Raw genomic sequence first — 72,089 nt, forward strand, 5'->3', positions numbered from 1 at the left:
CCACCCACAGTGAATGGGATCCCATTCACCGAGGGGCGGAGAGAGGGCAAGAATGGGTATCGAGAGGGCATGGAACATACGAAAAACCCTAGGATGGAGGGTGAACTATCCTCTATGGGTGGAGGAAACTTTGTCCAAAAAGAAAAGGCCAAAGATTTCATACATGGCTGTGCAAGCATGCACGGTCGTGTCCCCTCTCACAAAGAGTTGGAAAAGTCATAAACCCCCCCCCCACCCATATTTAATGCTTCGAAACTTCCACCCTCTCATATGCACGACTTACACAACCATGTATGAAAACTGTCCTCAAAGAAAATTTACAAAAGTTATGGTCCAAGTTAAATATGCAGGTTCAGCTTGTTTTTTTTTTTTTTTTCTGTGGTTGATGTTAATGATTTTCATTTTCTCAAGTATAGTGCATTGTCCAATGCTTCTTTAAAGTGCATCCAATGACAGCTACTTAACTATTTACCAAAAAAATTGATAGCTAGTATAATTGGGAGGATACAAATCCAAGTCTTAAGTGTGGTGCACTGTGTAATGCACTTTCCACACTTGAAGATAAAAATTCCAACGTAATCGTTAACTCTAGCTGAACCCTTATATTCTACCAAAATAAAAAACAAAATAAAAAACTGAACCCTACAAACTCCAAAGTACAAAACCCAAAGCATGTCGAACCAGATAAACTATGCTGAGTCAGCTCTTTCGTAATTTAGATTTCATTTTGCAAGATTTTAGCTGCGTAATTCCTGTGCTGATTGATCTGCCAATGTAGCACTGCCACACACACAGCAGAAACAAATAGTGTTTGGTTTTTTTGTGGGCAAAGAGCAACGAAAGCGAAGAGAGACGAAGACAAAGAGACGTTCGTTTTCATTTTTTCTTCTTCATTTTGGAATCTTCTCTTTCATCTTCTCATTCTTCGCTCCTCTTCCCTTTGGATCATCGATGTGACGGACGTCTGTCTTCCGTCTCTTCTTCGTCAAAACTATCCCCTCGAGTCAGAATTCTCTCTCTGATTCAATTTCTTTCCATCCCGGAGTAATGGCGTCGTCGCTTCCAGCTGCCTCTGCAACAGCAGCAGCTTCTGCATCCAAAACGATGACTTCAACCTCCTGTTTGCCCTTTGACCAACGCCATTGCTGCTACTCGAGGGTCTCATTTAACCTCTCTTCGAATCCCAAGCTCGGATTTTCCACCAAGGTAAACACTTCTTCTTTTAATTCATCTGCGTTTTCGTTCAATTGGGTTTAATATGCGGGTCATTTGGTTTCGATGGATCTGATTTTCTTCAACGTTGTTGGTTTCGAGTTTAAGTTGGATGAATTTAGTGAGATCCGGACTGGAATTTTGGAATTTGCTTCCAACTTAGCTACTTTGTGGTGATTGTTTTGATTACTATTGGATTTGACAAAGAGAGGGGGTTCTATTTAAGTGTTTGGGTTGTCAGCTTGTGGGTTTGATCTTATTTTTGGGTTACTGATTCAGTGAACAGTTACTGTGGCCATTGAAATTTTTATTGAATTGATATAGAACCTTGTTATTACCAAAAAAAGACACAGAACCTTAATTGATCCAATGAGATAACAAATTAATGAACTCATTAAGTATACATTTTTGGGCCTGAAGACTCAGCACATCGAATGGTTGATTTGGTAGTTTTGTAATTTGTGCACTACAGATTGTCATTTCTGGTGGAAAGAAGATCTGTAACTGTTATTTTTCTTCGTGGGTTCCATAAAAATGCTCCTTCTCTCTCAGTTAGTTGAAAGGGCTTGATGTATCCTATAAATTCAAACAAGTTTCCAAGGGATTGTGTTCTGGGCACTCATGGTGCTCTTTTTATGTGGAAATTTGCATCAAATATATTGAGCTTCCGGCTGAAGTTTTGGTAGTCAAAGGCAGTGATGATGAAATAGGTTCTTCAATTGTAGGTTCAACGATATACTAGGACTCATTCCAGGGTGGTGGTCAAGGCCCAGTCAAATGAGGTAAGCTTCCGCCAGTGGTTTTCATTCAAGGATCTGGATTCTGTTTTCCGTTCTTTCTGGGACTTGCTTTTGCCACCATCTGTTGCTATCAAGGTTTCTGTCGATGGATCATCAAATGCTGCAGAGAGTCCTACAACCAAATCAGATGTACCGGCATCAGAGGAAAAGAATGCTAAGCCAGTGAAGGAGCCTTCTCATGCAGCTTTGGCCACAGAGGAGTCACTCTCTGAGTTTATAAATCAAGTTTCAAACCTTGTGAAGTAAAAAACCTCAATTTTTATAGCTAGTGCTTTCTATCAGGAAATATATCCTTAACATGATCGGTTTTTGGTCACTTGTGCCTGTCTTTCAGGTTAGTTGACTCTAGGAATATTGTGGAGCTGCAGATGAAGCAACTTGACTGTGAATTAATTATCCGTAAGAAGGAGGCCTTGCCTCAGCCACCATCTCCTGCTCCTATAGTCATGATGCATCCTTCCTCTCCATCACCAGCCATGCCATCAGCTTTCTCTCCTTCACCACCTGCACCTGCCCCTACTCCTTCAACCTTGACCCCTCCACCTTCTCCACCTCCAGCTAAGGCAGCCAAGTCATCACTTCCTCCCCTTAAATGCCCCATGGCTGGGACTTTCTACAGGAGCCCGGCACCTAGTGAACCTCCATTTGTGAAGGTATTCAACTCTAGTTACTTAATATGACATTGGATTACTATACCTTCATGCTAAAAGACTATTTGGCACTGTATTTTATTTCCTTAGGTTGGAGACAAAGTTCAAAAAGGGCAGGTCTTGTGCATCATTGAAGCCATGAAATTGATGAATGAAATTGAAGTAAGACTGATCTCATTCTGTCTTTTAGCTTGAATTTTTAAATGAAGAACTATTTGAGCAGAACTTGCTTTACCTTTTCTCTTATTCTACTGTGATTATTTTGCCCAATAAGATGAGCTTTTTTGGACACATTAATTCCTCACACTAGGTGATAAAAACTGTTCTCCATCCTGTCAATAAATCAATCGCATATTAGGGGATATTAAACTTTATATGTGGGAATGTACTTCCTTGTGAGATTTATGGCATATGAACTGTGTGCATTAAGTTACCTCTAACTCTTTAAGCTTCCAAACTCTTGATGTCAATATGATGCCTCGAGCAATGTTTTGAAAATTGATTAGATCATTCAGGCCCAGCAACCAGGAATCTAGATGGTCTGATTGCCAATGCCCAACCTGAAGGTTTGTTGTGGAACCACCGAATGTTGGGCATTTTTGGTCAATGGTTGGATTCCAAGCCTGTCACTTGATCCAGGAGGTGCTATAGTAGACTTGCCTCTCATTGAAACAAATTAGTTGGATTGAATACAATTCTTAATGGTAAAAAATCCGGGAGGGGGGGTTAAAAGATCAAAAGATAGTAATAATGCAAACTGGTCCATGTAGGAAGGTATGGATACTGGAATCTGGGTATGAATCAATATGTCAGAATTACTTGAACATCAAATCTTGGGGTACTATTTCTTGGTTACATAGTTGATAGTTGATACTATACTTTCCATTCTATTATTTCAGGTCACTTGAACAATTATTGTGGGTAGTTCCTCGATTTACGTTATTGTAGCACTGACCCAGTATTCAGCACCCATATCCATATCATGTGCCAATATGAGTGAGGGTTGGGTGACTCATTATCAAACAAATCCACATACAGAAAAGAACAAAAAGGTTAATATTTTTATGGCTTGAAAGGGATGCAGAGTAAGTAAAATTAGTGTCAATGATGGCAGTAAAGACTGGAAAAAGTTATGCTGGAGCATTTAGGTTTTAGTAATTCCCAATGTAATGAAAGAGCATGATCACCACTATTGGATATGGTTTGATCTTTTATTTCGGACCTGTTTTGATAGTATTTGGCTATGAGCTTTTGTTTTAAGAGTTTTTCAATTGTAATGGGCTCAATTATAGGTCTAAATTTTAGGTCCACAGGGGTACGTGAAATTAGTATTTTAATTAGGTAGTTAGTATTAGTAGTGGGGCAAGTTAGGAAGTTATTAAATATCTGTCAATCAGGGGCCCAATTCTGGTTTTTGGGAGTTTTATCCATTTAATTTCTTAGAGTTTATTCTATCTAGGTCTCTTCTTATTGCCTTACGGTTAGTAAGAGTATCCTACTTTGGTTTGTCTTTAAGTTCCTTAACTATTTGGGTGTCTTTCTTAATAATTAACTTAGGATTCTACCAAAGGTAGCCAATGACTTATGAGGTTTCCTTTTGTATTAGTTTATTATTGATTGAGTTACTTTAGGAGAGCCACCTCAGTCAATTGATGGGGAGGTTTAGGAGTCCTTTTCTGTTACTTCTTATCTCTGTTTTCAGCACTATAAAGCAATGTAAAGGCTTGGAAGCCTCTAATGTAGTTTATGAAAGAATGCAGACCTGTAAGTGTAATCAGTAAAGAAGAAGAGGGGAGAAGATGGAGAGGGAGAAGGGAAGAAGAAGAAGAAGTGGAGAGATCGATTGGGAGAGCAAAAGAACCTCCCTCACGATTCTAATTAATTGAATTGTGAGGAGAGGCAATATTATTTATAATAACTTAACCAAGTTACAAGGGTAAATACCCAAACTGACCTTAGTACAGGAAATAAACTAGAAATATAACTAAGCTATAAGTAAGACCAGAACACCCCCGGACTACTAACACTAATTGACATTCTTAACACTCCCCCTCAAGCTGGAGCGTAGACATCACCAAGAACCAGCTTGGAACAACCATCCAAGAACTGAGGTCGAAACAAGGCCTTCGTAAACATATGTCCAAGCTGAAACTGTGAACAAACAAAAGGAGTGACAATGAGCTTCTTCTGAATAGCATCTCGAACAAAATGACAATCAACTTCAATGTGTTTGGTCCGTTCATGAAAAACAGGGTTGTTGGCAATGTAAGTAGCAGCTTGGTTATCACAGTACATCTCCATGGGCCATCACTGGAACAACCAAGCTCAATAAGGAACGAACGAATCCACATCAACTCTGCAGCTGTATGAGCCATGGCTATGTATTCAGCCTCAGCATTGGAACGAGCTACAGTTGTCTGTTTCTTGCTCTTCCAAGTGACCAAATTTCCTCCAAAGAAGGTACAATAACTTGTAGTCGATCTTCTATCGCCATTAGAACCAGCCCAATCCGTATTAGAGAACCCAACCACGTTGGTATGACCATGGCAACAATACATTAATCCCTTACCAGGAGCACTTTTGAGGTATCTTAGAATGCGACAAGCAGCATCCCAATGCACTTGCTTAGGATTCTGTATGAACTGACTAATAACCCCCACAACAAAGGAGATATCAGGATGAGTAACTGTGAGATAAATAAGTTTACTGACTAGGCGTCGATACTGATGTATGTCACCAAACTCTTTGTCATCAGAAGCACCATACTTGACGTGGGGATCCATATGAGTATCAATAGGTTTACAACCCAACATTTTTGTCTCATCAAGTAAATCAAGGACATACTTTCTCTGGGACAGGCTAAAACCTCGAGAGCAGCAAACAACCTCAATGCCAAAAAAGTACCTGAGGCTACCTAAGTCCTTGATCTGGAAATTATCATGTCAATAAGTCTTCACCTGTGCAATTCCAGAAGCATCATTACCAGTAACAATAATGTCATCGACATAGACTGCAAGAATGACCACGTTAGACCCCTGACGTCTAACAAAGATAGAGTGATCAGAATAGCACTGAGAAAACCCATAACCAGCCACAACACTGCTGAATTTGTCAAACCATGCACGGGGAAACTGTTTCAGTCCATAAATTGCCTTATGAAGGCGACAAACCCGGACACTATCCTCCCCCTGAGCAACATACCCAGGAGGTTGCTCCATATATACCTCCTCCTGGAGATCACCATACAAGAAGGCGTTCTTCACATCCATCTGAAATAGAGGCCAATGAAGGTTGACTGTCAATGAAAGTATGATACGAACAAAATTCAAACGCGCAACAGGAGAGAAGGTCTCAAAATAGTCGACCCCATAGGTCTGTGTAAACCCTTTTGCAACCAAATGGGCCTTGAGCCGTTCCACAGTCCCATCTGGATTGTACTTAACTGTATACACCCAATGACACTTATCAAGATCTTTACCAGGTGGTAGATCCACTAATGACCAAGTCTTGTGAGAGATCAAGGCATCCATCTCCACATCCATAGCATGTTTCCACCCCGGGTGAGACAAGGCAAGCGTATAAGAGGTGGGAACAAAGGTAGAGTGTAATGCAGTAGCAAAAGCACGATAAGGAGTTGGGAGATGAGCAACAGAAACATAATTTGCCAATGGGTAAAGGGGACCATTTTGAGTGCAAGTACGAGTACCTTTGCGCAAAGCAATAGGACGGTCATCAGCATCTAAAGGAGGATCCTCAGGCAAGGACTTAGCTGGTGGCTGGTGGCAATATTTTGAGGTGGCACAGGCGGTGGCTGCTATTGGGTACGGCGGTGATAGACCTGCAGAGGTTGGGAACCAATAGAACCAGGATTGGCAACGAACGGGAGAGGAGGAACATCAATATCAACCTGACCAACAACACCAGTATCAACAGGAAGATCAACATCATTGGTAGAACCACAAAAAAAAGGAGTACTTTCGAAGAAAGTCACATCAGCGGAAACAAATTGTTGGCGAGAAACAAGATCAAAACATTGATACCCCTTCTGGGTACGAGAATAACCAAGAAACAGACACTTGATAGCCTTAGGAGACAATTTATCAAGGCCAGGGCAAAGAATATGAACAAAACATTGGCAACCAAAAACATGAGGAGGAAGAGAGAAAACAGGCTGCTCCGGAAAAACAACATTGAAGGGAATTTGTTCATTAAGAACCGAGGAAGGCATACGATTAATCAAAAAGCAAGAAGTCAACACTGCATCGGCCCAATAGAATTTAGGAACATTCATATGAAACATCAATGATCTAGTAATGTCTAACAAATGGCGGTTTTTGCGCTCCGCACACCATTTTGTTGTGGTGTATACGAGCAACTAGTTTGATGAAGAATGCCATTGTCAGAACAAAAGGAAAAAAAGCTAACGTTGAACTATTTCCAGAGCATTATCAGTGCGTAAAATTTTCAAATGAACACCAAATTGAATACGAATTTCATTATAAAATTGTTTGAAAACAGAAACAAACTCAGATCTATCCTTTAAGAGGTACAACCATGTCATCTGAGAATGATCATCAATAAAACTGACAAAATAATGAAAACCTAATCGACTTTTGATCCTACATGGACCCCGAATATCAAAATGGACTAACTGAAATAAAGAAGTACTCCTAGACTCTGGACTCAAAGGAAAAATAGTTTGATGATGCTTGCCAAGCTCATAAGCTTCACATTCAATACGGGAGACAGATTTGTAGCTAGGAACCAGATGCCGCAGCTTGGATAAGGAAGGATATCCTAGCCGATAGTGCCAATGTAATGGAGAAACACCAGAAGAAGTAGCAACAGCCGCTGTTGGAGAAGTTGCCAAATCAAAATAATAGAGACCACCCTTCTCATGCCCGCCACCAATCGTCGTCCTTGTTGCAAGATCCTAGAAAACACAATGAGAAGGATGAAAGGTTATAGAGCAATTTAAAGATTTAGTTAACCGACTAACAGACAAAAGATTAAGAGGCAGCCTAGGTACATGAAGAACATTAGTCAAGGAAAGATTAGAGGATAAGAGGATATCCCCATGACCAGTAACAGGAATAAAAGTTCCATCGGCAATGGAAATCCGAGATGTAGTAGACTGAGTAAAAGAGGAAAATAAATTAGGCTTACCAGTCATATGAGAAGATGCTCCAGAGTTTATGACCCACGGAGAGGATGAAGAGGCGAAACATGCAGTAGTACCTGAGTGGGCAAGAGTAGCTATAGGAGTAGAAGATGATGCCTCCAGTTGTTGAACTCGTTGTAACAGTTGAGAAACCAGATCACTAGAAGTACTACCACCATCAGTAGAAGACCCATGATTAGTGTTAGAAGGATGCATAGAATTAGCACTCCATCAGAAACTGCGACATTGGCAAACTGCTCTCGAGCCCATTGTGGTTTGCCATGTTTCAGCCAGCATTTTTCAACAGTGTGGTTAGGACGACCACAATGAGAGCACCATCGAGAACCATCATCACTAGAAGATGAACCAGTAGGGTTCAAACCAGCCCCTCGACCACCAGAACCAGTCCCACGGCCACAACCAGCTCCAGAAACACGGCCACCTCGAGAAGAGGTACCACCACCACGACTACGTCCTCCAGTAGAAGTAAAAAAGGCAGAATTATCCTTAGAGGCAGGAGTTGCATCAGATTTAACCGTGGAGGGAGAAACAACCCTTTGTATGCGACAATAAGCTTCATTCATAGACGGGATCTTCTCACCAGTCAATAATTGGCTTTTGATTGATTGAAGATCAGAATCTAACTCAGAGAGGAACATAGCAACAAGAAATTCAGAACGTTGAGCCTTAGTCATAGCAGCATCAGTAGATATAGGCTGGTACACATGAAGTTCCTCCTACATGCCCTTCAAAGAACTGTAGTATTCACCAAGAGATTTTCCTTCTTGCTTGAAGGAGAAAAACTTTTCATATAAGTCATAAATCCGTGAGAGGTTAGTATCTTGAGAATAGCTCTCCTTGAGTTCTTCCCAAACACCCTTGGCAGTTTTATGAAACATCACGTTTGAGGCTATGGAGGGCTCCATGCTATTCCAAAGCCAGCAGAGGAGAGTTGCATTCTCAGCCTTCCAATCTTCATATTTATCATCAGTAGGGGCTGGAGGAGTCATAGTAAGGTAAGACATCTTCCGGCGAGCAGTAACATATAAAATTATCTGTAGGAGGCTTAGAATCAGCCTTGATAACCAAATAGATACTATATTGAAGCTTGGACAGATGCAGCCAACAAATAGAGCAAGCCAAGCCAAGCCAAATCGATTTCAGCCAAAAAACCCAAATTCGGGCAAAAAAAACAGAGAATCCGATAACCCTGAGAGCAGCAGTAAAAAAAGAGACCAATTTATGGCCAAACAGTCACCAAACAGCAGGGAATTAAACCCTAGACCAGCAGCCAATGAAGAGAAAATAAACTCCCAGGAAAGACAAAATCGATTTCCACAAGGTTTCTGGAAAATCGATCTTAGATGGGGGTAGAAAGCACTTCAACCATCAAACTTTGTAGGCAGCCAAACTTTAGCATAGCAGGGAACCCTAGTCCTTCATCATAATACGACTAGGGTTCAGGCAATATAAGGCAGCATATGGTTGCTGTGGACCACGATAAGAGAGAACAAAGGGAATCCTTCAGAACCGCAGAAGGGGGGAAGATTGTGGATCAGAATTGCTGCTCTGATACCATGAAAGAATGCAGGCCTATAAGTGTAATCAGTAGAGAAGAAGAGGTGAGAAGATGGAGAGGGAGAAGGGAAGAAGAAGAAAAAGAGGACAGATCGATTGGGAGAGCAAAAGAACCTCCTTCACGACTCTAATTAATTGAATAGTGAGGAGAGGCAATATTATTTATAATAACTTAACCAAGTTACAAGGGTAAATACCCAAACTGACCTTAGTACAGGAAATAAACTAGAAATATAACTAAGATATAAGTAAGACCAAAACACCCCCAGACTACTAACTCTAATCGACATTCTTAACATTGGTAAGAAACCAATTAGAAGCCAATAACCAGGATCTGCTATGAACTAGGTAATTCGGCTTGGTCAAAATAGGTGAAAATTGTGAAATTAGGGTTAGGGTTTGATGGGACCTAGGGTTTGATGGTAGGGTTAGGTTAAGTTGATGCAAAGGAGTCTATCAGTGAAGGTTACGTTAAGTTTTAATGGATTTAGAACTGTAAACTTGAACTGGCAGCAGGTATGTAGTTTAGGGTTTGGGTTTTTAGAATGGGATATGAGTGGGATTTCTAGGGTTTGAGTGGTCAGAATAGGACCAATTCTTGATCGAGTTCTCCTAAGGGGGATGGAGCACTTGGTCAGATTTTGGTGGGTTTCTAATGGCTAGAATGGTCTGGGCAGAAAATATGGTTTTGGGGAATTGAAAAAAAAAGGGGGAAACTTAGGGTTGGACTGAGAGGATTAGAAGAAGAGTTGTAGGGGAGAGGAATGCTTCAAACTCACTGTTGTTGCAGAAAATCCTTGGCAACAGCTTATTTGAAGGTGACTAACTTAAGTTGGTCACATGACACTTTAATAAAGTAAAAAAAAAACAATTAATTAAAAGACTACTTAGATTGAACCACTGGTTCAAACAGTTTTGGCAAAATGAAACTAAGTATGGGAAACTACTAGGAGGCAGCTAACTAATACTACTAATACTACTTGGACAGCTTATTGTTATTCTTCTTCTTGCGGATGTAGTACTTCAGTTCTGCATCAGCCTCCCTACGATGTGATGAATGAAATTACTTGATTTAGTTTAGAGGTTGTTGCCGCTTTTGTCTCTCTCCTCTTCCCCCCATAATTTATATTTCTCTCCTCTCTCTCACCCATTGATCTCCTCTCTTCCTTTACTTCCATCAATTTGACCCACCACAGCAGATCCATCCACCAATCTGCGTCAAATTGGTATCAAAGCTAAATCTGGTTGTGTTAGGGATCCCTAAGAGAGGTTTATTTTCTTTCAAGAACTTCAACCATATAATCACTCCTAATCCTACTAGGAATTACAAGAAATAGAAAATACCAGCAATTAAAATAGAACTAGGACTAGGACTAACCAACTAGGACTAGGACTAACTATTAAACAATTATAACCATATTGTGGGACACCTAGGAGCTAGGTATCTCGATTAGAACTAGGAGTACTCTAATCGAGATACACTAGGACTAGGAGCTCGATAGACACATCTTCAACACTCCCCCTCAAGCTGGAGCGTACAAATCACCAAGGCCCAGCTTGGAACATTTTCTTCTGAAGGAAGGTCCAAACAGCGGCTTGGTAAACATATCACCTAGTTGATTGGCAGTAGAGACAAAGGGAGTAGAAATCAACTTCTTCTGAACAATTTCTCGAACAAAATGGTAGTCAACCTCAATGTGCTTGGTCCTCTCATGAAATACTGGATTGCTAGCAATGTAAGTAGCAGCCTGATTATCACAAGACATCTTCATTGGTTGAGAAATAGAAAACCCCAACTTTTGGAGCAATGATTTGACCCACATCAACTCAGCTGTACTATGGGCCATTGCTTGATATTCTGATTCAGCACTGGATCGAGCAACGGTAGTTTGTTTCTTGCTTTTCCAAGTGACCAAATTTTCACCCACAAAAGTACAATAACCAGTAGTGGAATGCCATCATTAGCACCAGCCCAATCAGCATCAGAAAACCCGACAAGATTAGCACTCCGATTAGGTTGATAGATAAGAACCTTGCCAGGAGCACTTTTTAGATATCGCAACACACGACAAGCAGCATCCCACTGAGCTTTCTTTGGACGTTGCATAAATTGACAAATAACTCCAATAGCAAAAGATACATCTGGGTAAGTGACAGTAAGATAAATGAGTTTCCCAACCAATCATCTGTACCGATGAACATCAGAAAAATCCTCACTCTCAATGGACCCAATTTTTTTATGGGGGTCCATGGGAGTATCGGCGGGCTTGGAGGCAAGCATTCCAGTATCAGTTAGAAGGTCAAGTACATACTTCCTTTGAGATAAGCTAACACCTTTCTTGCTTCTCAAGATTGCAATACCAAGTAAATACTTGAGAACACCTAAGTCCTTCATCTGAAAATGTTGATGAAGATATGATTTAATTTGAGCAATACCAGAAGCATCATTACTAGATATAATAATATCATCCACATAGATTACCATCACCACCAATTTGTTGTTCTGACGACGAACACAAACAGAATGGTCATAAATCATAATAACATTGTGAGAACCCAACCTGAGTAACAATGGAGTTGAACTTATCAAACCATGCTCTTGGAGATTGTTTCAACTTTCAACCCATAAATTGCCTTACAAAGTTTGCAGACTTTGGTCGAATTCTCCCCTCGAGCAACATACCTTGGAGGTTGCTCCATATAAACCTCCTCTTGAAGATCACCATAGAGAAAGGCATTTTTAATAGCCATCTGATATAAGGGCCAATTGAAATTAACAGCCAGAGAAATAGGAATTCGGACTGAATTCAGGCGGGCAACAGGAGAGAAATTCTCAAAGTAATTAACACCATATGTTTTGAGTATAGCCTTTAGCAACCAATTGAGCCTTGACCCGTTTGACAGAACCATCGGGATTATATTTGATAGTGTAAACCCTCCGACACTTAACCAAATCCTTCCCAGTAGGTAATGAAACTAGAGTCCAAGTATTTCGAGATAGTAAGGCATCCATCTCGGTATCCATAGCAGCCTTCCAACCAGGCTGAGAGAACGCCTTATGATGGGTTTTAGGGATAGAGTTAGTAGATAAGGCAACAACAAGGGGGTGATAGTTAGGTGGAAGATGAGAAATGGAAACATATCGCTCAATACGATAAACAGTTGGGGATTTGTGGGATTTTTGAGTACACGAGCGAGTACCTTTACGGATAGCAACTGGTAAGTCAATGAAGCTTTCAGCATTAGAGTCAGATTGAGTGTCAGGAGGCAGCAACTGTAGTAGATGGCACATCCGGAACACTGGGAGTAGACGTAGTAGGCTGGACAGTGGGAGCTAACATTATAGGAGGGGTGGAAGGTACTGGTAAGGGATGTTGGCGACGGTGATAGACATGAATTGGGTGAGGTGAGGCCCGTGGAATGGTTATTGGTAAGGGAGGACCTAGAAGATCTTCATTTTGCATTGTGGGCGGTGGACCAGAAAAATATGGAGTATTTTAAAAAAAGGTGATGTTAGCACTAACAAATTGTTTACTAGAAATTGTATCAAAACATATATATCCTTTCTGAGTACGAGAGTAACCAAGAAAAACACATTTAATGGACCAAGGAGATAGTTTATCTACGACAGGTTGAAGAATGTGAATAAAACACACACATCCAAAAACACGTGGTTGAGAAATAAATAATGAACTATCTGGTTAAAGGATAGAAAAAGGGACATTATTTAAAACAGAGGATGATATACGATTAATAAGATGACAGACTGTAAGGACAACATCATACCAAAACCGTTTGGAGACATTCATGTGGAGCATAATGGACCAGGTAACTTCTAGGAAGTGCCGATTTTTGCGTTTGTGACGCCATTTTGTTGTGGAGTGTACGAGCAACTAGTTAGGTGAATAATGCCATGAGTGACAAAAATCAGAAATCTCGGTTTAAGTGTATTCAAGAGAATTATCAGAACGGAATTTTTTTATAGAGGTGTCAAATTGAGTTTTTATTTCTTGATTTAAAATTTAAATGCAGTAAGAAATTGAGTCCAATCCTTTAACAAATAAACCCAAGTCGAACGGGAATAATCGTCCACAAAATTAACAAAATAAGAAAATCCTAACCTATTACGAACTCGACATGGACCCCAAATGTCTGAATGGACTAAAGAGAACAATGAAGAACTTCTAGGTGCAGTACGGACAGGAAAAGAGGCATGGTAATGTTTGCCCAGTTCCACGAGGCTTTACATTCAAGATGTGAGGTAGACTTGCTAGATCATGGCGGAGTTTAGATAGAGATGGGTGACCAAGGCGTAGATGCCTTTGCATGGTAGTAGATGTGGCGTAGTAGAAGGAACTGTGGTAATACAGCCCATCACGTTCAAGCCCTCCACCAATCATCTTCCTTGTCTGAAGTTTCTAAAAAACACAATAAGAAGGATAGAAGGTTACAGAACAGCTAAGTGACTTAGTAAGTTGACTAACATATAAGAGACTATGACGTAATTTAGGAAAATGAAGAACAAGAGAGAAGGTCGGGGAAGCTGTTGGAGAAACGGTTCCATGACCAGCTACCTGAGTAGAGGACCCATAAGCAAGGATAACATTGGAAGAATTGGAAGAGGTGTGATCATTAGTGATGGAAGAAAATAAATTGGTCTTACCGAGTCATCACGCCCCCAAAAAAAAAAAAAAAAAAAAAAAAAAAAAAAAAAAAAAAAAAAAAAAAAAAAAAAAAAAAAAAAAAAAAAAAAAAAACTAAAAAAAAAAAAAAAAAAAAAAAAAAAAAAAAAAAAAAAAAAAAAAAAAAAAAAAAAAAAAAAAAAAAAAAAAAAAAAAAAAAAAAAAAAAAAAAAAAAAAAAAAAAAAAAAAAAAAAAAAAAAAAAAAAAAAAAAAAAAAAAAAAAAAAAAAAAAAAAAAAAAAAGTGAAGGGAAGCGTGACATGAAGCACCTGGATCGATAAGCCATGGAGTAGAGGAAGGATAAAAGAGAGTTACCTTTATATGCGGGGCCAGGCGCTTATAAGTTGGCAATAGAAGAGGAGGCAGAGGCAGCTTATGATTAGATTTGCCATAGTATGAACACTGGCAGGAAGACATGTCAATAGGCTGAAACCCTGTTCCTCGTCCACTAGTGACATGGCCACATCTTCGCCCATGATTAGCAACAAAGGCTGAGTTGTCCTTGGAAGAAGTATCAGTTTTGGATGGAGTAGCTAGGCGATTAATATGCGAGAAAACTTCATTGAGAGCAGGAACCTCTCTCCTGTGAGCAACTGACTCTTCACACATTGGTAGTCAGGATGTAGTCCAGCTAGAAATTTTGCAACATGAAACTCAACTCATTGCTATTTTAATTGATCCAGATTGGTAGTTAGGGGCTGATGTATCTGAAGTTCTTCAACTATGCCCTTGTAACTGGAGAAATATTCATTCAAGGTTTTATCTCCCTGTTGGAAATTAAAAAGTTTCTCATAGAGATCATACATGCGGGAGATATTCCTTTCTTGAGAAAAACTTTCACGTAGGTCACTCCAGACATCTTTAGCAAGTGAGTGAAACATCACATTCGATGCAATAGCAAGTTCAACACTATTCCATAACCAGATTTTGATAATAGAATTTTCACACGTCCACTCATCATAGGCTGTAATTGTAGTAGGATCCTTTGGATCATGGTTAGGAGGATCATTATTAAGGTATTTGAGCTTACCTTTAGCATGAATGTAAGCTTGCACTGCCTGGGCCCATAAGAGATAATTTGAAACGTCAGAGAGCTTAATAGTAGTAACTGAACTTGGACATTGTCCATAGGTGGTTTAGGATCATCCATAATGAAGGCTGTGATTAATCACAAGTAGCAGCAACAGTAGTAATGTATCTAGGGGGGTTAAACCCAATGTCAAGAATTATCGAATCAACAAAACAAAAGTAATAACTGGATCTGGAACAGAACCAGATTAGGGTTTTAAATAACCCAAACTCAGCAGGTATCGATGGAATGGTTGCAGCAGGTATTGATTGAATGCTTGAGATTCCAACTCTCAACAAGATTCAGCAGCAGTAGTAATTGGTTCTTAAACAGAACCTGTTTAGGGTTTAGAAAGCAACCAAAACCAGTGGCATTAGGAGCCTTATTTAATAACCCAATTCCAATAGAATGAAGAATTTGGGTTTACCAACCTCAAGTATCAGCAGAGAAGATGGACCGAGGATTGTAGAAGAAGCAGAAATACCAACCGCAAGGTTCTGTAGTAGATAAGAGATCGACTGGAGAAGAAAAACTTGATGTAGAAAGTCTTTAACAGATACCGCAGGTATAAAACAGCCAGAAAAGCTGAGAAAAACCACTGAATATGCCATCTTCAATGAGGATTCACTGATATGAATCGAATGCAGGCAGGAATAATCTCCAATCGACCTTGGTAAGAATTAAAATTGAAAACTATATCTAGGGTTTAATCTGCAACAGTATGCAGCATAGGGTGCTGCACCCTTTAAGAGAAGCTTGAGAAGACCTTCAAAGCAGGATCTAATTCAACAACCAATCTATCAGTTGAGCTCTGATACCATGTAACCGTATAAAGAAGGAGACAATCAAGATCGAGAGAGAGGAGAGAAGAGAAGAGATGGAGAAGAGAGAAGGAGAATGGAGATAGAAGAGATCGAACTGTCCTGTCCCTCTCACAACCCTTTATAATGTAGCTCTAGATAGGAGAAGGATCCTACTAGAGGCCAAGCAACAGGATCTAAAAGGGGGCTGCTGGTTCGAATGGGCAGAATTAGGGTTTTAGGTCAATTTCTAGGGTTTAGGGTAGGGTAATGAGAATATAGTTTATATGATAAACTAGGCAGGCTTTAGGGAATTTAATGAGCTAGGTTTGGTTAGGTTTGAATAAGAATTTAAATTTCAGAAATTTATGGTTAGGGTTTCGGGTTTTAGAATTTAGGTTAAAATTAGGGTTTTTAATGGGAATTTAGGGCTAGGGTTGGGATCGAGTTTCCCAAACAGGGAGGGGGATGTTCGATCCAAATATGGTGGGGTTCTGATGACAGATTAGGTCTGAACAGGTTTTAGGCTGTTTTAGGTTTAATGGGGGTTAATGGGGAATTAGGGTTTAGATGGTTGGATAGGGCAGAGATGAATATCGAGTGGAGGGGATGATGTAAAGGGGCTGTGACTGAATTATGAATGAGTTTTGATGGTTGGTTGAGGCTGTAACTGAACTAGGGTTTAGGGAATTCAAATAAAAATAAAAGGGGGGCTGTAGGGTGGGCTATAGAGGATTAGGAGAAGAAGGGAATTGCAGAAAATTAAAATACTTACTGGATTGAGCAATGGAGAAGGATAGAACCACCTTCAATGGAGATCCTCCCAGCTGTCACGGTGTAAGGAGTCATAGGAGATCCACCTACCCATTCCACCTTGATAGAACCACAAGGATATACACTCTCAAAGAGCAGCAGCAGCAACAAGGCAGCAATACGATTTTTTTAAACTCATAAACTTGTGGGGGAGCTTCCCATTATTTGAACTTTTATAATAAAAGGCCATAGGCCGAATCCTAATACAAATTAAACTCTTCCCTCACTTAAATCGTGGAGGGAGGGGACCTAATTAAAATAACTTAAAAGTTTTAAAAGGTTAAAAGACCTATTTACCCCTAATAACTTAAAACAAAAGACACTTAATTAAATCACTTAAATTGAAATGGTTGAACCAGTTCAATTTAAGTTTACAAATAAGTTGACATAAAACTAAGTATAGAACCTCCTAAATGTAAACCTAAGCTATGGCTCCAAATTAAGCCCTAATTTGAGGGCTGCTTCTTCTTCTTCTTCTTCCTTCGGGTGTGGGCACATGGTGCTGCATCACTTTATTTATATGTAAAATTAGATTACAACTTAAGACTCCTAATCTAACTAGGAATTACAAGAAATAGAAAATACCAGCAATCAAAATAGAACTAGGACTAGGACTAACTATTACACAATTATAACTATATTGTGAGACACCTAGGAGCTATGTATCTCGATTAGAACTAGGAGTACTCTAATCGAGATACACTAGGACTAGGAGCTCGTTAGACACATCTGCTCGATAGACACATCTTCAACAGGGAACACTTGCAAATAGTTTGTGAGAATCTTGACGAGTGTCAACAAAAGGAGGAACTATGGATTTGGATGCCGCTGCCCTCGCTCGAAGGACTGGATGCTTCCTTCGACAAATTGATCTCAGTTGTTGAACACTGGGTGGAAGAGCAAGAAGACGAGCCACCGACAATTGAAGACCAACTGACTCTAGTTATCATTGAAGAACCATGCATGACGGAAATTACAATGGTTGATCTTTTGATTGAACCAGTCGAATTTGTGCTTCCACGTTGCAACTTCAACAGTGTGTTCCGTGTTGTTGGATGCTTGGATTGTGGTCTAATCATTGATTTCACTAGATCAATAAGGTTGGATTCTGATTGTGAAGGTGGTGGTGGAAGCGATTCAACACATTATCTATCTCAAAAATTTTATGGAACAAGGATTTCAATGAACACATTGAATAAATCTAACAATGGGGATTCATGGTTACCTAGAACACAGAAGTGGCGTGCTCCTCCAAAGGAATGCAGCACTTGATCATGATCTTCGTCGAATGCACCTTCTCTAATGGCCAAATCCCAAGCTTGGAGAAGAAGACGACTCTCTTTTTCTCTTCATAATTTTTTTTTACTCAAAATTATGAGTTGCACGATGTGCAATTAGGGTTTCAGCCAATCTTCTCTTAAATAGAAAAATCTATGTTTGGAGATTACATTCTAATGGACTAGATTGCTGCAAGTGGTGTGATCTTAAGGGGTAGCCTTTAAGTTGTCTTTAATTTCACTAAAGGATGAAACTGCAAAAGGCGTAACCTGAAAACCCCTAGCGGTAGAAAGTTTCATTGCACTTTTTCCCTCACAACACCAACATCCATTTTGGACCTTGCAAACATGGAATAAAATCACCGCCATGTAATAAAAACTATTGTACATAAATCTAAGGATGTCAAGACCAGTGGCTGGACACAAAAACATTCGAAAACACTTGACTATGTTGCATCCCTTATAAACTTATGTTGAAGACTCAAAAATAGACTCCTATGCTAAAAATGAAAGACCTAACCTAATCCTTAACTAATAAGGTAACATAAACTGACTAGGAAATTGAAATATTAAAGGTAACTGACTCAAAATAGGACTAGGCTTATAGAATCCTAATCCATCCTATGTAAAACACTTAAATAACAATTAAAATAAGGAAATAAAGACTCTTAACTAAGTAATCCCATATGTGTAGCCTCTACCCATATTTTAGGCCTAGTACAATGAAGACACATGGGATCAAAGGCCCAACACACTTAACCCAACCCAAAGCTTATTTGCATTAAAATAAGCCCATTTAGGTGATTTAACTGCATCAGGTTTTAACTCGGTTCCATATCGGATTAGTAATTGAAGATTCAAAAGTTGGCACTTGATGGTACCAAGTTCCAACTGGTAAATGAACAATACTAAATCAGACAAGACTTAAGCTAAAAAGGTTCTTATACTCTTAAGGATTAAAGTATTGGTATCACGTATTGTATTGGCGGGGTGATTTTTAAATGTATCGTATCATATTATAACAGAGATACACAAGATACACATGGAAATGATCGATATATGCATGGAAATAAACTTTTGGAGCAAAAAATAGTATAGATAAATAATATATAACATGTATCAAGAATAAGCACTAAAATGGAGAACAACGTATAACGGGACAAGTGCATTCAATTGAAATTTTTATAAAAGATGAGATTTCTTACATGTAGTAATAGTCTATTGCTATGAAGAGTGTCAGGGTGGTTCAAACTCATATCTGGAAGGTCTTTAGCAATAAGGCAACTAGGATGATGTTGTGCACCAACCGAAGAGTGTCAGGATGGTTCAAACGCATTCAACCACTTGAATGATCGAAAGAAAGGTTTGTTGGTTGAATCTGATTCGTATTTGATGCTTGAATATAAACCCTAAGTAAAAAAATTGGAAAAAAGAGGTTCAGAGCAAGAATTTGGAGCTTGGGTGTTTATTTCCGCCTTGAGAACTTGTTTAAGACTCTTTTTTGAGTTCTGGAATGTGAACACGAGGGTTTTAATAGCTTGACGAGACATATCACTCTTTACCAAAAAAAAAAAGGAGACATCATACTGTATCGCATAGTACTGAGCCGTATCGGCCGATACAATGCGATGATATGTAATATTTTTTTTAAAAAGAGACATCTTGTATTGATACTTTGTGATAATGATACGTATTGGCCGATATGATACAATACGATATGGTGCAATACTTTAAACCATGCCTATACTGATCTCAAGCAATTGTAGCATTGAGATAAATCCTAGTTGGCCTGTTTCAGTATATGAGATGTGCAATTGGGACGGGTAGGCTTGTGAGATTCACCCTGGGCAAGGAATCTATACATACAAGCTGTTTTCAGAGGACTTATCAGTGCGTTCTAATCGACCCTCTGCCTTCTATGCTCCCTCCCCCTTAGCTCCCAGCCACAAGCTGCCACTCCCCCTCCCAAATCCTGCAACCACTAAGATCAGCGGCCTGCAAGGCCTATCAGTCCGCAGCAGTAGTTGCAGTCGGGCTGGTACACCTCAACAATAAGACTATACAGGCAACTTGGTCGGCTTGACTTTGCCTCTCCGGTAAAACCACCCTTGACTCTGTTTGGTTAAAACTCTGGTAACAGCTTGTTCTGTTTTTGTTGTGAAAGGTTTCTGTAAGCTGTTTCCTCCCTCCCTTTCCTCCTTGCTTGTGCTACTGGTTCTCCTTGTTAGTCGCTACTAGTGTATACTGTACCCTTCAATGCACTGCCATTTTTGTGTTTAGCTGCCTATTTTTTTAATACACTGTTGTACCTTTTGTATTGCATTATCTGTACTTGCTTTATTAGTTCTTATTGATTCACTGTTAGTTGCTTTGTTAGTGCATTACCTCTACTGATTGTGTTAGTTTGGGCAAGTTGTATCATTGGTCTCAAGTGCCTACGTTAGACCATGCAAGGAGGTTTTACTTTTCTATATATGCTAGCATGAATTGTAAAATATCCCGTTCGAATGCCTGACGACTTTGCACCTGGTTATATGCACGTCTATATTTTAAGTTTATCTATTCTCTCTTCCATCCTATACTATCCTTTGTATTTTTTTATATCTATTTTCCTGGTGCATCAGGTAGGCAGCCGGCACCAACATATTATTTTCAGCCAATCACCTATTGTATGGATCCTTTTTCTTGAGTTCTTAGTACTATTGTTTCATGGTCTATCAGCCTCCTTCTAGGGCATTCCTATGATCTTTCCATTGTGCACACTTTCTTCAAAAAGAGAGGAAATGAGGAATATCTAGTTACCTATAAAAGTGGGCAACATACCAGCCAAATAGATTTCTTTCTAACAAGGTCCGACAGACTGTTCTATAAGGACTGTAAGGTTATTCTTGGGGAGAGCCTAACCACTCAACATAGAATGGTGGTCCTAGACATGTGCCTCACTACTTAGAAGCGTAGGATAGGTGAGCCTATTTGCCCTAAAATAAAGTGGTGGAGATTAAAAGGAGAATCCTTGATTCCATTTACAAATAAAGTGGTCAAACAAGGAAAGTGGGTCCTTGAGGGAGACCCCTATACGATGTGGAAGTTGGGACGAGATGACAGCCTGTATAAAGAAGGTTGCTAAAGAGGTTCTAGGGGAAACGAGGTATATGACATGCCCCTAGAGAGACTTGGTGGTGGGATGATGAGGTCCATGCAGCCATTAGGACCAAGAAACTTGTTGTAAAACATGGCAATGGTCTAAAGAGGTCAGGGTTTAAAGTATCGATATGTATCATTTTGGTCTATACGTATCGGTATCGGTTGGTACCAATACACCTCTCTTTTTTTTTTTTTTTTTTTTTAAATGGACTGTCTTGGATGGTGTCGAAATGTATCGGCCGATTTGGCAACTGAGATTATCTGAGCGTAGCAGTGAATCCAAGGTACATGGTTTTTCCCATATAATATACCCTTAGGGGAATAGCTGGATCAATAGATCTCAGGGTGTTAATCATAGCATCTCTTCAGGAAAACCTAAATGTGTGTGATCTCCCTATAGCACACCCGGGAACACCTTGACCGATTGATTTGTATTCACAACCTAATGGAGTACGAGATAAAAGTTTGCGGTTTAACTACATTGCTGGACAAATAGGTGTACAGTGTGGTGGTGGAAGTGGCCATCAATCGATCTCAGAGGGCTTAGGATAATTTGCCCCACCTCCCCGGGCATTAGGGCACAACAGGGTGCTCCGTTGTTGAGTGTTTTCACTTCGAACACATGACGTGATGCAACTAATTTAAAAAAAAAAAAAATTAATTAATAACTACTATACAAGCAAGTGTACGGAGAATGGTCTAAAATAAGAGTCTTGATATCCCCAGTGGAGGCTCCCTGTGGGTATACGGGAATGTACACCTTGGGGAGCACTTGCCTTCTTTCTTTGTTGGGTAGGAAGGGACGGGCAAAGGAGTTTTCTTCTTCTTTTTAGAGTTACCACCTAGATAAGTATCTAGGACCCATAAATGTCTTCCCCTTTCGGAGGAGAGAATTGACTCTAATGGATGAGGCTAAGGTCATTCCAGATCTCTGGGTAGGTTCAAGGTTATGGATTGGGAAGGTGTTAGGCACCAGCCACGCCTGATCAATGGCTGGTCTCCTTCTATTTAGACCATTCCTAGGATTACTAGTCCTTCTAACTAGTCCTTCTAACTAGTCCTAGATACTAACCATAGTTTAAAATCTCGCGATATCTCGGTATCTCGGGCTGGTCGAGATGGTCAAAATATCCAAAATATACCAAAATATGGTATTTTTTCTGCCATATTTTGGCCCTCCATCTCGGTGGGTTTTTGGCCATATTAAGGCCTAATACTTCATGTACACCCTTATTTAAGCTAAATAAACACATTTAAACCTTCATATTGCAAAAAAAAATGAACTCAAAATGGTGTTTTGGGTTTGCACCCTTGATTGACAGTATACGGTCGCTGACCCTGATGTATAAATAGTTAAATACACATTGATTAGGTACTAAAAGACATAAAAAATTTAAACAAAGTAATGAAACAAAAATAACTCATAACTCATAAACTCCATAATAGTCAATAGTTCGATACTCAATAGTCAATATACAAAGTCACAAGTTCACAACTCACAAGAGTGCAAGATTCACAAGAAATATCACGAAATATCGCCAAAATATCCCGAAATATCACAAAATATTCCGAAATATCACAAAATATCACCGAAATATGAACTTTTTCCATTTCGCCTTGCCATTTCGTCTCGGTACTGTCAGGATTTCCAAAATATCCTGATATATAGGCGATATTTCGCGAAATCTTGAACCATGATACTAACAAGTATAGTATAATTACTTGAAAATAAACTAGCCTAATCTAGGTTGCTAGTTTGGAAAGCTGTAAAACATGTATGAAGGCAATATATCATAGTTGTCATGGCGTTTGGGCAAACTAAGGCTTTGGAGGGGGCCTAGATGCAAGGTGATACCACCAAGGCGACCAAGGCAACCAAAACGCTCTCCTAGGGCGACACTTGTCAAGGAGATGGATGCCAAGGCAGTCACCTAGGCGACGCCTTGACAACTATGCAATATATACATGGTAAGTGAAAACAATAATAGTATGTACATAATGTAAGCGATGTATGGGGGTGAAATATATGTACAGAGGAGACCAAACTTGGGCATAACTTCGTCAGGCTGCCTAAGTACCCTTACTAGGGATTAGGTCAAACATAGTTCCACATGGCATCAACTACTAGTGGAATTTGGTTTGTCTTAATTTTTATTAGAACTTGTGTATGAAACATGGGTTGAGCCCTAGCCTTAAGTCAAATCTTTTCCATTGGATTGTTAGAGCCCACAAAATCTTGTCATTAGGTTCGTAAAGTGTACCACGCGTCAGACTAACAGATTTCACCGTATGGGTTTCATAATTCTCAGGGCCATGACTTAGGCCTAGTGTGCTCTTTCACTTTGCTGCCTGTCCACCCTTTGCACCCTCAATGCATTTTCCTCTCCATCACGTCTTCTGGTATTGGAGTCAGTTCTTTATGAATCTTTGTTCTGTGAACAAGGTAGTAGCAGGAGCAGTAATGGATGCTTGGGACTGCAAAATTTGAAAGCTATCTTACAATTCAAAGCACTGGTAGATTATCCACAAGTGTCCTATCATAGTTGGTGATCTCTCTCCATTGCCTGTAAATATGCATTAGTGCTACGGTGCAACCATTATAACCATCAAGGTTATCAGTGTAGCTATGGTCGCTAGTTGATTACTAGTCGGTTCAACATGCCAAGGTTCTGTCATTGACTAGTCAGCCTAGCCATTTCCATAAAAAAATTTACAATATTTATTGAGTAAATATGTCAGCATATATATTTCATATTTGAGTAAAAATTATGAAACTAGAAATAAAACATAAATGACCAAAAAAAAAAAACCCCATCTAGCAAAGAACAGTCTAATAACATACACAACAGAAAAAAAATATAAGTTGGGGAAAGGTCTCTGAGCTGGTGGCATAGGCTATGTCAGCACTCTCTCTCTCTCTCTCTCGCTCTCTTCTCCTTACACCTCTCTCCTCTTTGCTCCCTATTGGCAAACTGTCTCCTGCCCTCCCCATTGGCTGGCTTTTCCCTACCCCGTCAGCTCAGAGAACACTCTCCCTTTAAGTTTTTGCCTCTGTCTAAAAGCATTTAGAAAGTTGACCCCATGAAGAACAATCTATATATTATTGTAGCGTACTATCAAGTTATTAAGTCAAGTTATAAGCATATGCAGAGTGTTGGAAATATAAGATTGGCCAAAGATTGAGTACTGGTCAGTTCCTAGTCCATCTAGTTGACCTACCAGTAAACATTGCCTGATCAATTGGCTAGTAGCATTTTAAAAACGTTGTAACTTGTAAGGCATCATACTGTACACAACTCATTCAACATTGACATTCTTCTTAAATTTTGACCAATCAAAGTTAAGGTAGGGTGAGAACCGTGGGAAAGGGTTGTTTTGAGCAGTAATGGTTGTTTTGGGTTTCATGCATTAGAGATGACAATAAAAAATGAAACTTCCGTGACAAGGAGCAATGATATTGGAGTTTTGAGGGGAACTTAAGAGAGGTCTTCACATAATTCTTTTGACATTCTTCTGTCTTGATGAAGAGAAACTGGTTTGTTTTTATTGCTGTATGAGGAGAGAGCTCTTTAGACTCTCCTGTGTGAGTAGATACAGTTTTTTCTTCAGTGAGTTACAATTCGCAATCAGTTGATTGAATCTTGGTGTCTTTTTCTTCCCCCTCCCCTACTTTTGTTTCTTATTCAATGGTGTTATTGTACTTCATTTTCTTTAATTAAACAAAAAAAATCATTTTAATAAGTTCCCTTCTTTCTCCTTTTCTGTGGCATTAGAGTAAGGGCATAAAGCAGGGGAATCAGGCTATGAGTTCTGATATCTTCACCAGGTTAGGCCTGAATTAATTTGGGACCCAAAACTCATGACCTACAGATGATAAGGTGATTAAATTTAAATGCAATATCCCCTATTCAGGATGTCGAGTGGGTCAAAATTGGCAGTGGTGTATGATTTTGAAGCAGTTAAAGCAAACAAAACTGATGGGTAGTCTCTGAGGAATCCCTACCTTCTCTTCAAGTCTATTTTTCTTATCTGTTTGATTGAAAAACTCCCTCCAAGACTGGATTTCCGATAATTGAATGAAACTAAGTGCATGGCCTTTCTCAGCTTACATGTCAAGTTGATTTTCTCTGGAAGATCCCAACTGTTGGTGGTTGGATTTAGTCTGAACAAATATACAGAGCAATTTAGTGGTCCAACACCCATGGTAGTCCTGTGTTCAACCAAACAGTAATATTATGTTTGGTCTGTATTTGCATGTAGAATGGTACTAAGGGGAATCTGCCATTGCATGTTGATGCAGTTAACATGTTTTTTTTTTGGTGGGGGGGTGGGGGGTGGGGTGGGTTGTGTGCGTGTGTGAAATTTTGGTATAGTTACACCTACTTTACCAATCCTATACCTGTGTCCAAGTTGCATGCAAGAATTGTCTTTAGTTGGTCACTATATAGTAATGGGCAGTTGAAGCTGCTTCTTGAGTTTCTGAGCTTAGAATATCAATAAGCATATCTTTTCCTTTTGAACTTTCGCTGCCCCTAATTTCCTAATTTTTTAATTTTCCTGCAGTAGAATTATTTTTTGATTGCTTATCTGATATTATCTGCTACATCGAGCAGTTTCCTGAGATTTTACTAACTACATTTCTGCAAAATCTCTTCGCTGTAGGCTGATCAATCGGGAACAATAGTTGAGATCCTTGCTGAAGATGGCAAGCCTGTTAGTGTAGACATGGTAACTTCCTCTTCCTGCCCTTTTGTTCAATTTAATGTGTAAAATGCATGCTTTTTCAAGTTTACTTGAAATGTTCTTCTCTTTTCACTCTATTTTGCAGCCACTATTTGTGATCCAACCATAGAAGTTCCAGCTGCCCATGTAAGAAGTTGGAGGGTTTTCTTGCTGAGGCAGTAGTGAGGTTTGTTAATTTTTCGGCATTGTTTTGTATGGTAGGATAGTTTCTTAGGGGGATGATAGGTGGACATTAAGAGTTGGATGAAGATACATTCTCTAAGTCATTTGTTTTACCTAAATCTATTGCCTATATAAAAAGGGACAATTTCTCCCTATTTTCCTAGAATGATCCATCATTTTTTTTCCAGCTTTGCCTACCATCTAGTGGATTTTCCCTTTGTGTTCTCAGCTGTCAACTCAATGGAGAGTTTAAATTTTAACCACTCTGTTCTAACTTTTGAAGCCAATCTCTACCGAATGGTCCAGCCAGCCATGCCCTTTATTAATTTTTTTTAAAACAGCTGCACCATCTTGACCAAAATATTGGTCTGTTGATTGTAACACATCTCGTAATGTTGAATTTGGATCGTCTACTGCCCGGCAGGACCGTGCTGCCCTGACACGGGACTGCACGCAATCTCCGCCTTACCCCTGCCCAAATGCTTTGCCCGAGTGAGGGTAAGGCGGTAACTGCACGCAGCCCCATGTCTAGGCAGCAGGGTCCTGCCGGGCAGCTCGGCAGTAGAGGATCTGGATCACGTAATGTTTTGGGATGAAATTTATCCTATTGAGTCCCTAAGAATCTGAGCACCAAATTCTGTGGAAAGAAAAATGTCCAAAGGTGCTCAAGAAATACCTCTACAAAGAAATTGTGCCCTATATAAATTTTGAGTTTTAAACCTTGTTAAACCAGTAGTGGGTGGAGCTATATTTTAGATTTGGCCCTCTAACGACCCTAATCCATTGATGAGAGACTCATGCTTGCTTGGCCCACATGCCTATCAAAAGCATGGAGGGATGGTTGGGTGGGTTTATTGCAAGTTAGGGAATCATTGATGGTTGGTAGCCTCCACACTCTTGACAAGCACGATGAACTAGCAGTCACCCTAGTCTTGTAAGCAGGGTTTTAAGAATCGGGAATCGGATGGGTGAATTGGTTGACTTGGATCACAATTGGCTGTGACTGATTCCGATTCTAACTGATTGAATACAGCTGTTTCAAACCTAAAAACCTTAGAAACTCCCTGTTTGATTCTGATTTGATCTGAATCGGCATCAACACTGACAGATTCCTTGTTTTAAAACCCTGGGTTGTAAGGGGTTGTCTATCTTCTTGTTCGGGGTAGTCTTTCATTTTAAGTTCAAGGTGAAACTTCCATAGAAACCTTCCTGTCTTATCCGGTGAGCCAGGTCATTGGTTTACACATAAGACCCTTTGATTTCTGATTTCTTGTGCAGCCGACGCACTAATGTCAACATTAGCTCTTCTCAAGGGATAGTGTAAATTATATCCCTTCTCTTACACTTCCATGTCATTCTTCCTCAATGGGACATTAAGGGTGTCAATCCGGTACGGTACCGGTATTTGGTACAGTTTTGATATGGTACAAAAATCAAATACCCCATATCATTACCGTATTGTACTGGATAAATGGTGAATTTCCCATACTGATATTGTACCGACTTGACCTGGTTTTGGTACAGTTTTTATGCGGTATGGTATTCAGTACGGTATTCGGTATTATACCTATATATGGTATTCAATATGTTATTTTTTATATATAAATTAATAAAATTATTACATATAATATGAAATATTAAAATATATTATATTATATATATGAAATACATAGTACGGTACCATTTTTCCATATTGGTACCATACCGAATTGTATGTGGTACAGTATAGTATGATAATATGGTATGGTATCGGTTTTCGGTACCGGATTGACACCCTTAAATGGGTATTCTCAAAATTAGCCTTGACAATTAAGAAAAACCTAATAGCCATCACTTTGGTCGGAAATTTGGCCGGGCTGTTGCTTGAATCCCACATGGGTTAGTGTTGTGGCTGTGCATCGGACCTTTGCTATAGCAAGTGAGGGTACTGTGGCAAAGGTGACGATGATTATTGCAGTGAACTTTGGTGCAACACAACTACTAATATTGTTGTGGTGGCTGACATTGCGACGCTAGTCTAATCCAGTCTTGCTTTGTTGCCATTAACACCTTATTACAGAAAACCTCGGCGAATGCCTATTTTATATAGACTTCTGTTGCATAAAAGAGAGAAATTGTACCTCCAAAGATTACCGTTATGACTAGGGAGTCCAAGTTTGGCCCTATCAGCCCCCAAGCCGGCCTTGGCCTGTTCTGGCCCGTCCTAAGCCCAAACAGGGCCAGGGCTGAGGAAAGGCAGGTCAGGGCTGATAATTTCTAGCATTGAGTTAGGTGGGGCCAGGCCAAGGTTGAAGCCTTGGGCTGAGCCAGGACCTGTCTTCTTCTTCTTCTCCCTGGCCTGTCCTAGCCCATGTATCTCCCTTCCCCCTGCCCATGAGCAAGGCCAATTAGGGTAAGCCCAGCCTGGTCTGGTCTTGAGGGTGGGTCAATAGTGGATTTTTCAGGTCCTGAGTTAGGGTCGGGCCAGGCCTAGCTAAGGGGACTTAGGGATGGGCTGATGTTTTAAAAAGCCTAGCCCAATCCGACCTTGTTGCGGCCCTAGTTATGAGGATAATACTAAAGTACATGTGTCTCACCGACAAGGGATACTATGGCCAAGAGCCACACCAACTATAATGGAATTATAATTATAGGTCTGCCTAAGACAACATTGATTTTATTTGATAGGCTAGGTTCTCCTGATTTTGTTCAAGACTAAGGTTATAGGTTTCAGTATGTATTGATCACCTGTCAATATCATTATTTATACGATACGGATTGGTTGATACCTGTATCAAGCGCAAATTCAAAAGCAAATCACTTTATTAACTGATAGATATCACCACATTGAATGATCTCCCGAATGATATGATATTTGCGCTCCACATGCTTGTTCTTCTGATGAGCCCTAGGTTCCTTAGCTTGAGCAATGGCTCCTCTATTATTACATAATAGGGACATAGGGTGTCTAACAAGGTCAGGTACAACCAATGTTTGCAATCTCAATATTGGGATCCGATTAGCATATCAGATCGGATCGGTGTATCGGATAAGCCAACTAAGACGTATTTACCCCTATTTTTTATTTATAAACAAGCTGTTTATATTTCCATTTTACTCTTGTCCATACAAATATATTGGATCGGTCTCAGTCGATACCAAGTTAATCTTGGTGATTTTACCGATCTCAAAACGAGATTACGAACTGTGGGTACAACCTCTAGGTTGGTCAAGAACTTTCTCAACCACACCCTTTCCTTGGCTGCTTCACAAGCTGCCAATACTCAACCTCAATTGTGGAATCTGCTATTGACTTCTGCTTGGCACTCCTCCATATGATTGCTTCTCCTCCTAACATGAACAACATCCCAGAAATGGACTTCCTATTGTCTTTATCATACTAGAATTCAGAATCCGTATACCATAATACTGATAAGTTATCAATGCTAAAAAAAGAAAATAATCCTTAGTCCTTCTTAAGTAGTTCATGATGCACTTGACAACAGTCAAATATTCCTGTCTGGGATTTGACTGGTACTTACTGACCATACCAACTGCATGACCTATGTCTGGCCTGGTATATATCATTGTATACATTAAGCTTCCTACTAAAGAAGCATAGGGAACCCCTTTCATCGTCTCTATGTCTTCTAAAGTCTGAGGACACTGTGATTCAGAAAGTGTAATACCATGTTGTACAAAAACATTTCTTTTCTTAGAATCTTTCATTGTAAACCTTTCAGAACCTTGTCAATGTAACTGGTTTTTGAGAATCCTAACATCCTGTGTTTTCTATCTCTAACAACCTTGATGCCTAATATTGACTAGCATCACCTAGTCCTTTGTTGAGAAATTTATTGATAGCCACCTCTTTACAGAGATATGCATACCCACATCATTCCCAATGAGCAGTATATCATCCATATTCAAGACAAGAAAACAAACAGAGCTCCAATTGAACTTCTTGTAAACATAGGGTTAATTCGTATTCTGATCAAATCCAAAATCTTTGATTGTTTGATTGAACCTGATGTTCGAACTCCTAGATGTTTGCTTGAGCTCATAAATGGATTTCAACAATTTGCACACTAAAGAATTGAACCCTTTTGGCTAAGACATTAATTTCATGATCTAGATGTTCGTTCAAGAAGGTTGTCTGGACATCCATCTGCCAGATCTCATAATCAAAGCGCGCCGCTATGGATAATAAAAAAATCTGAATGTATTTTAACATCACGACTAGAGAAAAGGTGTTACACCCGCACCCCAATTATCCCCTTATACCCAAGACAGTTTGGACTTTTACCTAATGGGTAATGCCTTATAACCATAGTCAACCCTGATGGCCTTGAGCTGGAAATACCATAGAAAGGACCCCCTCGAAGTTTTGAAAGTGTGGGCCAAAGCCCCGCAATTTTCCATGAAGTTTGGGCCATGATAGTAGCACCGGAGTTACGAATGGACTCACTCTTACTGAATCCGCTCGAGGATCCACCCGTGCTGTCATCAGCATTTTTTGTTTATTTTTCTATGGGACCCACATACCCGTGTCCTAGGCACCCTAATTGAGCCATTGGACCTTATGGACCCCTACCCCTACCATTTATTAGTCAAGTGAGGCCCACAAAGCCTAACTTAGGGAGATAATGGGTTTTAATGACTTAACCTAAAACCAAACAGACCCTAGTGGACAATTGAGTCCAATGGACTTAGGGAGAAACCCAAACAGGACCTAACAGGTTATATGGACCTAAGGGCCATGACTTGGGCCAAACATGGCCTAATGTCTAACCCAAAACACATTTTAAAACCTAAGGACCTAAACCACATCTTAGACCCCTAACCAAACACTCCATAAGGTCCCTTCTATCCCCTTAAAGCTAAAAGAACCCTTTTATTCTCTTATCTCTCCCCCTCCCCAAAACCGTGGAGGAGAAGAGACAAGAGAAGGGGAAGAAGGAGGTAGAAAGAGGGAAGAAGTAGGAGTGGAAAATGAATGAGAGGGGAAGGGAAGAAGATGGGAGCTATGCCAAAATGGCTGGCTGCCCCACATCTCCTCCTCTTGCCGACCGGACCAAGAAGGAAGAAGAAGGTGAAGGAGAAGAGATGGAAAGGAAGGGAGAAGAGAAAGGGGGCTCACCTAGCCTTGGATTTTGCCTCCCCATTGGAGCTCCTCATCAAGGTAAGACTCCAAACTTGATATCTCTCTCCCCATTCCTCTTATTTTGGTTGATCCTTTGACCTAGGGCTAACCTAGAGTTCCACTTGGGACTCAAGGTGATGCTTGGCCTTTGTTGGGAGCTCTAATGGAGCTACCCTAGACCCCTTGTGCTGCAATTGCAGCCATGGCTGAGAAGCCTTGGTTTTGAATTTTGAAACCCATCTCTGTGGACCAAATTGAGACCTAACCTTGTGTATCTTGAATCCATGAGCTTAAGCCTAGGATTTAGTGACCCTAGGAATGCTTAGACACCCCTCCCCTGTTCTTGAGATGCTAAGGAGCTCTAAGCTCTAAGCTCTAAGCTCTAAGCTCTAAGCTGGAGCTGAAACTCCTGCAAATCTCGAAAGAGACTGCCGACAGACGAACAACCGGATCCACCTATCGTGGTACCGCCCGTCAGTTCGCCTAGTGTAAACCCTGTGTGTTAGCTTGAGTGGACGAAGGCATGGATTCACTCTGTTTGCCTCCGCCCGGGGCCTGTTGCTTTCGGGTCTGTCTCAGGAAATCGAACGGATGCAGGGGCGGACCCAAGATGCACATCTGCTCGTGGATCCGCTCCCTTTTAAGTGTGTCTCAGGTGTCGAATGGATCAACCACCGGACTCAAGTAAGAAGTTTCGCTCGTGGGTCCGCTCAATCTGACTTTACCTTTTGGCCTAAACGGAGTCAGGGGCGGATTCACCTCTACTGAGACCACCCATGAGTCCGCTCGTGCTGTCTTGGTTGAAACTTGGTTTTAACCATTGGGACCTAGCATGGGACCCTTCTATACCTATTTTAATGATTTCTTTTGTATGTTAGGTTGGTACACCGGTGAGATTCATGTGAACCACGTCGGATGACACCCAATGCCCGAGGAGATTCATGCCAATCATACCCGGTGACACCTATGCCTGGTGAGTGGGTTCTGGGTGACTTTATTGGGTTTGAATATTATATAATTGTTAATAATAAGCATGCTATGATATATTTATAAGCATGGTGCGCATTACATTTTATTTAATTGTGAATTGTTGAGAATGTTATAGTATAATGCTCACCATTGTATCGGGCCACGGTGCCGGGTGTACCGGTACCGGAAACCCAATTTATTTAAATTATGAAAAACTATTGTATTGCATCCTAATATGTATGTGCTATGCCGTGCTGGTACCTGGGTACTAGATGGAATGGGACATTGATGCACCTGGAATACCTCTCAGGACGATAGGCCCTGCATATAGTATATCTGTGGCTAGGATGCTTGTTCCCTTATGCTACGACCCTTGCCAACAGGGGTTTATGTGTTGGATAGTCTGAGCACCTACGGTCTATGAAGGTGGGAGAGGCCAGGGCAGGGGTAGTGATGGCTATCGGGGTTTGCCACTGGGTGGTCATGATGGCTTCTACCGGCGCAGGTCCCCAGGTGATAGTTGAGGATTCATTGGGGCGATAGGATAAGTGATCATCAATGTCTCCCGAGCTATCATAGTAGCATATACTTGACCGATAGAATTGTGTGTTAGGTGAAAAATGAATCTAACATTAACATGCATCATTCTGGTTGATATTGATTATGTGATATGTGCGCATTCCCCTTTGCTCCCTCACTAGCTAGTGTAGCTAACCTCGTTGTACAACCACTTTTTAGTTTATATGCAGATAGCCTCTTGACGAGCACCGTTGGATGCGAATCAAGTGGAGTTGACAATAGTGGCTTGGATGTAGATGTACACCCAAGAATTTGTGCCTTTGAGGCAATTGTTTATTTAATTAGATTTTGTATTTTTTCCACATCCATGTATAAACTGTATGTTTATTTATAGGGAGAGTAATGATTGGTTACTTATGTTAGAATTGTAATATATGTTATCATTAGAGAACCAATGCTCTATAATTTCACGTGATTTAATTTAATTTTTCTTCCGCTAACTCTGTGATAGAACAATTTATTCCTTTCGGTACGTTCTTTTCTGTCATTATAATGTGATGACAGGGTGGACTGTGGCTCGGGACACTGCATCTGTGATCCTGGTAGGTGTTGGGATGATATGTGATTGTCCCAGTCATACCCCTATGTGGAAAAATATCTTACATCGGGATAGGGGCGTGACAAAAGGTCTCATCATAATCCACACCCTCACGATGGCGTGTAACCTTTAGCAACCAATCTACCTTTGAAGCATTCCACGTTCTCATCAACTCCTTTCTTCCTCTTGTAGATCCATTTAGACCCAATGGGTCTAATACCTTCAAATGGATCCACTAGAGGTCCAAAATTGTTGGTGTACATAAAATCTATCTCAGCTTTCATAGCGTCAAGCCATATATCTATGTTTACATCTTCTACAACCTCTTGGTAAGTGCTAGATCTGAATCTGAAGAATCGACAAACCATATAGAACTCTTCTACTTTATTTGACTCCTCACTATAGAGAGTCAAATAGTCTGGAAGTCTAACCATCCTCCCAATGCGCGTAGGCTCTATAGATTTTCCACAAGTCTTGGAATATAAGTGGTCATTGCTACTGGGACTGTCTGAATGTCAAGGTTATCAAACTTTTGGACTACCACTAGTTTAGACCTAGGGATGATATGATCAACTTCAAGGAATGTAGTGTGTTTACTAATAAACACCTTTTGTCCCCACAAGGTTATAAAATTAATAGTCTCTGTTTCCCTTTGGATACCCTAAGAAATGACATCTGTCAGTCCTAAATTCAAGTTTGTTTGTCAACAGTCATTTTACATATGCAATGCAGCCCCATACCTTAAGATGTTATAGACTAGGTTTGCACCCATTCCACAACTCAGAAGGTATCTTTGACACAGGCTTACTTGGAACCCTATTCTGAATATCTATATCGTCGTCTCTAAGGAATATCCCTAGAAAATAGGGGAAGCTGAGAGTGAGCATGGATTGAATCAGGTCCAACAGAGTTCGGTTCCTTCTCTCTGAAACACCATTTTTTTGTGGCATTCTAGGAGTACTCAACTGGGGTAAGATGTTGTTGGAAATGTGTCCATCAAATCTGGATTATTAAATTATTGAATTTAATATTTGCATTTTATTATTATTTGGGCTTATAAGAATGTTCCTTAAGTCTTAACCTAAAACTGGTCTCAACTGAAAACAGGACTGGACATCCCATTTATATGGTTGCCATATCGTGTGTCATGAGAAATTTTGATTTCAATACATGGATGTGGGGGTACATGTCGAGAATGTGTATAAATATGAATCTGGTACATATATCATATGTAGTGCTACAAGTTGTATGAGTGATATACTTACCCGCCACTAGATGGCCCTTTGACCTGAGAGATTTCATTTGTTGCAGTGTGGCATTACGGATTTTGGTAAGCCAATGGTTGATGTCTGCTAGAACTATAAACTGGCACACTGGATTCGTGATCCTGCATTGTAAGCAAAGAGGATTCTCAACATGGAATCCACTATTCATTTACGGGGAATATCCAAGAGAGAGAAAGTCAGTGATTGGTTGGACATAAAATATGGATCCAGTGTTTATTCAAAATGTATTATAAATTTATTCTTTATATAAAAATTAATATATTTAATATATTGAGTTTTTTATTTTGAAGTTTTTCGGCCGTCCGATCACAATCACATATTCTCTCAATTAACGTACATGATGAATTGGGGATTAGTAGCATTAAAGTATATACCCTATAGTTCATTATAGGATATTAGAAAAGTAGGACTTGTGTGTAATTAAAAGAGTTTATTGGACACATGGAATCACATGAGAGAATAATATATTTATGGTCAATTATCTTTGTATATTATGGTAGAAGATATTATAAGAATATCTCACAAGCCATAAATTAGAAAGATTGCATCCCTTTTGAGATTTTATGTCTTTGACTTTGGTAGTAAATTGGAGTTGCAAAAGGTAGAGATTCGCTAAATCACCAAAATAGAAGGTTAGACCAAAACCAATATGGAAGGCAACCTTGTGACCTAATGGGTCACTAAAATTATAAAAGGGAAAGAGGGGAGAAGTCTTCCACGTTTTTTGGTGGCTCCTCTCCCCTTCCCACGATTTCTTCTCTCTCTCTTGTGGTGTGTGCAAGAAGTGAAACTTGGGTTTTGGAACCCAATGGTTTTTGGTGAATTGTTTTCTACTTCAAGTTGCACGGATTGATCACAAGCTTCAAAGTGTTGAACAAACATCAATCTCCAAGTTTGCACAAGTTTAGAAGACCTATTACCTATAGGAGGAGTTACACTTGCGACTCTAAGGTAACCATGATTTTGTTTTGAAGTTGTTTCTCCCTTCTCTTGAATATGAACAAAAAGTGCGTGATCCAATCCGATTCTGCTACGCCATCGGGTTAAATACAACAGATGCCCTTAACATGTAAGTGGTCCACAAATTCTTCAGATAAGTAATCAGCGCCTCGATCTAATTTAAAGCATTTAATACGTCTACCTAACTAGTTCTCAACCTCAGCTTGGAAATATTTAAAATTTTCAAAAATTTTTTATTTTCGATGCATTAGGTTACTGTATCCATATCATGAATAATCTTTGGTTAAAGTGACAAAATATTGATATTCATGTCTAGCAAGGATATTTAAAGGTCTACATACATCTGAGTGGATTAGATCCCATGCACCACTAACTCTACCTCCCTTCTTAGGGAAGGGTTTCTTGGCATGCAAGCAAGATTCATAGGTCGGATAAGGTTGCACCTCAAGACTCTCAAGAGGACCATCTTTTACTAATTTGTTAATCCTATCTACCCCAATGTGGCCTAGCCTAAGATGCCAGAGGTAAGTCTGGTTCTCAGGAGATTGCTTTCGTTTCGTTATACTAACAGCTATACTAAAATTACTGGATTCATCCAAGATGGATTTGAGAAAATATAAACCATTCATTCTATAATTGAAACCAACAAATTTACCACCATAACCAATGATCAAATCATTATTAAATGAAAATTTGTACCATCATCAATTAGTCTTGAAACAGAAATCAAATTTCTACCGAATCCAGGTATATAATAACAAGTATTAAGTCCCAAATTTCTAGTATCACTACAACAAATAATAAAAGTGTCGACTGTAATTGCATCAACCTTATCTCTAGTTTCCACTTGAAGAGTGATCTCAATCTTTCTTATCTTTTCGCCCTCCTGAAACCCTTGCAACATATTGCAAACGTGTGCAATGGACCTAGTCCATATACCACAAGTCAGTTGGTACTACCAACAAATGAGATTTAGAAATACCTGTCTCTGGCTTATCCTCCTTCAGAAAAGAAAGGTACTCATGGTAATCCCTTTGTAGCTTTAGTCTTCTTCTTCTTCTGCACCCTCCCTCTTTCAATGCTGGTACCTGTTGCGTGTGAAAACCTCCGTCGCCCGGTTCGCCCACGGATGAGCCTACAAAAAATTGAGTGAGCGCAAGAGAGCCAGTGTGGCTCCGGCCTAGGACTCTCCGACGCACAAGTTAGGTCTCCAGTGCAACACCGTAACAGCTAGTAAAAAGTGAGATGGGCGTTTGAGCTCCATACCTGAGTATTTATAGAGGGAGATGAGGCGGTTGGAGGAGTCCTAGTATGGTACGAGTTCTTCTCTTGGAAGGCTCTATCCCGTTGTGCGGAGTGGAGATTTATTTTCGGGGTCGGACTCCCGTTAAGGTAAGAGTCCATATCTAAGTGTGATTCCATATCGCGATAGGATTGTGGCTCAATCCTTATCCCGCGATTCTCGGATTATGCTGACGTGGCTCTGTGATTCCCGGTGAGCTGTTACGATGGCTTTTATGGAGGGCTCGGCCTCCGAGCTCGGCTACAGTGGTCGGCCTCGAAGCTCAGCCTCGGCCTCGATAGACAGCCATGAGGTCGTCTCAGAGTCGATGGCTGATTTTGGTGGCACCCCGCGGTGCAGGTGCTCGGCACACAGGAGACAGAATGCCAGCTCTGTCGGTGGTCAGGTCGGCCTGACTCCGTACGACTCGATTTGGTTATCAGATTGTCCTCGGCTCGGCCACGTGGTAGCTTTCGATTGGTGATGTGATTTATGCCTTATCACAGGCCCCTCCACTCATCAAGGGTGGGCACGACACTGATGAGTGAAGTATCTCGGTCTTCTCGGTCGTTGGATCTTCTCTGCTCAGAGGCTATAAGTAGGCGACTCTTCCTCATTCGTTCTTCACTGTTTTAAGTTTTTGACTGCTCGGCTAGCTCGGATTCTTCAGCTCATTCAGTGCTCGGTGCTCTCAGCTTTCTAGTTCGTGCTCAGCTCATCTCCGAAGCTTCTTCAACCAATAAGTCCCCTCTGCCCATTATGTCAGTTGGTAGTAGTCACATGGGCGAGGTGTTCGCTGGGGCGGCTGAGGGTGCGAGTCCCAGCCGAGAGCTCCCTACTCGCTCCCCCACAATAGACCTATTGGGCTCAACCTCAGACGAGCCCATCACAGTGGGGCCACGTCAGGCTGACATCGTCGAGCTTCCCCTACCCATGGAGTCCGGCCTTGAGGCCCAGCCAATTCCTGAAGACCGAGCTGAGGGCTCGGGATCATCTTCTACAGATGACGAGGAGTTGGGTGAGGAGAGTTCTTCTTGAGGTGAGGTCGGCTCAGTCAGCTCATCCGCTGACATTCTCGAGCTTGAAGAGGGGAGTGTCGGCATCGTCCAAAGCACAGTCACTGATGTCGACCTCCAACGCCTCAGGGCGACTTATGCCATCCCCGAGGACGTCCAGCTCCGAGTTCCTAACCCTGGGGAGATGGCTTGCTACATCCGGCCTGGCGAGGAAGCCTTGTACGAGATGCCCTTCAGGTATGCCTTTAGGCTTCCCGTGCTTGACCTGGTGGATCAGATCTTAGACCATTTCCACCTGTCTCCAGGTTAGCTGGTGTCAAACTCATGGCTGTCTATGTATGACTTCCACGTCCTTTTCTGCGAGATAGGCCGAGCTGCGAGCGTGGCTCTTTTTTCTCTACTCTATTTCCTGAAGAAGTCGCCAGAGAAGGGGTGGTACTATTTCACCTGCCGCACTGGGAAGAATGCGGCCCTAAGTGCGGCCACAAGTTTCTGGTTGGGGCACCGACCTCAAATTAGCATTGGAAGCCTCGGTTCTTCTTTGCTTCCATCCCGAACTGCCCCTTCCAGGCCGAGTGGAAGGAGATCCACTTGGGTTACGTCAACAGGGCTTTGCCCCTGACTGAGAACGAGCTGACCTCGCTTGACCTGATCCGCCAGCATCAGCCCTTTGATGTCCTCCAGCTCCAGGACGAGGGGTTCCTTCAAAGGTGGCATATGACCCCCGGTAGGAGTCCGAGCTGTGCCTGTTTTTTGTCCTTTGGGGTCGGCTAGGGCATCCGAGTTGACCCATTTACTTGGTCTTTTTCCTTTTGGCAAGTTTCTAACGCGTTGTCTTTCTTGCAGTGGTCAGCCACATTCCTCTTATGGATACGGCTCGGCTCAGGGCCGAGACCATTGCGAAGAGGAGGAAGAAAAAAGCCAAGAAAAAGTCCCAAGGCTAGACTTTCAAGACATTGAAGGGCAAGGCTGTGCTGCTGAGCCCAACTGGCATGGTGGTCGGCCTCGAGGCCGAGAAGAACAGAGCTCCGCTGAGCCCCTCTCGAAGAGGGAAGGGTCGGAAGGACGAGCTGAGCTCGCCGAGGGACATCAAACACCAGAAGATCTCGGTCAATCTAACGGGTAGTGGTCCTCCGCCTGTGGCCTCGCTGATCGATGTCTCTCGGTTAGTCCTGGGGAGGGCTTCAGCCAACAATGCCCCACTATGGCTGAGCTAGTGTCTCTTCCCAGGGGACTCAACTTTGACCTCGGCCGCTCATGCTAAGGAGTGGCTCGACTCAAGTTGGCTCCCTAAGGACAAGGAAATGCTTGAGAAGTTGTCCGATCCCGAGCTCCTCTCTTCCCTGTTCCAGGACTTCAATATGGCAAGTTTTTTGCTCAACACCTACTAGGGGTCCGACCTGTTGTGCTCGCTTTGCTAATGCTTGGACGTCTTGTAGGGGTTTTCCAAGGCCATGGAGACCCTCCTCCTATTCGAACAGCTTCTGACCGTGAACTCCTCTCTCGAGGCTCAGGTCGAGAAAGTCAATGGGGACGCGCGTAAGGCCGTCCAGGCACATTGGGAGACTACCGCAAAGCTTGACGAAGTCGAGGCTAAGGTGAAGAGCTTGGAGGAGGCAACGGCAAAGCGGGGGGAAGAGGTCGAGGCTTTGAAGGCTCAGCTCGACCAAGCCAAGAAGAAGGCTAAGGATGACCTGGCATGGGCTCGAGCCGAGGCGGTTACCGACTACCTCATGTCGGAGGAATATGCCCAGGTGTGCCATGAGATAAGGAAGTCGCCATACAGCTAGGGCTACGACGCGGACAGAGCCGACCTCCTGAAGGATATAAAGGCCGCCTACCCCTTCCTCAATCTTTCTCAATTCGACGATGATGCGACCACTGTGGTCGAGGAATTGGGCGACGATGTTGGGGTGGAGGTTGACCAGGCCGGCCTGACTGAGACCCTCCGCAGGACGAGGTCGACCCATTCGTCGAGGATGCCGCCAAGGATGTCTCTAATAAGGAGGTTGCTACCAAGGACCCCCTCAATACCGTCGAGCTCTAGGCCCCCTTTTTCCTCTTTTGATGTATATACCCCCCAATTCGGGGTTTTGACCAACCTTCTTTTCCTTCTTTTTTTTGTAACGGGCTGAGCTGCCCACTTTTGTAACCGTGCCGAGCCGTCGGCCTTTAATGAATGAAATGTTTTTTCCTCCAAATTTGTCTAAGTGTTTGAGCTCGGTAATCGTTGGCCTTTCTTTAATTGTGTGCGTTGTTCCGTTCATCTTTATAGTCTTTAGTTAATGCCCCCAACGGTCAGCTCGGCTCGGTTACCACATGCACAACCGTGCGGCCGAACTGACTCCATGGCCGAGCATAATGCCTTGGCAAAATTTGCTTATTTTTTATTTTGTTCAGCTCGGTCATGGTGAGAGTTTGTGCTTGTGGGCCCACCGGCCTATGAGGTCGGTCTTCTGACTTAGTAGCCAACCTATAAGGATCGGTCTTGAGACGTGGCTACTGACCTATGAGTGTCGATCATTGACGTCGGCCAGGTCTATGAGGCCGGTCTTATGACCTGATTGCCGACCTATGAGGGTTGGTCTTTTACGTCGGCCAGGTCTATTCGGACCGGTCTTATGACTTGGTTGCCGACCTATGGGGGTCAGTCTTTTACGTCGGCCAGGTCTATGAGGACCAGTCTTATGACTTGGTTGTCAACCTATGAGGGTCGGTCTTTTACATTGCAGGTCTATGAGGACCGGTCTTATGACTCGGCATGCGTGGAGTTTGAAAGTACACTAAGTAGTAGAGAAAGACTTTATTTTATTGAGTCATGAACGTCGAGGCTGAAGCCCAGTACAAATATGCTCACCATAAATCGTGCCGAGCAGAATACTTGAGGGAATTACTAAAAAAAATTCTTCAAATTTTCTAAGTTCCTAGGCCTCGGTACCTTCTTGCCCCCCGGAGTCTGCAAGCGATACATCCCTGAACGAATTTGCTTGGAGACTACGTACGGTCCCTCCCAATTTGGTGCTAACTTTCCTTGTTGTTTTGGTTGGGACGCGTTGAGCTTTCTGAGGACGAGGTCTCCTTGGCAAAAATGTCGCTCCTTCACCCTCGAGTCGTGGTACTTTGCCGTCTTTTGTTTGTAAGCTGTGTTCTGAAGCAAGGCATTCTCTCAGACTTTGTCGAGAAAGTCGAGGTTGGCTCTAAGCCCATCCTCGTAGGTCTTCTCATCAAAGTTGAGCACTCGGTATAATGACGCTTTGACCACGATAAGAGTGAGGGCTTCGGTTCCATATGCTAGTCGAAAAAGACTCTCCCCGATCGGTGTTCTCATGGTTGTCCGATATGCCCATAGGATGATCGGCAGCTCTTCCACCCATCTTCCTTTGGCTTCATCCAATCTTCTTTCGATCCCTGCAAGTAGTGTTCGGTTCAACACCTCCACTTGCCCATTAGCTTATGGATGAGCTACTGAGATCGGGCAAAAATTGATGTAGAAGTGCTTGCAGAACTCGCAGAAGCTCGGATTGTTGAACTGCGCACCGTTGTCAGTGATGAGCACTTTGGGTAGTCCGAACATATAGGTCACCTTGTCTCAGAAGAATTTCTCCAGTCTCTTCTCGGTGATGGTGGCCAGGGGCCCAGCCTCGACCCACTTGGTGAAGTAGTTGATTTCCACGACCACATGCTTTCAGTTCCCCGATGCCAGGGTGAAATCTTTGAGAATATCCATCGCCCACATAGCAAAAGGGATCGGGCTCAGCATTGGGGTAAGCTTTGTTGTGGGTCGGCTCGGCACTGTTGTGAAGAGCTAACACCTCTCGCACGTCTTCACATACTTCATGGCCTCTTCTTACATTCTCGGCCAGTAGAACCCTTGTCAAAGTATCTTATATGCTAGAGCTCGACCCTCCATGTGGCTCTCGCATATTCCTATGTGCACCTCGGCCAAGGCGTACTCGGCTCCCTTCGGTCCGAAGCATTAGAGAAGGGGCGCTGAGATGGCTTTCTTATAGAGCACTCCATCGTACTTGGCAGCTCAGATTTTGACTTTTCTTGCTTCTTCCCGATTCTCTGGGAGCTAGTCATTCTCCAAGTAGTTTACAATGGGGTCCATCCAGGTCAGCCCGTCCTCCTCGATGTGTTTGACACTTTCTTTTTGCAAGGAAGGATTCTCCAAAATCTTAATGTATACTGATCGGCTCAGATTTGGGAGGTCGGCGTCAGCCAACCTAGACAGGATGTCGACCACGACGTTCTCTTTCCTCGGTACTCTGGTCATCTCAAAGTGCTCGAGCTCAAAAATCAACTCCCGTGGTCGGCTCAAGTAGGCTATCATTCTTTCATCTTTCACCTCATAGTCTCCGTTGACCTGGTTGACCACAAGTTGTGAGTCTCCTCGTACCCTCAATTGCTTGACGCCTATGGCTTTGCTGACTCGGAGTTTGCCTAGGAGGGCTTCATATTTGGCCTCATTGTTCGAGGTTGAGAACTTGAACCTTAGGGCATATTAGACGCAAAACCCCTCGGGGCTCACCAGGATCAGCCTAGCCCCGCTTCCTAGGGGTTGCTCGAGCCATCAGCGTTCAAGGTCTAGGTCGGGTCAGCCATAGCTTCTGCATTGGCTTCTTCCGCTGTCTTCTCTTCCTCGACCTCGAGGTCGGGCATTGTGCACTCGGTGACAAAGTCGGCAAGTGCTTACCCTTTTATCACAGTCCTCGGGTGATAGCTTATATTGTACTCACTCAGCTCGACCGCCCAGGTGATCAGCCGACCTGACACGTCGGGCTTGTGCAATATCTTCTTGAGAGGCTGGTCGGTCAGCACCATGATTAAATGAGCCTGAAAGTATGGCCTTAGCATTCTCACGGTCGTGACAAGAGCGAATGCTACCTTCTCGAACTTGGAGTATCTCGTCTCGAGGTCGATAAGAACATGGCTGATGTAGTATATGGGCTTCTGAGCTCGGCCTTCTTCCCTAACCAACACCGCGCTGACCGCTACTGGGGTAGCGGCTAAGTAAACTTGAAGCTCTTCTTTTGACTCGGGTAGACTGAGAAGAGGCGGGTTCTCCAAGTATTTCTTCAGCTCTTCAAAAGCTTGTTGACACTCGTCCGACCAAATGAAGTCCTTCGGGTTCCAGATGTTCTTGAGGGCCTTAAAGAACGGCAGGCACTTGTCACCCAACCTCGACATGAATCGTGCCAACATTGCCACTCGCCCTTTTAGCCTTTATACTTCTCGGATCGTCTTTGGAGGGCTCATCTCTTGGATGGCTTTGATTTTCGTCGGATTGGCCTCGATGCCTCTGACGGAGACCATAAAGCCGAGGAACTTTCCCAAGGTCACGCCGAATGCACACATGGCGGGATTCAATTTCATTTGGTTTTTCCTTAGCACACCGAAGGCTTCTTCTAAGTCGGCCAAGTGGTGCTCAGCCTTCAAGCTCTTCACTAACATGTCGTCCATGTAGACTTCCATATTTCTTCCGATCTTCCCGCAGAATATATAGTTCTCTAGCCGTTGATATGTTGCTCTGGCGTTCTTCAACCCGAACGGCATGACCTTGTAACAAAAATTTTCTTGGTCAGTTTGAAATGCCACGTACGACTCATCCTCCTCGTGCATCATGATTTGGTTGTAGTCGGAGTACGCGTCCATAAAGCTCAACATCTCGTGCCCCGTCGTGGCGTCAATCAAGAGATCAATCCGAGGTAGTGGGTACTCATCCTTTGGGCAAGCCTTGTTAAGGTCGATGTAGTCGACACACATCCTCCATTTCTCGTTTGGCTTAGGAACCATAACGACGTTCACCAACCAAGTTGGGAATTTTCTTCTCGGATGAACCCTGATTGGCGGAGTTTCTCCACCTCCTCTTTGATCGCGGCTTGTCGATCAAGGGCGTAGTTCCTTCTCTTCTGCTGGGTCAGCTTTCGGCTTGGATCCATATGGAGTCGGTGCTTGAATACGTGCCTCGGTATGCCTGACATGTCGGTGGCTGACCAGGCAAAGACGTCAACATTTACCTTTATGATGTTTCCAAGCCGATTCCTTTGTTCTTCGCTCATCAATGATCCAAGTTGTACTATCTTCGTTGGATCTTCATCGCTGAGGGAGAATGGGATGAGGTCTTCTATGGGTCTTCTGCGTCTTTCAGTGAGCTCATCTTGTTGGTCTTCAAGGAGGTGCTCGACGCACAATGCCATTCCTTGGACATTTCCTTTGTTTTGCTTGATGAAGGTGGCGTAGCACTCTCGGGCCTTCTTTTGGTCACCTCGGATCTCACCGTTACCGTTCTCTATGGGAAACTTCATCTTCAAGTGTGTCGGCGAGATAATGGCTTGAAGGGCGGTTAGTGATGGGCGACCGAGTATGGCATTGAAAGCCACCACCGATCGTACCACCATGAATTTAACTTGGGTCATCACTTGACATGGAGCTTGTCCAAATGTGACCAGTAAGTCGATTGAGCCCTTGATTGTGGCGACGGCCCCCGAGAACCCATGGAGGGAAGTTCCTTTTATCTTGAGTGCATCATCGTCGAAGCCAAATTATCGATACGCATCGAGCGACATGAGGTCCACAGATGCCCCCGTGTTGACCAATACCCGATGAACGAGTCTCTTCACAATTTCTACCTGTACCACCAAAGCGTCATCGTGAGAAAAACATATACCTTCGAGGTCAGCTTCGGTGAAGGAGATTGTTGCCTTGGACTTTGGATTTTTTCTCGGCATCTCCGCTACCCCTACAAACTGCGCACTCGCCTTGGCCTTCCATGTGGATTCTTGTCCGGGGCCTCCAAGGATAGTGTATATGGGGGCTCCCTTGTTACTGCTTAGCCCGAATCCATCATCTTTCTTTTCAGTCCTATCTTTGGCCTCGTCGTGCTTGAATCTTAGGCCATCTATCCTCGACTCGGCCTTTCTCCTGTCGTGATCCTCGGGTCGCTGACCCCCACGTTCTTCTTGACCTCCTTTGACATATCGCTTTAGGTGCCCCGCCTTTATCAGCTCTTCAATTTCTCTTTTCAGCTAATAACAATCCTCGATGTTGTGACTGGTGTCCTTGTGGAATTGACAGTACTTGTTGGCATTCCGAGATGACCCGGCTTACATCGGTCGGGGTCGGTGAATGTACCCACCGTCCTGTATTTGCATCAAAATCTCCTTGCGTAAGGTATTCAGTGGGGTGTAATCGGGGCTCCGAGCTCGGTATGATCTCTCGGCTCAGCGATCGGCCTTGGGTCGCTTTTCCTCCTTATGGTCATCGATCGTCAGCCTTTTCTTCTCGATTCAACCTTTGTTCCCCTTCCGGGCTTGGAGCACCTCCGCCATATTTACAAAGTCATTGCACCTCTCCAAGAGCTCGGCCAGGTTTTTGGTCGGCTTCCGGGCCAAGTCCTTGATGAGGTCCATGTTAGCGAGTCTGTTGCTCATCGTAGTATGGGCCGTGGCCTCATCCAAATCCTTGATGTCTAAGGATTCTTTGTTGAAACGTGAGATGAACGCTCAGATCGACTCATCAGACTGTTGCTTCACACTGAAGAGGTTGACCATCGTCTTCTTGTGTTTCATGCTACTCTAGAAGCACGTGACAACGGCCCGACAGAGCTGAGCAAAGCCTATTATGGAGTTCGGTGGCAACCAGGAGAACCATGAGGTCACCACACCCTTGAGAGATGCGGGGAAAGCCCGACAAGAGACAATCTCAGTTCCCCCATACATGATAATCATCGCGTTGAAGTAGTTGATATGATCCGTCGGGTCTGTCGTGCCATCATACCGATCGAAGGGAGGTGGCTTGAACCTAGCCGGTAGTGGTACAGTCATGATCTCGGGAGGATAAGGGTGTCGTCTGACCCGGGAATAGGCGTTCGGGGTCGCTTGTTTCTTCAATCCCTCCACCTGCTTGGCAAAGTCCCATAGTCACTTTTCCAGCTCATTTTTAGGTGCTCTGCCATTCGGCTATTCTACCTGGTGTAAATTGTCCTGTTCATTTGGCCGAGGTCAGCCATTTTATCCTTTAGCTCGGGATCGACTCGCTCGATCATCCCTTTGAGGTCGTCCATACTGGTCGGCTCGATCAGCATCACCCCTCCTTATTCTTCTTTTTGCCTAGAAATTGGACCCGCGGGGGCTTCTCGGCTGCTCTTCTTAGAGAGGCCAGCTTCGGCGCAGGGGGTTACCTCCTGTTGTTCTCGATGTGCCCTCAGCTGTCCATCCTTTTTGAGTCGGCTTAAAAATACCGATCTTCTCACTATCAATGCAGCTGGTCTGATCTCTCGCCCGGTCCTCGGGCTCTGAGGATGCTCCTGCTCATCCCACCGAGTACTCCTGTTGGGATGCGAGAGAGGAGTTTTCTGACGGGGTGGATGAGACGATGTTGCTCAGCTTGGCTCGGCCAGACTCTGACCACCATTCTGTTGCAAGTTTCCCTCGATGAGCACTGGTGCCAAGGGGGGTGTGACTGGTGGCTGGAATAGCAACCCGCCTTGGGCCATCTGTCCCATGAGAGTTCACAGCATCTCATTAGTGTGCAGCAGTTGAAGCTGAACATCCATGACTTGTCGGTTGTTCATCGGGGCTTCTAGATCCAAACTTCCCGACCCAGGTGGTGGTAGCGGCAAATTCAGCCCTGGATGGTTTGGGTTAGACCTCGGCCGTCCTTCTATCGTCGTGTCCAACACACTTCCACCATTCCCACCATCCACCGAGGGAATCAGGTTGGCCATGGCGCCCACGCTGGCCCACGCTCCTTCCCCTCATGGGGGTCTTCCAGTCACGCCTTGCCACGACGTTTCAGGGGGTGGCGATTATCTTGCTTGCCTATTAGGTTACGGCTCATCCCCACGGGAGGCGGAGCCGTGCTGTCCTAATCTTCTTTGCACGACCATTGTCTTGGCTCCTTAGATTGACAGAAACGATGATGACTAGTTGATGTCATTCCCACAGACGGCACCAAATCTGTTGCGTGTGAAAACCTTCGTCCCCCGGTTCGCCCACGGATGAGCCTACAAAAAACCAAGTGAGCACAAGAGAGTCGATGTGGCTTTGGCCTAGGACTCTCCGACGCACAAGTCAGGTCTCCAGTGCAATAATGTAACAGCTAGTAAAAAGTGAGATGGGCGTTTGAGCTCTATACCTGAGTATTTTTAGAGGGAGATGAGGTGGTTGTTGGAGGAGTCCTAGTATGGTAGGAGTTCTTCTCTTGGAAGGCTCTATCCCGTTGCGCGGAGTGGAGAGTTATTTTCGGGGTCGGACTCCCGTTAAGGTAAGAGTCCATATCTAAGTGTGATTCCGTATCGCGATAGGATTGTGGCTTAATCCTTATCCCGCGATTCTCGGATTGTACTGACGTGGCTCCGTGATTCCCGATGAGCAGTTATGATGGCTTTTGTGGAGGGCTCAGCCTCTATGGTCAGCCTCCGAGCTCGGCCACAATGGTCGGCCTCGGCCTCAGCTGACAGCAGTGAGGTCATCTCAGAGTCGTTGGCTGATTTGGGTGGCACCCCGCGGTGTGGGTGCTCGGCACACAGAAGACAGAATGCCAGCTTTGTCAGTGGTCAGGTCAGCCCAACTCTGCATGGCTCAGTTCGGTTATCAGACTGTCCTCGACTTGGCCATGTGGCAGCTTCCGATTGGTGATGTGATTTATGCCTTATTAGTACCTTGCTCTTAAACTTTCCCTTTTAAGCCTTCTTCTTCTTACTCTTAGAAGACTAAGAACTCTTCTTAGTGACAAGAGCAACTACCTTGTTCTTCTTGAATGTTCCTTACGTTTCTATAAGCATATAGATCAACTCAGAGATTGTTTAACTCCACCTTATTCATGTGGAAGTTCATAATGAATGAATGAAAAGCGTCAAGCAGTGAAGTGAAGATAATTTCAGTTTTGAACCAAAAATCGAAGATTGTCCCAAAGGATTCAAGTTTCTAGAAATATTTATTTAGCTTCATCATATGATCTAGGGTTGAGGCCCCTTTAAACATTTTGGTAGAAAACAATGTTGAACAGATTTTTTTGACATGCAAGATGATCTTGTTACCGAAAGTCTCTTTGAGGTTTTTCATTACAGTCTCAAATTCATCACATATACTTTGTAAGCTTTTGTCAATAGATCTAGGAATATAACTTGTCACTAAAGCGTCCTTTTCCTTGGAAGTCTTCCAGGCCTTATAAGCATCACAATCAGTGGTGTGAGGTAAAGGGGATGCAGGTGAAGTGAGCACATAGTGAATCTTTTCCAGTCTCAAGACGACCAGAAGCTTTCGCTTCCACTCAAGAAAATTGGTTCCAATTAGTCTATTTTCATTTAATAAAGAGGTCAAAGTAGTATTATTCGTCATATTGGAGGAAGTAATTCAATTTGCAAGTAATGCACAGGTAATAAAAAACAATGTCAAACATTTAATATAAACATAAGGAATAAGTGCAACAATTATTCAATGGTTCCACACAATTCCAACTTCCCTCTCAGTCAAAAAAGTGTATCAGAGTCTACTAAGCACTTGTCATGCACAGCTTAGCCTGTCAGAGTTCAATTTACATTGCCAAATCCCTTTTGAGGAAATAACCTCCGATATAATTTGGCCACCTAAGTGTCAGCTTAGCCTGTCGGAGTTCATTTAACATTCAAGTCAAATACTTACATATCCCCTAAAAGTAGATTATGGCGTTGGACAACCCCACATGCAGGGGCAAGCCCTACTCACCATATCCACTTCTTATCACACCGGAGATGGGAGTGAGAAACTCACCTATTAGATCCTAGGGTTAGCATGTCAAAGTTCCCCAAGTGTACTCTAGGTAGTCCATACATCTACCATGATATGAAGCCACTAGATTCTTACCGCCTAGAGATTCCTGTATTATATCTGTATTTATATAGTCAAGGGTAATCAGGGAATTAGACATAGATGTGCATTATGCATGTTACTCTTAACGTCCATACATCTCATTAATCTAGTAATACATAAAAAGTAAACTACCTCATGTGACTAAGCATAGGCATAAAAAAAGATATCCATATAAATAACAACTAAATATATGGTATAGTCAAGGGATTCCACAATCATTCTCCAATGATTGATTCACATCTTGATCTTATCTTAAAATGCTCCCACTGAATGTTGGGGCATCTTTATGGTAGACGTCTGTAGGCCCTGAATTTTCTCACCCCCCCCACTGACGATGATGACAACCGGACGTGAATTGACGACGTTTCTCTCTTAGGAAGGGCTAGACCTACTAACCAACCCCATCATGACCCCAATAAGGTTGAGATAAGTTTTTTAATGCAAAATGTTCAATACTAGCTAAGGGTGCATGTCAAACCCGCCCCTGACTGGCTGGGGATTTGAATGAAGGACAGGAACCCCTGACAAGGCATCCAAGCACACTGTGGAGTATCACTCCAGTGATTGAATTTAATGGAGAACCCCCGAGGATGTCCTCCTACATACCTGTCAGAAGATGGATTGCAAATCCTTGCAGTTGCACTGCCCACAGCATAATGTATTGCTTGGACTCTAGGTATTCTCTCTCCTCTCCAAGAATGTGGGTCCCACACTTGAAAATAGGTGCAAAAGGCCCTGGGCTAGGTGTAGGTGTAAGGCCCCAACCCTGGGTCAAACCCTTGTGCAAGTCCAAAGTAAAATAGCTTTGTTGTATTCTCTGGGTGATGCACTAGGCGATGCACACATCACCCAAAGACATCATCCAGAGTGGGAAAATGCAGTATTTTATTCTGCAGATGTGTGGGGACCACCCATACTGGCCATGGGCACCCTCCATAGGTTGAAAGAGTCTAGGAAACCACCTCATACCCTTGGACCCCTATGGACCCCACCTGAGTGCCCAGAATGACTGAGAATCATTTGAAAATGCATTCTAGGAATGGGCCTAAGCTGCCAAACAGGCCTTAGTAGAGGGCTGGCCTATAAAGAGAGGACCCTTAGCTCATTTTAGAGCTCTAGTTCCCTGCCAAAACCATAGGAGAGAAGGGGGAAAAGAGAGAAAGAGAAGGAGAAGAAGAAGGAAATAGAAGGAGAAGAAGGGGAGGAGCTCACCCTTGCATCTAATCTGTCCCAGCAGCCATCTTAGATCATTTTAGGTATAAAACTATACCTACATATGCTGCTGTACTGTTGTTATTGTTATTCTCCTTAGATCTTTGCTGTTTTGATAAGTTTCTAGCCATGGATAGCCCAGAACAACTGAGGGCTGCCATGAGCTGCCTCAGATCCAACATGCAAACATGTTGCATAGAAGATCTGAGGATTATTTAGGTGTTTTTGTTGCTGTTATATACTGGAGACTGAAATCAGTCCCTATGCCAGGCTGTACTACCTTATTTTACCCAGATCTGGCAGTTTGGGCTTGGATCTGAGCATACAGGCTAGCCCTTGCCTGGATCTTGGTAGGGACAGCCTACTACCATGATTATGCATGTAAATCTTCCCTTGTATGCAGCCAAATCCATGGCCTGCAGCTGGAACTCTGCTAGGTTACTATTCACTGGGCTATCTGGGCAGCTCCTGGCAGCCAAGTGGTTGGCGCAGGTCAAAATCCATGTGGACCAGTGCAAACCACACCACATGGGGTCCATAATGACCTAACATGCATGTAGGATTGATCAAGGCACTGCCTGTGGTGCAAAACCTTGGAATTGGAGCCTGTTCACGTTCTATACAGGCTCAGGGTGATAGCATTGGGCGATGCACACATCACCCAAAGACATCACCCAGAGAAGTAAAAAGGCTGATATTGCAAATCTTATGGACTATAAATAGTGTAAGGAGTTGGTAAATGACCAAAATACCCCTCCTCACATCTGTCCATAATTATGAACACTTTGGGTACCCAAGTGGGCCCCACAGGGCTTGGAAACCCTGTCTATGTTGGTCTTGCAGCACTGCTGACCTGGGGACTAAGTTGTAGGACTGTTGTGACCTAGAATCATGTACTACTATGGTAAATTACCATTCTGCCCCTAGACCACATTCTTCGGATGATGCATTAGGACTTAGGCCTAAAGCCCAGTGCAAGGCCCAGAGAATTCCAAGTGATGTCCGATTGTGCACCGAGTCAAACCAGTGAGCCTAGATCAACACTAGGACATCCAAAAATAGTTTGGAATACTAAATCATATATTTCTGACTTATACTTAGGATTTGATCCCGCGCCCGAGGCACACTGCCAGACCGTAGTCGAAATTGAAACAGCAACTGACCTCATAGAACCAGACCCAGGTGAGTGAAATGTTATCGTGTATGTACGTGTAACATAATGATATGTTAAAATTTAAATTCCTATAATAATGCTACTATGTTACATAATCAAATTCAAATCTCATAACTATTACATATTGTGTGACTGTTGATCAACTCTGCTTGAATATTTCATGTTGATTATAAATGCTAGACTAGATGCCATAGCGGGCTTGGAAATGAGGCATGTGGTAGCCCGTAGAAAGGGATACGATTGACACCGCCCGACTCATACGATGCCATATAGACATGGGGTTAGAGTTTCATCACCCATGCTACGCACCCTTGCCAACAGGGGTTAAGGTGTTGGATGCCTGTGAAGACTACCATAAAACCTCGGACGAATACGCCAAAAAGCCTCCGCAATATTGTAAGGATGCCTCAGGCAATATGCCAGGAAGCCTCGAGCAATATGCTTGGGAAGCACCGAAAAGGTGAATTACGGCTATATACCAAATAAAGTATATCCTCGAGCAATATGCTTGGGAAGCACCAAAAAGGTGAATTATAATACAAAAAGATGATTACCTCACAGGATTAATCACAGAAGGCTGGTCGGGCTGACCAAGGGTAGATATGCTGGAGCTGACTTGTCCTCTCCGACAACTCAATGGGTGTATCACAGGAAGGGGTAAAAGCCCGCACCATGGATACATGTATTGGGGATTGTAGTAGCACTAACCTGCCTTAGTTGTATTGATAGGTGGGTAATAAATAGAGGACCTACATATCATGTAGGATCATGTGGAATGTGGTTGCATATACACACATGATGATATGTTTTACTCACGGGCTCAGTGGGGCTCACACTCTGTTATATATGTTTTTCTATTAGATGATTGTATAGGTGGATGCCACTGTGGCGTGGAGGCTCATTATGCGGAGGAGAGCCATGGTGGTTATGATGATATTGGTATGGACCCGACGGGGGTCATGCTGTTGATGCGAGCGTTCTCAGTGGTTATTGAAGATGACTCGTGAAGGGTGCTCTTGATGCTTTTTGTCTTGGGGACTCCTTTTTTACTTTGTCAGGAGTTTATCCCCGTTCTTGCTTCTAGTTTTTAGTTTTCTTCTTTTTGGGGTTGAGTTATCTCGCCCTGTACATATTTACTTTTATTTCTGCTTATGTATAAGTTAGTTCTTATTGTTCAGTCTGTGGGTTATATGGGGGAAATGAACAATCTTACTTATGCATATATCACAATCATTTCCTGTATTTCTACTCTTTCTTCTTTCTTCCTTTATAAATGTAGATTATCTGCAGCATTCTGATTTTACTTGTGGTAATGTTATGGATGTGTGTCTGTGAGTGTATTAACTGCTTCTAGATCTGTGGGATTTGGCAGGTTGCCGTTACGCAATCCGGGTCACCTACCTAATCCTCCCAGGAGGTGGTTTGGGGTGTGACAATGTAAGTGCATTAGCCAAAATGGCTGTCAGGAATTCCCCCAACACCAAATTAAGTTTTATCACTTTGAGTAAAATTAAAGTATTTTTTTATCCGAACTAGACCAAAATTTGCACCTTTGGTTAGTACTCAAAAAGACGAATCCAATGGTGTATTGTGCATCAAAATCCGACACCCGGCTGTGCAACAGGGTCCAAAACTGGCAAAATGATGATCCGAATGACATGGACCCACCTAAAGATCCATATATAATTGGAACACAATATTTTATGTATGGTTACATGGATGGATCCATGTAACCTACATGGATCCATGGGCGGTTATATGGATCCACGTATTGGGTTCTCAAAGCATGAGGTGTTGGATAAGTTTTAAAGATTTTTTAAATATCTAAAAGATCTTTTTAAAATCTGATCTATAATTAAGACCCATCTCCTCCCTTTTGAAAAAAGAAGAGAAAACCATGGAAGCTTTCTTCATTTTTTTCTTGGTTTTGAAAAAGGCAGCAAAAGGCTAAAGCTTTGAAATTTTCACTTTTTGTTTTTGAAAGGCACAGCTGAAGTTTTGATTTTTTTTTTCTTGGTTTTGAAAAATCATCCAAACTTTTGGCCATTTTCTCACCTCTGGAACACTTAGGCCAACTCTACCATTTCACCTCTTCTTGTTTTGAAAAACAAAAAACCTTTCTTCCTATTTTGGAAAAAATCAATCGGATGTTTTGAGATTGTGAGGTTCTCTCATCTATTTGTCAATTTTTTTTCATCTGTTATTACCCTTTGCCGACATGGTTTTGTCCCCCAGATGCCTCGTTACTCTGCGGAAAGTCTCTCGAAGTCCCGAATCCGTAGAAAATGAGAATTTTTCCAAACCCTACCTTGTGGGAGGTATAGCCCTTTAAGTGAGAGAGAAGAAGTCTTTTCCCCTCTACCTGAGCTGGGTTTCTGTCCGATTTTCGACGAAGTTCTTTCGGTACACTAAGGTTCTATCCGATTTTCATCAACAAAAGTTCGTTTGATAAGTCAGGGCTCTACCCGAATTTTATCGACGAACCCAGATATAGAGTGGAAGCACTGCCAAAATTCTTGTATGAAGGTGAAATACAAGTATTTTCACCAACTGTACATTTGGCATAATATAATCCATTAAAGTAACATACTTTAATGTAATACTGATATTGGTTACAATGTTTTTATATGGTTCTTGCATATACATGCCCATTATGCATCATAAAATCACATAAAATATCATTCCAGCCTTTCAGGGGCATTCTGGTAATTATTCAAAAAGAGCCCAAGATGGTCATCCACTATCACTAAATTGGTGTATTTAGTCGTTTTAGGATGTTTGCCATCAGGCATTTAATTGTTTTCCAGAGTTTTAGTGATTTGTGTGCGTTATTTTTACTAACGATTTGATTGACAGCGTTGGGTTAGACCTACCTCCAATCATTAATTTCTTTCTAGAGTTTTTAGTGATGTGTGCATGTATTATTTTACTAATGATTTGATCGATGTCGTGAGATTGTACCCACCATCGGTCATTATTGCTTGGTAGAATAAATGACTTTGGAATTGACAGAATCTTACTACTTCATTCTAGTCATTCCAGAATTTTAGTCTTTCGGCCCTTATGTCGTCGTATTTTATTAAAAGACCTTTTGATCCCCATATTGTCACGGTACCGAATTTTTCTAAAAATACGTTTGATCCCCCCATTAGGCTTGGAACGTTATTCCATGCATATCAATGCATTCTAATCATGTTTTTAATCAATGGGGATGCCCAAATATGATTTTATTTGCACTAGTTGAATTTATGCCCTTCGGGGGCATTTTGATAATTTACCAATTATAGGCCCAAAATTTCAATCTAGTAATACTATTTAGTATGTCTGGTCATCTGAAGTTAATCAACATCACTTTTGATCTTTGCAACCCCCAGAGTGTCTTTTTTGACACCCTTTTACCATTATGCCCTTGGGAGGCATTTTGGTCATTTTGTAACCAAAATTTGTTTAGGATCCCAGAAGGACTCCTAATAATTGTAACACATTTTGTATCATTAATAAACATAATTTGGGACATAAGGCATAATTCCATGCATTTTCTCCAATTTTACCTTCTAGCGTTTCGGTAATTATTATCATTTTAAGCTGGATTGCATTTTAGGTGTTTGGAATACCTCGCATATGTTTTGTTAATATATCTAGTCATGTTTAATATCATTGGTGATGTTTAAATATGGTTTTTTGCAATTCTTCCCTCTAGGGGCATTTTGGTAATTATATCATTTTAAGTTAGATTGCATTCAGGTGTTTGAAATACCTCACATTTTGTTTTGTTAACGTATCTAATCATGTTTAATACCATTGGTGATGTTTAAATATGGTTTTATGCACAATTCTTCCCTTAGGGGTGTTTGTGTAATTATTGTCATTTTAAGCTGGTTTGCCTTTTTGATATATATATATATATATTACTAATGCATTTAGTCATATTTAGATCAGTAGTGATGTTTAAACATGACTTTATTTGCATTTTATGCCTTTATGCCCTCTAGGGGCATTTTGGTAATTTCCATTACTTTATGTTGGTATGTATATTTAATGTCTTATGATGCATGGTCATGATATTAAGATCAATCTTGCATATTGTGAGACCTTATTTAGAGGGAATCTGTGAAACCTAGCAACTAACACAAAGGACCGACTCCTCCGAGCGGAGTGGGGTGTGTAAAACCTTCCCATCTTCGTAACCTGACGTCTTACCCATTCTCTGGCCAAATAATAGCGAATCAAACGTAGCCTTATCTTTTAATTGATATTTGGGTTACACTTTTAGGGTTTTAGGCCCTTCACAACCTAGGTGACTCCCTTCTGTTGTTTTAAATTGTTTTTTCCCCACACCCATCAACGATTTATAAGAGTGAACCACAACATCTTTGATTTATTCAAGTCGTTAACAAAAATGGACATCAATGCCATGAGGCGTCAGGATGGCAACCCCACAAAAGATTTCCCGATCGATTAGCGCTCGTTGTACCTACAGTGGCGACTCCACTGGGGAAAGTTTATGGTCAAGCTTTCAATACTAGATGTTTTTGTTTTATATACCCTCTCTCACAAACTAGTTTGTTTGATAACCTTGTTTTTACCTTGATTGTATTAATTGCATCATGCATCATACTTGGAGTGAAATCAAATGATGAGGGTACTCCCTGTTGTGTCCCTACTTTCGGGGAGGTGAGACATAACATATTAAGTACTCTGAGATCGAATGATGGCAACTTCCTGGACAAGAGTATTCAAAGTGAAATCAGACGAAGAGGATGTTCCCAGTGGACATTCTAAGATCAAATGATACCCGCTTTTGCACTACACTCATTGCACATACACACAATGCATGGAAAACGCTCAGTCAGGTGGTTTAGTTATTGGACCACATGTGTAGTCATGGGTAATTCACGGTTAAGTCACACCCCTTGATCTTTACTATATGGGTTTAGAATCATAAGCGAGGATTGTCACTAGTGTGTAGTGGGTTACATTCGATACACAAAAAAGGAACTAGTTCGAGCATTCTAAGACTGACTGATCTACTCCCCAAGTATATCAAAGGAACCACGTACCCACGACTCGCTATCACAAGCGATAGGTATATTAGTTATTTCAAGGGTGACCTTTTATGTCCTATCAACCTACCTATTTGCATCCATCATGTTGGAAATTAGACCATACATGACTAGGATTTTCCACAAACTAACTTGTGGATTGTGTGGAGGGCTCTAATTAGAATCTTCTTTGGTAGACTCTAGTTACTGTAACGTGCCTACAAAAGAGAAGCTCGATTTGTTCCGCGATAAAAGGCACTCTATGGTAGCAAAGAGTTAACCACCAGGATATTCTTATCAGAGCCACTAGGTGTGCACGTTGGATTAATATTCTTGTAGACATACTTTACCTGATATAGCGTGCCTACAAAAGAGAAGCTCGAATTGTCCCTCTATAAAAAGGCATTATATGTTAGTGTAAAGTTAACCGCGAGGTCAATCTTAACTGAGTCATTTTGTTTGTTCTTTGTGTGGTAATGCCTCTTTGGCCTAAGAATCACCAAACAATGAAGGATTTATGGTATGACTATGTTACTCACATCTTAATGGCGTGAGGATATTGGTCTCTCTTATAAGGGAAGTCAGTTTGAATTCAATAACAGATACCAATACCCTTTGCTATGTGACAATGTAGTTATACCATCGATTAACTGAGGAAGGTAGATCAAAGGCGAGCAGTGTGTGACCTTGTTTGTACATATTTTATGCGTCAAAATGCTGTCCGTAGTAGGTCAGATTATTTCTGTGTCCTAAAATAAGTTTCCCTTTGCTTACGTACGACATAATTCCATCTCAAGAGAATTCCCTACTACCTATTTAGACTCGTCATGACAATAGATTACTTTGAATTAATCCTATCCAATGTTTGTCCCGTCCTTCAAGCCAAGACTTCAGAACCCCTATCTCATCTGCTTCAAGGGCTCCTTCAAACCCGTTAGAGCAATCTTTTCGTAGAGGCAATATGGACCCATCGAGCAGTGACCGTCCAGATCTTCAAGAAAGTTAGTGTGTGGATCAGTTACAAGCAGAAATGATTGAGATGAAGAAAGTGATAGAACAATTGATAGAAGCAGTGCAAGGCCAGTAGAGGACTAAAACTTTGCCTACCTTTGGAGACCTAAAGCGTGTCCTTAAAGCAACACCGGCATCCTCCAGAGTTCATGCTAGCATGGTCATAGAGGAAGATGAGGAAATCATGGCTGAGGACTAACAGGAAGGTCCTGAGACTGAAAGAGAATGAAAGATGAGGGAGAAGGTAGAAAGGTTGGAAGCCGCTCCATTGTTTGCAATGGGAAAAGCCAAGATACCTCTGATGACAATACTATGGGTTTCTCTCCAGAGTCCACAGTAGTACCTGGGGACTTCAAATGGAAGTCCAATAAGTTTGATGGGTCCGGTTACCCCAAAGCTCACCTGAAGATCTTTACCAGTGTTGTTACACCCGCACCTGGATTTATTATTTAATAATGTTTTCTCTTGTGTGACGTGTAGATTCTACTGTCGTGTATGCTGGCGAGTTATTTTCTCTTGAGGTCAAACCTAGTCACAAGATTGTTAACCACATCATGGGTCTTCCTGTGGAAGAGAGGTTCGGTAATAGGGAAGATTTATCAACGGTGATTTCGTTGATCATCCTCCCGCCCGCAAAGTGAGAAGGATCAAAAGGCTTACCCTGTGTCCCCACAGTTAGATACCTCCTTTGGAGATGAGCTTAGTATTGCGATCAGGAAGTTGTTTGGGATCACAAAGGGCATGTCATGACGATCTAGGGGTAATATTTAATCTGGTAAATAATACTGAGTCTTACTCTAGTCGACCCCGAAGCATGGATCAAAGCCGGACCCTTTTCCCTTGTGATTCTACCCTTACAGCAGCAGCGGACACACGAGCGGACTCATCAGCACTGCATCCGTCCGTTAGTCTACCCATGCTGTCTTTGGGATTTATGTATTTTCCTTGTGTGGGACCTATACCTCGTGCTTCGGATACTCTAGCTCTGCCTCATGAACAAGGGTGGCTTCATCCTTGTCTTTCCTTGGGTTATGGGTTGCCTTTGGGTGGACCCATTGGCTAAGTAAGCCTTTTTAATGAGTTTTGGGTCAAGAAGCTCCAAGCCAAACAGACCCTAGGAGGGAGACTTGTTTTAATATCAAAACTTAACCCTCAAACCTCATTACTTCTCTACCTACCCAACCCATGAAGCTGAGGGAGCATTGAAGGCTTGGAGATGAAGGGGCTTGAGAAGCTGTGGAGGTGGAGGACATCGATTGACTCAACCTTCAGGTAATGACCTCACCTACCTCTTCCTCTCTTCCATCTCTGGGTTTGGAAATCCTATGAAGATCGATTCCAGGCATGATGCTTCTCTTGAGAGCTCTTGGAACCTCATTGATTTCTTCCTTTTTGAACTTCTATTCCCCCTCTTTAGTGCATTTATGACTTTTGAATGACCCTATGTTGTTCAAGCTTTCTAAACCTAGCTTGGGTTTGGAAGAAACCTTGGGAATGGATCTAAATTCACAAAACCCTAGGTGATTCTTGTTGGGCTTCGTGTGGTAGACCACCAACGAAGGTCTGAGCTCACCTTCTCTACCCCAAAACCTTATTGGATCCATAAATGAAGGGCTGGAGGTGATGCTCTTCTCTACTGTTCAAAAGAGGAGCAGCGGACGAACGACCGGACTCACTGTCGTGTATCCGTTCGTCAGTCCGCTTAGCCTTTTATGGCTTTCCTCTGGAGCGAAGTTACGAGCCAACCCACCTAAGATGAATCAGCTCGAAACCCAAAATCCTAAATTGTTCTCGGGCATGTCTCAGGGTTGGGATGGATCTACGAGCGGACTCATGTTCCGCATCCGCCCGTGAGTCCGTTCCATATAATTTTCTGGGCATGGCCTGGGCAGATCCACGATCAGATTCACCCGTCTGGTTCCATTCCTTCATCCATTCCTGCTGTCTTGGCCCAAATCATATTCTTTTGTTGGGATCTTTTGTGGAACCCATCTATACACTCCTAACACTATTTTCACGCATTCTCAGACATTGGATTATATACGGGGTTTCATACACTTGACCAAACTTCACCAAACAACAATCAAACAACCGGTGAGTGGGCTTTGGGTGATGATTGGGTTTGATGAATATATTTATAGGGGTGCATTAGTTAGAAATATATATTGATTTCCATGTTTATAGTCATTCTTTCCATGTTACATGTTGCATATGAAACCTGTGGATATGATTTGATGAGATGTGAGCATGATGTTGTGTATTTCAGTATTGGGTTATGGTGCTGGTTACACTGGTACTGGAACCCCGTGATTCTTATAAAAATGATAATTACTTGCTTGCCATTCTAGTCTGTATGCGTCGTGCTGTGCTGGTACTCGGGTACTAGATGGAATGGGATGTTGATGCATCCAGAATACCTCTCGAGACCATAGAAATGCATGTAGTATATCTGTGGTTAGGATCTACTGTACCCTATACTACGACCCTTGCCAACAGGGGTGTAGGTGTTGGATAGCCTGAGCACCTGTAGTCTGTGGAGATGGGAGAGGCCAGGACAGGGATAGTGATGGCTATCGGGGTCTGCCACTGGGTGGTCATGATGGCTTCTACTGGCGCAGGTCCCTTGTGATAATTGAGGTTTCACTGGGGCGATAGGATAAGTGACCCTCAGTGTCTCCCGAGTTATCATAGTAGCATATGCCATGACTTAGATTGCTTGTTAGGTGGAAAAATATGAATTTAACATTTCATGTATCATGGACTATTTGTGATTGTTAGTATGTGTACTCCCCTTTCCCCTCACTGGCTCAGTGGAGCTAACCCCTTGTTTACACAATTTTTAGACTTTGATGCAGGTAGTGGTTATTTGGCTGGCCTGGATATACAGCCTATAGACTATGATGGTATTGGGTCAGAGGAACCTGGTTACGTGTCGGAGGAACACGGCAACGGTTGCCCCTGCGATGATTGTGCCTATGGGCACTGATACTTTCAGGGATAACTCCCTATCTTTTGATTCCTTTGGGGTGTCGAGCCCGTTATGAACTTCTGTAATAACTTATTATACTTCTGAGTAGTTATGTCATGGTCAGCCGACGTTAGTGCTATTACTATATTACCACTTAGATGGCTGAACATATTGTAACTACTTATGAAATTAATGCTTCCGCTCATTATGACTCTGACAGATATTTGAATTATATTTTCGTTTTACTCAATGAAATTATTGGGAGGGGCTTTGGGTGTTTATCAGGCGCCAGGACACTATATCGTTGATCCTGGTAGGTTTGGGGTGACGTGTTCATCCCAATCACCCTCTTGACTGTGCTTGTGGCATGAGCTCGGGATAGGGGCGTGACAGCATGATATCAAAGCGTGATGCTCTGCACTGGACCTGATTCACCAAGGCCTTTTGATTTACTCTAAGCCATAGGGTCTAAGTAAAAGCTTTAACAGGCATAATTGGAATATGTGCAGAACATCGGAAGAGAACTAGTTAGGGAGCAACGTGGGAACATAGCACATAATAGGAACAACATGAGAATTAAGAGTAATATATTTATATATATATATATATATATATATATATATATGTGTGTGTGTGTGTGTGTGTGTGTGTGTGTGTGTGTGTGTTAATCGAGTCCCTACGCTCCAGTCAGTTTTGCTTTAACCTCCTGTAGAGGCATTTATTACAAAGGATCCAAAATAGAAATTTTCACATTCCAGCTAGCAGGACTATACTTATAAGGTTAAAAGAAAAGCTAAAAACAAAGGAAAAAGGAACAACTAAACAGTAAAATTGACATATTGTTCATAGACTTACTCCAAACACAAAAGAGCTAAGATCAGAAAGGGTCAACAGGGCTTCATCAGACTTGGGGTCTAGTCCCCCATCCCACCATCATCCTCCTCCTCGTCATCACCACTATCGTAGTAGAGGTATGCATTGATGTCATGAATGTCTTTCTCCATCCTCTCCAAGCGATGGTTGTATGATGTAAATTGCCCGTGGACACCCGCAAAACCGTCTAACATGTCTGAATTTAGCTGGGTCATGTTGAGGTTCATCTGGTTCAGGGTACCCAGAATTGCACTCATCTCTGAAGTTCCAGAACTAGAAGCACCAGCAGTGTACTCTATGGGTCCCTCCTCCTCATCATCATCACTAGCCTCTCCACCTATAGGAACCACCGGCTCCCCATCGCTATTGGTGGTGACAATAATCTTTATGCGAGCTAGGGAGTTTTTCCCAAATGGCTCCTTAAAACTTTCGCAGGGTAGCTCATCACTTAGATCAATCTGAAAGTGCTGGAAGCTACGGGTTAGAAGCCTCCCGTAAGGAAGAGTTTTATCAATCATGGATTTGAAAAGTATTTGCTCCATGTGCTTGATGATGGCAAAAGGGAGACTTAACTGATGTCCCCGATACAGACAATACCTTAGAGTGGCGGCCATTAGAGAAGGCTCAGCAGCATGTCCCTTCACTGGCATCAGATTTGCCTTGACTATCATGGTCAGAATCCTTTAGGAATAGCCAAACTTGGTCATTTTTACCCTACTTGCATGTTTGTCCTTGGTCATGGTCTTATACAGATGCTCATACTTTGCCTAGGACATGCAGGACAAGGGATCCCTGGCAGGTGGCCGACGCACTCGGGTGCCCAAGGAGCTGTTTCCTAAAATTGCCCCCAGCTCCACCTCATTGAAGGTAATATGGACCCCCTTTACATAGGAATGGATCCTGAGCATTTCCATGTTTTCCTGCTCCACTGTTAGGTTGGCATAGAAATGCCCAATCAGCTTGGAATAGTAGAATCGAGGTAGAACCAACATGTTGGACCACCCTAGGTACTCAAACCTTGGCCCTACCTTAAAGGCTGCTAGTTCTTCAACGATGGCACCCCTACCTGTCTCGATCTTTCGATTCCGCAATACCTGAGTGTATAAAGCTTCGGCCTCTACAGACACGAAGAGGGTGGCATCGAAGGGTACCGGGTCTGGAATCGGTGCTGGTGCTACGACCACGGCGGGAGCCCTACTACTCCTTATCCTTGGGCCCATTCTTTTCTCACCTACACCATTTACCCATAAACCAAAACAAGGAATAACGTGAGAGAGAAACCATGCCAAGGTTAATAAAATAGAGAGATTTAAACGCAATGCACCCAAATGCAACCAAGAAATTAGATATTCCTTCTTAGAGACAAATAGAAAATCATCCCAAATTTTAAAAAAAGGGGAAATGGTAACACTCTATGAGGGATCAAAATTTCTATACACCCAACCTATGTAAGGTGGGGAGAATAGATATCAAAGTCCATGCCTAAAAGACCAAACCATCAAAACAAATGGGACAAATCAGTTTTGCAAGGATTAGGCTAACCCTAGCCCAAATCAATGGGAATGTATATGATTGGACATGTTGACAATGGATTGGTAGCAGATAGAACAAGAACATAATGCCTTCATATATTCACAATCAATTCAACTCAATGTGGAGACATAAGGATGAAGAACTTGAACAAAAACCCTAGAAAAGAACTCCACAAATCTAAGAAGTTCAAAATGGGAGAAGGAAATTCATACCTTGAGATGGGGAGAGTAAGATTTGAAGTAGAAGAAGCCAAATCCGCGCTTTGAGGGCAATAAGTGTGGGGCGGACGAAGCTTGGACACCCTTGTTCTACTCTTCCGCTCCTAACCTCTCCTTTAAAATATGAAAATGAATGGGGCGGTTTCAGTTTTTGTTAAAATTTGTCGAGCGGGAGCACGATCGGAGTCACTTATCGTGAATCTGCTCGTGAACCCGCTGAGCCTATAAACTCTGACCTTTCATCTTCTGTACTGAGCGGACGAACAGACGAAACCACGACATAAGGATCTGCCCGTTGATCTGTTCGACCCCTTTCCTCTAGGCCTTTGAACACCCTGAGAACGGACGAAGGAGCGGATTCACGTTTCGCATCGGCCCATAAGTCTGCCCAGTTTAAATTTTTGATCGGACTCACAACCGGACTCAGAGGAGTTGATCTGCTAGTGGATCCGCTCGTGTTCTAAAAGGGCCATTGGCCTATATTTTTGGGCTTAGTCTCCTCCTTAGGACTCTTATTGCCTCCATGTGTTAGGACACACAATTTCTTATGCAATTTTATGGCTTTCCTCTAAATTGTGTTTATCTCTCTTGCTTGTGTTAACATGTGAAGCATCTAATGAAATCAGGTGCTGAAACATGGTCAATACTCGCAATCGGAATCGTTCCCCTCCTAAGGATGACGCCGATGATATTTCTGAGGAAGGTTTACCTGCACCTCCTCTGGTGAACACTAATGTCAATGTTGCAGCGCTCTTGGGAAACATTTTTCGTGATATGCAGAAAGAACAGCGAGATTCCCAAAATGAGGAGCGCGCTTTTATGTGTGATGTGGCTGCCTAGCTTCAAAATGCTGGTAGAGAAGGACCAAGGGTACCACCCCAGGTACATGGAGTCCCAAATCCTCTGGCTAATGCTAGTCCTATCATTTCTTCTCCTAGGTCGGCTGCTAATGAAGTTCCTACAGCACAAGTAAACCAAGATCCACCTCCCCCTCCTCCGGCTGCCCTACCGGTTAGAAATGTAATACCGGAATGGGTTGATACCTCCAAACTCTCCGAGAGATTCCAAAAGCATCATCCTCCCACTTTTTATAAGTTGGTCCATGATTCAATGTTCCCAGCTACTTGGCTTAGGGATATTGAGAGAATCTTTAAAGTATTACCATGTAATGATCTTGAGAAGATCTGGTGTGCTACTTTTCAACTCCGAGGCGACGCTAATGTATGGTGGCATTCCTTGAAGGATCATTTTTGGGCAAGATACCCCAATGCTACTTGGAATCAATTTAAGGAAGCTTTTCTCGAGAACTATTTTCCAAGGAATTTCCGGGAAATGAAAGAGATTGAATTCGTGAACCTCAATCAAGGATCTAAATCGGTCCTTGAGTACCAGCAGCTCTTTGAGGAGTACTTCTATTTTTCCCCAACTCATTTGAAGACTGAGGACTTGAAAGCCATACGATTTGAAAGAGGACTTAGAGCCAGTTTGAGGACTGCAGTGGTGTTGCATAAGTATCCCACCTATGCTGAGGTGGTTGAAGCTGCCAAACTGATAGAAGACCAACAGAGGGAGAATTATCGAGCCATCTAGGCAAGCAAGAGGCCGATATCATCTCATAACTCTAGGGGACCTGGCATGTTCCAAAGAAGGGGATCTTATACCAATGCGGCTCCAATTCAATTCCGCAGGCCTGATCCAGCTCAAGTGCCTAAATTTGTACCTGCATCTCACTATGGGGCATAGACTCTCATATGTTACAACTGCAAGGAGTCTGGGCATATGGCCAAGGATTGTCCTCAATCACGACAATCGGGTTCATGGCAGGTAGCAACTTCCAAATCCTCCCCAACAAGGGCTGCTTGTCGTCCACATGCTCCTGCTCCAGTGAGCAAGACTCAGGGACGAGTCTATTCTATCACCCATGAGGAAGCCCAGTCTGACCCCGGTGTTATCACAGGTACTATACCTAACCACCCTAGTCAAATTAATTAATTCTAGTTTACCATATTTGGCTAATCGGTGTTTATCAAGCATGATTTCTGTGTGCTCCTTACCTACTTGTATATTATTTGATTCGGGGGCGTCACACTCCTTTATATCTCCCTCCTTTGCTGAGAAGTTACCTTTTGAGCTGGTCTTATTAGAGCAAAAATTAATGGTTAGTACACCGACTGGAAGCAAAGTTGAGTTGGATCAATTTTTTCTCTCTTGCCCTATTCGAGTGAGTGACCACGGACTCGAAGCCAGTTTGATCATACTAGACATGAAAGATTTTGATGTGATTCTGGGAATGGACTGGTTATCCACGCATGGAGCTAGTTTGATTTATGCAGAAAGGAAGATACTTTTCAGGACAGGAGAGGAAAATGAGTTTATGTTTAAGGGTAATAAAAGTAAGAAACCCAAGAACCCGATCATATCAGCTCTCCGGGTCCAGAAACTCTTGGCACAAGGCTGTCAGTGTTACTTAGCCTCAGTAGTGGACGTGGAAGCCAAGATTTCACCGATGGAAGAAATAAGTGTGGTAAGGGATTTCCCTAATGTCTTTCCAGAAGACCTTACATGCTTACCACCGGATCAAGAGACAAAATTTATGATCGACCTGAAACCCGGTGCTGCTCCAGTGTCAAAGGCACCGTACAGAATGGCCCCATCAGAACTGAAAGAGCTTCAGGGATAGCTTAATGATCTACTGAAGAAGGGTTTTATTAGGCCAAGTATTTTCCTGTGGGGCGCGCCTGTTCTATTTGTGAAGAAGAAGGATGGTAGTATGCGCCTGTGCATCGACTACCGTGAATGCAACAAGCTGACAATTAAGAATCGATACCCATTACCTCAGATTGATGATTTGTTTGACCAATTGCAAGGTGCTAGGGTTTTCTCTAAAATTGATCTCCGCTCGGGGTACCACCAACTGAAGATCAGAGACAGTGACATTAGCAAGACTGCGTTTAGATCACGATATGGCCATTATGAATTCTTGGTTATGTCTTTCGGGCTAACCAACGCCCCAACAGCTTTTATGGAGTTAATGAACAGGGTGTTTCATGATGTATTGGACAAATATGTTATTGTGTTTATTGATGACATCTTGGTCTACTCAAAGAGTGAAGAAGAGCACACTGGCCATCTTCGATTTGTACTTCAGCGGTTGAGAGAAAAGCAATTATATGCAAAGTTCAGTAAGTGTGAGTTTTGGCTACAACAAGTGGCTTTTCTGGGCCATTTGGTATCTGTAAAGGGTATTGAAGTTGACCCCGGCAAGGTACAATAGGTAGTTGATTGGGAGACACCCAAGAATGTGATAGATATTCGACCACCTTAGAAGATTTTCACCTTCCAATGCTGGCGAAGGTCAGATGTCTCGAATTGCATCACGATTTGCTTCAGCAAGTGTATCAGTCTTGGGACTCAGATGTTCAAGTCTTCAGGTTTGGTGAAGTTGAAACAACACCAACTATAGAAGAATTCAAAGCTTGTATGCTTTCTCCTACACCAGGAAGATTGTTTTGCCCTACACTTCGAAGTGATTATTCAAAGGTTCTATAGGAATTCTTCGGATGGACCATGAAAGAAATGAAACAAGTCATGAGCTATAACAAGGTGGACCTTTTGAAGGTGGCCAAATCTTTTGTTGGACAAAGGATGGCAGAAGGATTGCAATGTAAGTGCAGAGCAAGAGCATATGTCTTTTGCATGATTGGGAGATATCTCTTGAGAACTCTAAAAAGAGGTGTTCTTCCAGTTATAACAGAGGTGGTCACGCAACTTAAGAAAGGATGTGAAACTATACCGAATGTTCTGGCTGAAACATTTAGAGGCTTTGATGCTATGCGAGCTTCTCAAAAATATGGAATCGACCATTGTATGGGATCTTCGACAGTGTTCCAAATTTGGGTGATGGAAAGGTTATAACTTTTGAAGCCAATACCATGCAACCAACTTCAGCCAATGCATTTTCAGAAGAAAAGAGAGACTGAGGAATTCTGTGAAATTCAAGATTGGCAAAAGTATCTCTAGGAGAGAATAATAGAGAAGATTCAATGGGAATGACACTTTTGGAAGACAGGTTTCCCTTTGATGAATACTCAAGGATGCAATTATGTGAAACTGATGGGTTTAACTCATACAACTTTTTACTTGCCCCTCTGAGTGTTTCGACAGTATCAGCTGCCTCAAGTCAAGTCAATGGAAGTAATAAATTTCAAGCCCCCTGACAAGCAAAGTAGTGGGACTATTTTCTCAGTAATAGTTGAAATTTTGGATGTAATATTAGTTCAGTGGCCATATTATAAACATTTGTGCCTACTTTTTTTGAAAGACCCTATCTTAACAAAGTTCGTTTGCAATCTAGCCTTTTATCCAAATCTTCATTTTGACCCTCATTTGTCCTTACTGGTAGCAAGAAGCAAAAATTGAATCAATGAAAAGAAAGAACCATGGTGAAATTGTGTAATATTCAAGCAACTTCACTAACATACTGTTTGTACTGTTAGAAATAACCTGGGTTTCGACAAAACCCCAATCCCAGATCTCTGTATGGATAACTAGAACACAATGACGCAAATAAACAAAACACGAAGGGGATGTGAGGCGTAACTTTCACCATGTTTGTTGATGTAGAAGAGATAATAGTCCATGAACTCCAGCAATCCGTCAGCAGGTGTTTGCAAAAATCCGCAATGGGGATCTTCTGCAGTCTCCTAGTCACTCCCACTTAGTTCTCTCTCTTGTGGAGAATAGAGAAAAGAATAGAATAGTGACTGCAGGGACCCCATCATTAGTATTTATAATAATACTCCCCAAAACCCTAACCCACTTCCACAATGGGCCGGTCGGTCCGGTCCATCTCAATAAAACAGCAGCAACCCTTGTATTTCTTGATCCCCATCAATGATCAACCCGCTAATTAATTAAGCACACACTCGTCGCATTTTGGAAAAATCATAACAATCTCCCACTTGGGCTAGATTAATTATAAAGTCATCATTATTAGATGTGGCCATGGAATCTCAATACAACAATAATGCTACTAACCTTGATCCAGTCAGTAAATACATCGATGTCGAGCAACAACAGAGAATACACCTCAACATACGGCATATCTCTTTCTGTCAGCTACAAACAAAGACCTACTTACTAACATGAACCACCTTGAGATAATTTGTACAAGGAATGTTGTACACGTCTGTGATCACATAAATATCATCATCATTCCTTATGGGTCCTCGAACGTACCATGAGCATCGTACGACTCATAGATTACCTTTGAATATCGTCATATTCACCGGTAATCGATCGACTTGGTTTATCACCAATCGAACATCCATGGCTAGAAATAGCCGAATGACTTGGCTCGTCGTCAATCGAACATCCTTGGACCAAAAGGCCCTCAACACATCAATCATATGCATGCATGCAAATGCCATTCATCACATCAAGCAGAAGCAACATAATTAAAATGGGACATATATCCTTTCAGACACTCCCACTAAACAAACATATAAAATAATATGAAACGCCCACTGATTAAGCAGAAACAAACAAAACATCAATAGTTTGAAAATAAATATTCAATCAAAAATACTATCATGAAATAATTTAATTTAACTAAAATTTATTCTCCTTTCTTGCCATCTTCTGCACCGTCCTTCTTTTTCAGCCAGGCCATCCTTGCATTGCAGTCTCTTTTCATGTGTCCCTTCTGATCACACCAATAGCACGAAATTTCACCAACGCTCCTCCTTTCCTTGTTGTATGGATGATACCTACCTTTCTTGAAAAATCTTGGATTCCCTTTCTTTGTTCCACTTCTAGACGCTCCTTTGTTCTCAGTCAGGTTCGCACTCTCAATAGTCGTCTTCTTCATGTTTCCTTCTTCTTGTATGCATATAGATACCAATTCTTTCATGGTCCATTTGTCCTTCTGAGCAGCATTCATAGACTTTATATTTGCATTCACATCTGGGAGAGATTTAAGTGCAAGATGCACCAAAAGTTCTTCTTCTATAGGCATCCCAAGATCCCTCAACTTGTTCGCAGTGGAAGCCATCTTCAGTAAATGTTCTCTAACGCTTTTAGTACCATCGAATACTGCCGACGTGATCTGGTTCATTAGATCCCCTTTCTCAACCTTCTGAGACACCTCAAAAATAGCCTTTATCTTCAAAAACTCTGTGGCAGTGTCTTTTACTTCAACACTGTCACGCAACGACTCAGGAATGGATTTCTTCATGACCAGTATGCACTTCCAATTAGCTGTTACCCACTTTTCCATCTTAGCTTTCTCAGCATTCGTACTCGCATCCGTCAGATCAGCAGGTATTGTCTCTCGAAGGGCCAGGTCAAGGTCGAGCAGTCCCAGATTAATTTCTAGGTCCTCTACCCACCTCTTGTAATTATTCCGAGAAAGAACAGGAATAGATGCCAAAAGACTATTTGGGAGAGACATCCTATGGGAGAAAATTCATTCATACAGATAAACAAGGATATATATTCAAACAATAACATGATCATATTAACTCAGCTAGCAAATGCAAACAATTTACACAAACTATTAGCAAACACAAACAATGATCATATTGCATCTTGCCCTCTCGGGTCAAATGCATATGTCTTTATTGCATCACAAGTGCCCCGAAATAGCAACAACTTTTAGAAGTCTCCCTCCACCTTTGGGTGATAGAGAAATCCCTAGGTTATGCACCTCAATAATAATTTATCGCACTGCAATTACCACAAGATGTCGATGACTTTCGAAAATTTTTCTCCACCTTTGGGCAGTAAGAAAACCTTTAGGCCACGCATCCTAAAATCTTTGAGTATACTATCTTTGGATGAACACACTGCCTTTTCATGAAAAGATCAGTAGTTTTCAGAAATTTCAGCACCTTTGGGCAATTGGACCCTTAAACCACTATCCCTTCCAACCTATGTGCATCTCATCTCGTCAAACTTTGGTAACATCGCCTTTGGGCTAATGTCACCTATTCCGCTGCCTTGACAGAACCATAAAAGGATTCAATGGGCCACTTTGATGGATCACTATTTTACCCTCTCATAATTCCTCAACCAAATATGCAGCAATATATGTGGAAGTAAACACATCGATTGTCCATAATGTGTTGTGATATGCACATTCAAGTGGAAATGATCAACTCAAAATAGTCCAAATATGCTCAAAGTAGCATAATCATCCAAAACAGGTCCCTGGAAGTATTAAATGTCCACCAATAAGTTGGTTTTAAAAAATTACAAGCAAGACAAGATCAACCGGAGCCCAAAACAATGCTCCACGCCCATTAAACCATGCTTTCAAGATTATTAAAAAACATAAAAACTGTCAAAACCATGGTCTCTTTTAAAACGAATCGAACCGATCTAAATCAAATCAACCGAACTAAATCGGGCCGAGTAAATCGAACCAACGGTTCACTTATTCGGGTTGCCGGGTCAGGAAATGGGGCAAGGTTTGGGTCTTGGGTCAACCTTTAGGGTGGGGTCAACGTTGATCGAGTTGGGGATCTTTGACCAGGTTTCGACCGACTTTGACCAGGGTCGGGTCGGCATTCGGTCAAACAGTCAATCTTGACCCACAAGTAAATATTATTTTTAAAATTTGTTTATCAGTACCTTACATTACGTTTTCAAAAAGGTAACTAACAGAATTACCAAAGCAAAAGGTGACTAACTGACCACACCCTTTTAAAAAGGCTTTCAAACTTGAAGTTTTTTTTTTTTTTTTTAAATTTAAAAGGAAGTTAGTGTCGTACATGACTCAACTTTCTCAAATATCACGTGAATTAGTTTTCATTTAAAAAACCTTTTGTTTTATTATAAAGAACCTTTTCAGATTCCATTATCTTCAATGGACTAAAAGAATAATAAACCCTAACCGATTCAGGGTTACAGGAAAGAAGGAAAAATAAAATCTCAAACAAAAACAGGTGCTGTCGTCGACAGTTTCAGGTGACGATTGGCCTTTCCAAAACCAGCGAACAACAATGACATTCGGGCGTCCCAATAGACAACATAAATCGTTTTAAATTTTTACCGAAAACCCTCTTAGAGTTCCCTTCCCGTTTCTAAAAATCTCCATTCAAAACGATTTTTAAGCATATGTTATGATTCAATAACATTAATTCTAGATCCATACAGTCTGGTTCTGATATCACTTGTTAGAAATAATCTGGGTTTCGATAAAACCCCAATCCCAAATCTCTGTATGGATATTAGAACACAGTGACGCAAATAAACAAAACACGAAAGGGATGTGAGGCATACCTTTCACCACGTTTGTTGATGTAGAAGAAATGATAATCCACGAACTGCAGCAATTCGTCAGCAGGTGTTTGCAAAAATCCGCGATGGGAATCTTCTGCAGTCTCTTAGTCACTCCCACTTAGTTCTCTCTCTTGTGGAGAAAAGAGAAAAGAATAGAATAGTACCTGCAGGGACCCTATCATTAGTATTTATAATAATACTCCCCAAAACCCTAACTCACTTCCACAATGGGCCTGGCCGGTCCGGTCCATCTCAATAAAATAGCAGCAACCCTTGTATTTCTTGATTCCCATCAAGGATCGACCCAATAATTAATTAAGCCCACACTCATCGCATTTTGAAAAAATCCTTACATGTACATCCCAAACAATCCAAGTTTAAGTTTTGTTGTTTTCTTTCTGTCCATTTCACCAAAAAAACAAACAAAACATTAAATGCATACATTGGATTTTAATTTCCTAAAGTGGGTGCATACCATTTTGATCATGGGATCATCATACCAAAGAAATATGACATTTTGATCATAGGATCATTATAACAAAAGAATTCTAATTTTGATCAGAGAACCATTATTACCAAGAATAAGTATATGTGCATTTCCTAAAGCGGATGAATATTTAATGTTGATCATGGGATCATCATACAAGAGATCATACATACAATGAGGGTATCCCATTTATGACCATGAGATGGGTTACAAATATGAGTATATACATATTTCCTAAGGTGGATGCATATCAATTTTCAATATGAAGACATGCATATTTCCTAAGGTGGATGCATGCTAATTTTGATCATAGGCTCATTATTGGAAACTTGGAATTCATAAACATTTTCTAAGGAGAGAAAGTATGAAAAATTTTGGAGTAAGCAGATTGATCTGACCCACTTTTACGAGTCCAACTTAGTTTTTGGGCCCATTTAGGCTTATGTTGTTGTGTTTACATTTGATCGTTTTCCAAATTAAAGTGTTCATCGTTTCTTGGAATCATTGTGATCATAATTATCCACCAGCAGGGTTTTGCATTGGGTTTTGGTTATTTTAGTAGTTTGTAGGGTTATTATGTCAGTTTTGGCGT

General features: G+C 42.1%; 1 protein-coding gene across 1 annotated transcript; it reads left to right on the top strand.

The window, feature by feature from the left end:
• Positions 1-889: 889 nt before the first annotated feature.
• Positions 890-26,062, top strand: LOC122653487 (biotin carboxyl carrier protein of acetyl-CoA carboxylase 1, chloroplastic). The gene is made up of 7 exons (XM_043847336.1): positions 890-1,206; positions 1,938-1,994; positions 2,088-2,254; positions 2,347-2,665; positions 2,753-2,824; positions 25,849-25,914; positions 26,015-26,062. Exons 1-7 carry the CDS (start codon positions 1,048-1,050, stop codon positions 26,036-26,038), a joined length of 864 nt encoding a protein of 287 aa, XP_043703271.1. The 5' UTR covers positions 890-1,047; the 3' UTR covers positions 26,039-26,062.
• The last annotated feature ends 46,027 nt before the right edge of the window (positions 26,063-72,089 follow it).

This window comes from Telopea speciosissima, chromosome 3, assembly GCF_018873765.1.
Source record: "Telopea speciosissima isolate NSW1024214 ecotype Mountain lineage chromosome 3, Tspe_v1, whole genome shotgun sequence".
Classification (NCBI taxonomy): Eukaryota; Viridiplantae; Streptophyta; class Magnoliopsida; order Proteales; family Proteaceae; genus Telopea; species Telopea speciosissima.

Bases quoted from the DNA above. Each gene is read 5' to 3' on its own strand.
- LOC122653487 (XM_043847336.1), top strand. From the start codon at position 1,048: ATGGCGTCGTCGCTTCCAGCTGCCTCTGCAACAGCAGCAGCTTCTGCA. The intron at 1,207-1,937 runs GTAAACACTTCT...CTTCAATTGTAG, and splicing joins AGCTCGGATTTTCCACCAAG to GTTCAACGATATACTAGGAC. The intron at 2,825-25,848 runs GTAAGACTGATC...TCTTCGCTGTAG, and splicing joins AATTGATGAATGAAATTGAA to GCTGATCAATCGGGAACAAT.